Source organism: Musa acuminata, chromosome BXJ3-10 (genome assembly GCF_036884655.1).
Source record: "Musa acuminata AAA Group cultivar baxijiao chromosome BXJ3-10, Cavendish_Baxijiao_AAA, whole genome shotgun sequence".
Lineage (NCBI taxonomy): Eukaryota > Viridiplantae > Streptophyta > Magnoliopsida > Zingiberales > Musaceae > Musa > Musa acuminata.
The window spans coordinates 26747227-26808504 of NC_088358.1; the positions used below are offsets into that span (position 1 = coordinate 26747227).

General features: G+C 39.5%; 7 protein-coding genes and 1 long non-coding RNA gene across 20 annotated transcripts; 3 read left to right on the plus strand and 5 right to left on the minus strand.

Moving 5' to 3' along the window:
* Positions 1–2268: 2268 nt before the first annotated feature.
* On the plus strand, positions 2269–15942 carry LOC103968342 (DNA glycosylase/AP lyase ROS1). 6 transcript variants are annotated; one of them, XR_010501518.1, is made up of 20 exons: positions 2269–2455; positions 2652–3494; positions 3685–5715; positions 6729–6819; positions 6932–8444; positions 9375–9454; positions 10248–10332; positions 10421–10512; positions 10606–10674; positions 10793–10829; positions 10911–10993; positions 11543–11983; positions 12140–12176; positions 12252–12309; positions 12390–12529; positions 12694–12759; positions 12879–12993; positions 13084–13122; positions 13505–13810; positions 15567–15942. XR_010501518.1 is itself a non-coding variant. In XM_065169682.1 (19 exons), the coding sequence occupies exons 2-19, from the start codon at positions 3002–3004 to the stop codon at positions 13633–13635; spliced, it is 5601 nt and encodes a 1866-aa protein (XP_065025754.1). In that variant the 5' UTR covers positions 2269–2466; positions 2647–3001; the 3' UTR covers positions 13636–15538. The 6 variants fall into 6 exon arrangements, 5 of the variants coding, with proteins under 5 accessions (XP_065025754.1, XP_065025755.1, XP_009379777.2 ...); XM_065169682.1 differs by lacking the exon at positions 15567–15942 and having other exon boundaries at positions 2269–2466; positions 2647–3494; positions 13505–15538; XM_065169683.1 differs by lacking the exon at positions 15567–15942 and having other exon boundaries at positions 2647–3494; positions 13505–15538.
* Positions 15943–16763: 821 nt separating this feature from the next.
* On the plus strand, positions 16764–18399 carry LOC135650879 (uncharacterized). The gene has a single exon (XM_065170532.1). The coding sequence runs from the start codon at positions 17261–17263 to the stop codon at positions 18254–18256; it is 996 nt and encodes a 331-aa protein (XP_065026604.1). The 5' UTR covers positions 16764–17260; the 3' UTR covers positions 18257–18399.
* Positions 18400–21717: 3318 nt separating this feature from the next.
* On the minus strand, positions 21718–25493 carry LOC135650962 (RING-H2 finger protein ATL68-like). The gene is made up of 3 exons (XM_065170689.1): positions 24944–25493; positions 24202–24299; positions 21718–22384 (listed from the first exon to the last, which is right to left on the minus strand). Exons 1-3 carry the CDS (start codon positions 25109–25111, stop codon positions 22045–22047), a joined length of 606 nt encoding a protein of 201 aa, XP_065026761.1. The 5' UTR covers positions 25112–25493; the 3' UTR covers positions 21718–22044.
* Positions 25494–27676: 2183 nt separating this feature from the next.
* On the minus strand, positions 27677–28577 carry LOC103968345 (dehydration-responsive element-binding protein 1F-like). The gene has a single exon (XM_009381505.3). The coding sequence runs from the start codon at positions 28536–28538 to the stop codon at positions 27786–27788; it is 753 nt and encodes a 250-aa protein (XP_009379780.2). The 5' UTR covers positions 28539–28577; the 3' UTR covers positions 27677–27785.
* A 3156-nt stretch (positions 28578–31733) lies between these two features.
* Positions 31734–34935, plus strand: LOC135651292 (uncharacterized). 4 transcript variants are annotated; one of them, XR_010501828.1, is made up of 5 exons: positions 31734–31943; positions 32264–33485; positions 33582–33667; positions 33753–33810; positions 33903–34935. It is a non-coding gene; the product is annotated as an uncharacterized LOC135651292 (long non-coding RNA). The 4 variants fall into 4 exon arrangements; XR_010501826.1 differs by having other exon boundaries at positions 33582–33810; XR_010501827.1 differs by having other exon boundaries at positions 33753–34935.
* Positions 34936–35861: 926 nt separating this feature from the next.
* LOC103968346 (BTB/POZ domain-containing protein FBL11) lies at positions 35862–45324 on the minus strand. Of its 5 annotated transcripts, none has more exons than XM_018819977.2 (19): positions 44970–45324; positions 44837–44887; positions 44370–44490; positions 44041–44113; positions 43865–43914; positions 42402–42490; positions 42229–42328; positions 41980–42016; positions 41730–41875; positions 40351–40906; positions 39802–40080; positions 39397–39542; positions 38550–38888; positions 38233–38476; positions 38080–38135; positions 37472–37552; positions 36570–36614; positions 36410–36478; positions 35862–36334 (listed from the first exon to the last, which is right to left on the minus strand). In XM_018819977.2, exons 1-19 carry the CDS (start codon positions 45146–45148, stop codon positions 36164–36166), a joined length of 2832 nt encoding a protein of 943 aa, XP_018675522.2. In that variant the 5' UTR covers positions 45149–45324; the 3' UTR covers positions 35862–36163. The 5 variants fall into 5 exon arrangements, with proteins under 5 accessions (XP_018675522.2, XP_009379782.2, XP_065027910.1 ...); XM_009381507.3 differs by having other exon boundaries at positions 44041–44173; XM_065171838.1 differs by lacking the exons at positions 44370–44490; positions 44837–44887; positions 44970–45324 and adding an exon at positions 44216–44313.
* A 1357-nt stretch (positions 45325–46681) lies between these two features.
* Positions 46682–52051, minus strand: LOC135651667 (serine/threonine-protein kinase D6PK-like). Its single transcript, XM_065171938.1, has 3 exons — positions 51797–52051; positions 48509–50483; positions 46682–47727 (listed from the first exon to the last, which is right to left on the minus strand). Exons 2-3 carry the CDS (start codon positions 50269–50271, stop codon positions 46869–46871), a joined length of 2622 nt encoding a protein of 873 aa, XP_065028010.1. The 5' UTR covers positions 50272–50483; positions 51797–52051; the 3' UTR covers positions 46682–46868.
* A 3761-nt stretch (positions 52052–55812) lies between these two features.
* Positions 55813–59997, minus strand: LOC135583628 (probable glycosyltransferase 2). The gene is made up of 2 exons (XM_065169634.1): positions 58508–59997; positions 55813–56120 (listed from the first exon to the last, which is right to left on the minus strand). The coding sequence occupies exon 1, from the start codon at positions 59951–59953 to the stop codon at positions 58553–58555; it is 1401 nt and encodes a 466-aa protein (XP_065025706.1). The 5' UTR covers positions 59954–59997; the 3' UTR covers positions 55813–56120; positions 58508–58552.
* Positions 59998–61278: the final 1281 nt, after the last annotated feature.

A 61278-nucleotide genomic window follows, 5' to 3' on the forward strand; every position in this document is an offset into this window, starting at 1 on the left:
ACGCTTTCAAGTTAAGTTTCCGAAATTAATTTTATCACAACAAAGTTTTTGAAGATGTGATTTTTACCGCTGCACTAATTCACCCCCCCCTCTTAGTGCTGACCTGATCCTAATACTAATGAATCTTATGAAATTAATTTAGAGCATAGTCTTTATAAGTTATGATTTAGAAATAGTTGAGATCAAGAAAAATAGATTACGAGAGTAATGATGAATGAAAATAGATTTTGATCCATTTTCTCGTAACTTAAAAGAAAATGATTTCCAACGTCGAACAAGTTGAGGTACTCATCAAATCAACATAAATCCAACAAAATAAAATGGTTTATAGATCATACTATACTAAGAATTCTAAGACCATAGGAGGTCTTTGTATGAATGGATGATTAGCTATATTGTGCTTATTCTATTAAGATTGTGCATATTATGTTAATAATTATTAAAAGATATAATCAAATTTATGATATTATTTAAAAAATATTCATATTTTATGTTTTTTTAATCGACATTCCTTCTTTTACTTTTTTTTCCAAACAATGTTCCTAATTTGAAAATTACTCAAAATTTTCCTCAATTTTTTTTTTCATCTATTACAGTGTTCTGACATGTTATAATATATTATAATATTTTATTCATCATGATAAAAATATTATAATGTCTACTTAAAAATATTTTAAATGATTCAAATAGAATCAAAACATACTAGAAACAGTTTGATATATCTGATTCAAATATATATATATATATATATTGATAATAATTTAAAAATATTACCTAAGTGAAAAAAAAAGACTTTTGAACTCAACCAAATTAATGCCTAAGTTTTAAAAATATGATATCATAACGGTCCATAAGTAACGACAATAAAAAATATACAAATGATATCACTTATAATATTTCTCAACAATATTTATAGCGTCTTTGATATCTCAATAAAAATCATAAATAATATTTAAAAATATAAATAAGTCAAATAAAAATACTATGATAAATATTTTTAAATTAAAAGATATTATTTAAAAAATTAAAAAATTTGCACACTTGATACTTTAATTAATATATTATATAGGATATGTACCTTTTCAAAAAGGTTATTATCATATGACCTCATCCTTATGTGGGCCCAATAGATAACAATTTTACTTTTTTTATTTTTATCTAGTACACAAATCTTCCACCAATACGAATCAAACAGACTGACATCAAATAATTGGAACATTATTATTTCTAACTTTATCGTACTATATGTCATACAATGGATAGATAGGATGGATGCACATGCAACATGCACAGATAACTAAAATTATATATTTTTTGATATATAAAATAATAATAAAAATAGATGGAATCGATCATATTCATTTCTTTACTTCATTATACTAAAAATCTTCGTCGCATTGATCAATATTTTCTGTGAGATAATAAATTTCATAAGCTCAAAGGTGAAGAGAGAAACTCTTAATTAGTAAAGAGTCCGAGTGGTTTTATTCTCCATCATCTTTACCATTCTCTCATTTGAGATAATGTTCGGTCCTATAAAAACTCAAATATTAGAAGGATTATTAAATATCATACCACATCATCATATAATATTCTCGATTACTAAATAGTATCATAGGGTCTTTGATAGATTATCAGTTTAAATGCTAGATTATTATCATTATATCTTAGATTAACGAGCTTGGATTTGTCGCATCATAGGATGTCCCAATTGATTTCAATTATCATTTTGACTTGTGCAACATATTCTCATATATATATATATATATGAATTATGAAATATTAATGTGGATTTCAATTCTCTATAATGCGGCTAGCCGTCGTTGCTAGAATGACACGTGTGGGTGGACACGTTGCCGCCGTCTCTGCTGGACACGTGCGCTCCGGACGCGTGCAAATGGTAAGGACTGAGAGAAACGAAGGAGATGGGCGGAAGCCACCTTTCTCCCCACAAAGCGTGCCACCGTGGGCTCCAAGGCACACTCCCGCACGCGCCGCGTCGCTCGTCCGATCCTTCCGTGACATTTCGCACGTGTGGCCGCGTCCATCTCGCCTCCCCCGCCCCTTTTTTTTTATTACCCGATTGACCCACAACAGAACTGCTCCCTATATGTGGGACCCGAAAGAAAGACAAGAACGAGCGAGGTAAGGGCGCGAGTCCATTATTGCGTGGGAGAAATGTTTTACATTTTATCTCTTCACACGCGGAAGCATCCATGCGTTCCCTTCGGCGATCGCAGCTATTTCGGTCGTTTCTGTTCTCGTATTGCTTCGCATGACAAAGCGACAAGAACGATGAGAGAGACGGAGCGAGAAAAGGAGCAAAACGGAACTGATGAAGACCAGGATGAGCAGCATTCGTCGACTTCCTTTCCCTTTTCTCCGCTGCTTCAAGCTGCAATCCGTTCCTCGTCCTCTTCCCCTTCACGGATGGCATCCCCGGTGAAAGAAAGGAGTGAGCTTTCCGTCAGCACCTCACTGTTCTGATTGTTTTCGTTCTTTGATCGCTTCTCTTTCTGCGAACAACGATCTTTCTTCTCTTGTTGTCCCCGGTGAAAGAAAGTAGTCAAAACCCGCTCTCTTTGTGCTCCGGTTCTTGCTCAAGATGTTTAAGTTCCCCCATTTGCCTTCTTGGTTAATCTTTAGTGCAGGTGGTGATGTCAGGATCAAGGCGTGATCTTCTTGCTTCCTTCTTCCTGCTTTTCTTGGCTGCCGATCCCCTTGAATTACTGAAGCATTGAGGGGGAGAAGCTCCTCTTTCCAACCTCTTTAGCGGTGATTCAGGGCATATCTTCCGGATGAAGGAGGCAGAGATGATGCAGATCTTATGAGAGGGTTGTATTGAACAATGGGGACCGGAGCTGGAACAGGTGACGGCGTGGGGAAGCCAGAATCTTATCGCCGATGTTATTACCGGAAAGATTTGGGTTGATCGCCTCGCCGCAGACGTGGACGTAGACGATCGTCGAGATAGAAGGTTTCGAGCTTCGTCGGCTTGAGAATGGAGTTCAATCGAGGAGTTCCTCTTCAGCAGCAGCAGAAAGATTTCAAGATTCCGTCTTCTTGGTTTCCCGCTACGCCTGCGAAGCCAGTTCCCACGCAAAGACACTTCGTCCCTGACAATGACCAGCAGAACCCTAAATCAACCGCGTCAAACTGTCTCGAAACCGTGCAGGTTTCCACGGGGACTTGTGGTGGCGGGCTCTTCCAAGAGACCGCTTCCCAGGGTACAGCGTTCCCCAGCTCCAGCTCTTCTGCTGGTAGCAGTCACAACGCCAGACCGAGCATGATGACATTCAATGCTGCAGGAGGAGGATGGAGATGGAATCCTTGCTCGAACCCTATGGAATTAAACGATGATACAACTGCGAGCAGGAACCCGTTTTTCGCACTCCTTTTGCAATCACAGATCGGTGAAGGCCAAGAAACGCTTGTTCATCCAAATCAATTGTCATTGAATGCGATGATGCTCCGAAATCCAAGCCTTTCCAATGGTACCAACCCACGGACACCAAAATCTAAGAGCGAGTCTTTTTCCCGTTCTATGGTCTGATGGCGTACATTCGGCTATCAATCGCCAAGATTTCCTTTCTTTTTGACGTTTTTCCATTACCTTCTCCTTTTCTTAAGTATTCCCTGTTGAAACAGGCAGTCTTTTAATTCCAAACATTTGTTTGCTTTCAGAGAAAATAATAACCACGGGTGTGACTGATGCAATGCCATCTCCATTGACACCTGAAACTATGGAGAAGAACAAGTTCTTACAAGAATGTCTTCACCAAGAAGTGACCGGTTTTGTACAGGAAAGAGTTACAGGAGGAAACACATTGGAGAACGAGTCAGAGAAATGGCAAACTCCAGTAGTGAAGAAGGTGTATCCAAGCTTCTTGAACCTCACCGTGCCATCATCTTCTGAGCATGTAGTATTGACTTCTTCAGACTTGATAATGCCATCGTCATCAGAGTTTGCCCTGCCATATCAAGTCATGCCCTCTGAACAAGTGCAAAATGAAGTGAGAGCAGTTGTTGTTACAGAGCAAGATGCTCAGCCACTGAATATTGAGAAGCACAACCTAGAAATTCAAGGTGTAGATTTCAATAAAACCCCACAGCAGAAACCCAAAAGGAAAAAGCACAGGCCCAAGGTCATCAAAGAAGGCAAGCCAACCCGAACACCAAAACCAAGAACTCCTAAGCTTGTGACACCTGAGGTGGCAAAGATGAAAGAAGAAGGTTCAACTGGTAAGAGGAAGTATGTGCGTAAAAAAATTGTACTAAGTTCGTCTGATGCCTCATCCAGCATATTAGTGGATAATGTTGTGCTTGATGGTACAAACAGGGGAAAATCAGTCAGACGACGTCTGAACTTTGATTCGGAATCAATGGGAGCAAGAGATGCTTGTCCAGGAGCAGCCATAGCATTCAAGCATTGTGCGCCACCTCAAACTCTTGATTCATGTCTTCATTCCACCATGCAGCCTGATCTGCAATCTCAAGCAATGATAGAGAACCCAGTGAGTGGAATGACAATTGATCTCAGTGGCTCAATTATGGTACTAAAAGGGAGAAAAAGAGATAATAATGTTGTCCAAGATGTGCCAATTTGGGATTACAGAGAATTCATTCATACCATTGGTGGGTTCAGCCAACTAAGTGAAAGCCATAGAATGAGCGACCATGACCTATTCTTACCTACAAGGTCCAAGAAGAAGAGAACAGGAAACAATCCGGATGGGTTTACATCAGATACTTCAGAAGGGGAGTCCAGGCACGTCAGCACTTGGAGAGCAAACCATAGAGTGGTGAATAATACTCCAATGGCCCTTGAGGAACAGCAAACTTTGGAACATATATTAGCATTTGATAAAATAGAAAAACAGAGATCAGATGTAAAAGTTCAGAGCCATGAATTAGACTCTGTATGTTCCATTATTGATGCCATCTGTACAACTCCTCTGAAGCAATCTGATTGCAGTCATACAGGCATTTACCAAGTATCGAGTCCAATGAAGCCACATAGAGGAAATGATTGTCAGAAAGATGAGATTTTTAAGACTGAAAATTCCAAGGATGCCCATGTTATAAGCACCAGCAATGAGATAAAACCAAAAAGGCACACAAAGAAGGAAGAAGCTACGGTGGCCAATACCCAGTCCTTGAGTACTGACCAAGTAGGTCTGCAAGGACAAAAGATAGCTTCATGTAATTTTGACTATTCTCTAGTACAGAAGATTCCTGATTTTAGAGTATTAATTCCAGGAGATTGCAATGAGAATATTTCTCATACCAATATTAGTTATCAATGTCAAAATGGCAGCAGTTTTCATAATTCAGTTGCTTACAACTTAATGTCAGGAGCATTAGAACCATTTGGAGATCCTCTGGATGATATAATTGAAAAGCTTAGACATATAACTTTAGATGAGATCCACGAGGATACAAGGGAAAAAGCTAAAAATGCTATTGTTCCTTATGATGGAGGTGGTGTAATAGTTCCATATAAGGGAGAATTTGAGCTTGCCAAGAAACGACGCCCTCGCCCCAAGGTTGATCTGGATGCAGAAACATTTAGAGTATGGAATCTTTTGATGGGAACAGGAGGTAATGATAGCGTGGTGGAAAATGATAGTGAAAAGGAGAAGCATTGGGAAGAAGAAAGGAATGTTTTCCATGGACGTGTAGATTCATTCATTGCTCGGATGCATCTAGTCCAAGGTTAATGCTTCTTTTTCCATTAATTACTTGATACAACAAGTTTCTCAACGATTGGTTATCCTATATATATATATATATAGATATAGATATAGATATATATATAGATATATATATATATATATATTATATGCAATTTATTTTTATTTTTGCTGTAACATTTTCAACTAATTAAATTAGTCCAACCTAATCATGATCCAAGTAGTTAGGAATCATGATGTTCAACAATCAACTAATCATACCTTCATCTGATAACAATTCAATTGCCATAAAGCAGAACCATCTTTCCATGCAAGTCCGTCTCACCATATTTATGTTAGAAGTTGGGAGTCAACATTTCATATTTACTTTTTGGTAAATGTTGTGGCCAGGAATATGACACAAGAAATGACTCCAAGACATAGCCAGTACTTGTGGGGACCAGAGGCATTTCTTATGGAACCATTCAGGCCTCTGAAGTATTAATGCTTTCTGATAATGTCTGAGGGTGTTATCAGTAATTCATTGTGATGAAATTTAGTCAGCATCATGGTGAAAATTTTATTTCTAGTCAACTTATAGTTCAGACATAAATAAAATTCTTAAATGTTGTAAATATGATGAATCTTTTTCCTGTATATAGAAATATTCATTTTAGACATCTGGAGTATCAATATGCACTTCTGGAAAATTAGGATGGCTTGTTGAAAATTGCTTCAGACTTTTATTGTGCAAGTTATCTAGACCCAAGAAGGCTGGTAATACCATAATAAAAATTAGTTAGGGGAGAAACTGTTCCCTAAGTAAAAGATAAAACAATAATTTGAATGAAAAAGCATCCATATATATATATATATATATATATATATATATATATATATATATATATATATATTCATGGTCATTTTTAATATAGACTGGCAAGAACTAGAAGAAATGCTCTTGTATCTGTCTGTAGCTTGCTGCCCCCTAAGTCTCAACCAAGCAATCTACTTCATACTAAATATCCACTTTTCTGTTTTTATGTGTTTGTGCAGGAGATAGGCGTTTTTCCAAGTGGAAAGGATCGGTTGTTGACTCAGTTGTTGGTGTTTTTCTTACACAAAATGTTTCAGATCATCTCTCAAGGTATGATGAACTATTTGATTTATTCTGTAATGATAATATGCAGAAATATTTAGACAGTATGCTGAGCTTGCTCATTGGATTTTGCTTGTTAACAGTTTATTAATTTTCACAGCTCTGCCTTCATGGCACTTGCTGCAAGATTTCCTTCAAAATTGAGTAGAAACAATGCAAAACCTCATGAGGAAAAGAGACGCACATGTACGGAAGTTCAAGAAGGGTGCACTGCATCCCTCAAATACTCCAGCAAATTGCAAGATCATATGTTGAGCAAAGAGTCATGTTGCGTAAATTCTCACGTGATAATGGGAGAAAATGAAAGCTCTAACAGTAATGAATCATTTGGTTACAACACTAGAGGTGACAGTGCTGACTGTTCCAGAAAATGTGTTGACATGCATGAAGCAGTAGTTGGTTGTAAATCACCTAATAACAGCTTAGATATCACAGTTGCAATGATGAGAAGTAAAGGCTTAACAAAAGCTGAAGATAGATGGGCATTGAATGATGTGGCTTCATTAAGAAACTATATCATTACATCTAAAAACCCCTCAGAAAACCAAGTTCTGACAACTGACCAGATTGAATTAAACTCGCTTTCAAACTTCCAAGTAGAAGATATAATGACTGGAAGTATGCCCAACTGTGTAGGTTCTTCGAGTTCATTCACAAAGCTTTTGCAGATGGCAGAGAAAATTCTACCAGAAAATTTTCAAGATGGAATTTGCCAATGTACAGATAATGTTTCAGAAAAGAAAACATCACTCTTAGATCCATCATGCAACCTAGGCATGTCAACTTCTCCTGCTATGCCTTATTGTTTCAACAAATCCTCAAGATCTGAATTGGTGGATATGGGGAGTGCAACTGTAGCAAGTCATGAATGCAGATTAAATTATTCTTTGATGATAAATGCAAATGGAGACAAAATATTTGATTCTACAGGTGATTCTTCAGCAGTCACAACAGCTGAAGTTATTGTTCAGCAGAAGTTGGCATTCATTCCCAGAAATAAACTTGAAGATGATTCTGCATCAATAAGCAAGTGTCTTTTGCAGCCAGTTACTAGCTCAGAAGCAGAAGCATGCACTAGAAAGCAATTTTTTTGTCATAGTGACTTTCAGAAACAGGAAAAAGAGGCCTCAATAAGCAACTCCATTACACAGACGTACACACATGTAAAAAATCAGGATACAATCGAAATACAGCAAAGAGAAAATGCAAAGTTCCAGACTGAATGCACTGGTATAATTCAAGCTCAAATGCAGAATTTTGGTACTCAGCAAAATATTCAGAACTTTTATAGCAAACAAAGAAATCAATTGGAAGTATCTGATGAAGTCAAAACAATTTTAGAGGATGAGGCATGCAATTTGCAGATAGTTTCAGATGAAACAACAAAAGTTGAATTGAAAGAGAAAAAAATAAAAGATAATACTGAAAGAAAGGGAGCCTATGACTGGGACATCCTGAGAAAAAACATTCATCAAAATGGCACCAGAAAAGAGAGAACTAGGGATACATTGGACTCACTTGATTGGGAAGCAGTAAGGTGTGCAGAGGTAAATGAGATATCTGAAACCATTAGAGAGCGAGGAATGAACAACAAGCTAGCAGCGCGGATCAAGGTACATTGAAGCAAATCATATTTTCATAATTTTGGACGACACTATCTGGGTTACTTCTTGAGAAAGCAAAATCTTGAGATAAATTATCAAATCACTGCAGCCTGGTTCAGAATTGTGTCACTGAACGACTACCATTACAACAATTTATCTAATTACACTTATGAATAATACAATGTCGATTAACTTATAGTTTAAGCATCCTCAAGATAAGATATTTCTTTTCTTTGTTTTCAGAAATTGGGTAAAATAAATCGGAAAAGTGTTGCCTATGTTAATAACACTCTTGCTGTATGCTGACTGAACCGTAGCTCCGGTAGTATGATTTTTCCTCACTTAGGATAAAGAATAGTGATGTATGGTAAAATAGTCTTTAATCTGTGGATAGCGAAACTTTATGCCTCAATTCTTTTTTTAATTTAATCCCTCAATTATTCTAAGTTGGTGTATAGATTTTGTAAATGCCTTGTGCTGTTCCATGCAGTTCCTGGGCATTAAGTATGTGACATATAGATAACACTTTGATGGAAAATATGCATCATATTTATACTCCTCGTGATCTACATGGTAGATATATTGTTCTTTTATCTATTTAAGATTGACAAAGTAGATGCAGTCAGAGGTGTTTGGAGAACTCCTGATTCAATAGCAATCAAAATCTTTATTTACATAGATTTTCAATATCAGAATATATTTTTTTATGATATAAAAAAGGTTCAATAAATCAAGCTTTTAGATATATGAATATGAATCTATCAAGTAACTGTGTGATTGCTTTTCTCTGCTCAGTTTTTAGGTGAATCATATTCAATGTTTTTACACATTCTGCTGCACTTTAAACTATCTGCAATCATATTGAGATCAGATTAAACACTTTCCATATACTTGGACATTTCAGGTAGTGGCTATCCACTTTTTTATTTCTATTTGCAGGATTTTCTCAATAGACTGGTGAAAGATCATGGTAGCATTGACCTTGAATGGTTAAAGGAAATTGAACCGGACCAAGCAAAGTAAGATTAGCATTTCCAATATTTGTCTGCTATACTCAGAATGACTCATGATAGTGAGGAACATTCACATTTATCAATCCTGTCGGTAACATTTTAAATTCCAGACAAAAAGGTGGAAAAGTTTTGTATGTACTTTTCGTTAATTCATAAAATTTCAGGTAGTGGAAAAGTTTTATATGTATGTGTGTGTGTGTCTTTCTAGTGCAATGTGGACATGAATGAAATTGCTCCAAAGGAAATGTAGTGGCAACTTCTTGCTTGTGATTATTTTTATTATAGTCCTATCCAAGGTCCGTCGTACTGTACCATACTGGAGTTTCGACCCGAGCTCGGTATGGTACGGTACCGGTGTACCGGGCGGTATACCAGGGCGTACCGAGCAGTACACCCTGGTATACCGATACTGTAGCAGTGCTACAGTGTATTACTGTAGCATTGTGGCAGTACTAAAGTACAGCACTGTAGCACTGTAGCGGTACAGGGCGGTCCGCGTACCGAGTACCTGGCGGACCGGTACGTACCGCCCGGTATGGCTGGTACGCTTCGGTACGGCAGACACTAGTCCTATCTAAATTTTTGGAGTCAATGCAATGGAAATTTGAATAATTTCTCAAATTTTAACACTTTGAAGGAGATTATCAACTTTCGTAGTCAGAATATAGCAAAGTAAAATGAAGATAAATGATGTTTGTATAAATAGAATAGTCATTATTAAGGATCTGATTTAACTCAGTTATTAGCATATTTATTGTGCTAAAAAAGTCACACAGATTGTAACTTTTACTATTTACAGGGACTACCTCCTGAGCATACGAGGACTGGGACTTAAAAGTGTTGAATGTGTGCGCCTTTTAACTCTCCAGCATCTGGCCTTCCCAGTAAGTTTACTCTCTTAATGTACTTCTCTAAAGAATTAATCAATTTTAGGTCATATCATGGCATCAGTTTCCTATATGATCAACAAAGGTTGACACAAATGTTGGCCGAATATGTGTGAGACTGGGATGGGTTCCACTACAACCCTTGCCTGAGTCCCTACAGTTGCATTTATTAGAGCTGTAAGTATCTTGTTAACGATGATGATGATTAAGGAAAGGTGTAAGTGTTTAAATGAACAGAAATAACTTTATTTTTTCTTCATTGTTTCAAAGATATCCCATGTTGGAGACCATTCAGAAGTACCTTTGGCCTCGCCTATGTAAGCTTGACCAGCGAACTTTGTAAGTTTTAGAATCCTTCTGTGAATTTTGTCATTGAAAATGTTACTTATAAAAGACATTTGCACCAGATAATGATTTTGAAAATTTCTTTGTTTGTAATTATTATTACTTTTTGTAGGTATGAGCTACACTATCAAATGATTACATTCGGAAAGGTATCCCTAACCAGAACATGTCTTGATAAAATATGCATATTTAATTATTTTAATTGTTTACATATAATGAGTTCTATGCAGGTTTTTTGTACAAAAAGCAAGCCAAACTGCAACGCTTGTCCAATGAGGGCAGAGTGCAAACATTTTGCAAGTGCATTTGCCAGGTTTATTACTATACTTATGTATATGTATGTGTGTGTATATATATATATACACTCTCGAAAAAGGGTCCAGTTTGAGGTTCCCGCCAATGCATGATATATTCTATGTGGGGTTTAAATCACTTTGTGAAGATGATGTATCACTACGTATTGGGTGCATATAAATCATTATGGAGACAAATTAAACTTTTGTGTGAGTGCTTTGACAATATCAACCTAAAGTAGGACACTAGTAGCCAAAGCAAAACAGTTTTTCCAATTTGATCAATATTCATTTAATTTTTACTCACCTGGATATAAAAGCAATTGAAACCTTTAATCTTTCATTTTATCAGTTCATGTGAAAATAATATGAACAGTAGCATCTACATTTTTTTTAGCATTGGCTTCCTTCAATCAAATAAAAATCTAATATCTAAGTAATCTTTAACTTGAACTCTATTGCCATCACACTTTTAGCTTGTGTACATGATGTTGAAACAGAAAGTACTTGTACAGTATATATCATTGCTGGATATATGATTATTGGATATGCACCACTCAATGATGCAGCGCAAGATTAGCACTTCCAGGACCAGAGGAGAAAAATTTAGTGATTTCAACGATGCCTCTTGCCTCAGAAATCAATTGTACAACAGATTTGCAAATGCTGCAGCTACCTCAATTTGAGGTCAATAGAAACCCAAAGGAAATAAATTGCTACAGTAGTTGTGAGCCTGTTGTTGAAGAACCATCAACGCCTGAAGCTGAAGAAATAACAACAGAAGAAAGTGCAATTGAAGATATCATTTATGAAAATCCTGATGAAATTCCTGAAATTAAGCTAAATTTTGAAGAGTTCACACAAAACCTACAGTGTTACATGCAAGGACAATATTTGAAAGCTAATGGTGGTGATATATCAAAAGCTTTAATGGTAAGAAATCCAGAAGCCGCTTCTATTCCGATGCCAAAGCTCAAGAATGTCAGCCGCCTACGAACAGAGCACCATGTGTATGTACCTGCTATCCTGTTTTCTTATAAATGTCTCATCTGAAAGTTAATCATGACAGGATCTTTTTTTCTGGTAATAATGTGTTAAAATTGGTCATCAAAGTTCTCCCTTGTTTGTTGTTAACATGGGCTAACTCATTAATTTATTCATTACAGATATGAACTTCCAGATTCACACCCTTTGTTGGAAGGAGTGAGTTACCTTATCAAACAATAAGTTTATTTTTAAAGAATGATCATTATTGATTCTTTTTTCTAATATTAATAGTTGGATCAAAGAGAACCTGACGATCCATCATCGTATCTCCTGGCTATATGGAGCCCAGGCAAGAAGCTTTGCTGGGTAATATTTGTGATTTGGAGAATGTTTAAAATCTTACTGAAAATTCCATGGAACATTAATAAGGTGAGACGGCACAATCAACTGAACCACCAGAGGCATTCTGCAACTCCCAAGAAATGGGCAAGTTATGTGACAGGAAAACTTGTTTTGCTTGCAATAGCATACGAGAAGCAGAGGCACAAACAGTTAGGGGGACTATTTTGGTAATGTTTACCTCTTCCTCTCGATCATTTCTTTTGATGAAATATAAAATATCAAAAATAAAATTTATCAATTACCAAAGTGAAAGAAAATAAGAATATGCAATGAAATTTATTTATAAAGAACATCGGGAACCTAATCTTGCTTGAAATATTACTAAAAGCAGATTCCATGTCGAACAGCAATGAGAGGAAGCTTTCCACTTAACGGCACCTATTTTCAAGTTAACGAGGTAAGTATATCATTATATTGGTACAGGTGCTGATGACTTCTATAGATTTTTATTCAATTATCCTTTATGGTATTTGTCTTCTTTTGACTATAGAGACTAATAACATTTATCTAATTCAGGTATTTGCTGATCATGATACCAGTTGTAACCCAATTGATGTTCCTAGGGAGTGGATATGGAACTTGCCAAGGAGGACAGTTTATTTTGGCACCTCAGTACCAACGATATTTAAGGGTGCAGGATCGACTCATTCTACATTCTATAGAATTCTGAACATGTTATCACTAAAGTAGTTGCTAACACCTAACTATCTGCAATTGTTAGGTCTAACAACTCAAGAAATACAACAATGCTTTTGGAGAGGTATGCGATGAGCTAATCTTTTTTTCTTGCTATCTAACAATTTACTACATTGTGAATAACATTGTTTGATGATGCTGACTATGAATGATTTCAAACTGTACGTTCCTCTGATTGTGATTTTCACAAGGAATTTATTGTTGTTATTCAATTTTCATGCGAGGAAATATTTTCACTGCTTAAAATTTCTTTACTGAAACCAGAGCCAGGTTGTCTTTCTATTTTGATGTAAAAAGCTGTATACTACATCCTTGAATCTCTCTCGTTCTGATTGTTTTATTATTTTCCTTTCTTGAAATCTTTCTTCCTGCCAGGAAGAATATAATGATAGTTGTTTTCTGGTTCTCATAAAAAGTCCTTTCCTGGAAAAAATAATATCTTGCAGGATTTGTGTGTGTGAGAGGATTTGATCAAAGAACAAGAGCACCAAAGCCCCTCTATGTAAGATTCCACTTCCCAGCGAGTAAAGCACCCAGGAACAAGAAGATTGCTGCAGCAGAAGCAAGAAAAGAGTAGGCCATCATGTCAGCTAACGGGAACTAACCAGGAAGATCTATCACCTGAAGGCTGAAGCAGTTGTGCTGACCATCAAATTGAGAAATCTGTGGCATGCTTCAAAGTAGGACCTACCAACTATCATAGTGGGCTCCTAACGAGGTTGTCTTAGCAAATCTTCCAGAAAAGTTGACAGGTTTGTTGTTCCACCATCGATCCCTTATGATAGTGAAATTATAATCTTTTGCTATGCTGGTTATAGCATATGGATCTTCATTCTTTATGGGATTCACCGACAAGCATGCACACTGCCATCATAAAACAAAATGTCACCTTAGATGTTAGTTGTTAGCCTTTTTGCAAAAATGAAGCAGTCTTTTAATTTTCATCTTAATTCCTTTTTTCTGACACTGACAAGCACAATCGCTGTAAATATAGTCCAGCAAAGGAAAAAAAAAAGTCGGAAATCAACCTTGTACATCTTCGAGGAAAGATCCTAAATTTGCAATGTGGCCAAAACCTGCTGTAGCTTTTAGAAGCCCCACTGCATTTAATACTATAATATATGTTGTAGCTGAAGTGTTAGGTTTCTTGAATCATATCTCCCAATAAAAAAGAAGAATGTGGACTTGGGTATATCAGTTTTTGAGCCAACTCAAAGCATAGTCAGAGAAAGACTTTTTTTATTCATTAAATAGCATTTTTTATGCACTGATCAATAGAAACAACATCAAAATTTGAATACGATTACTAAGAATAACAGAACAAATGAACAATCAAACGTGAAGCACTTTTCTCAGTCAACATTGTTTCCAATTTATTTGGTCTGTAAACAAATCTAACATTATCTGATCTGCATGATCAGCTTTAGAAACAAAAGAATGAATCACTATTCCAAGTGTTTATTCCGAGTCTTATGTTCTTTCTAAATCTTGTTATGGTTTATACTTATGATATCCCTTGTAGGATGTTAACTTGTCTTTTACGTTTATAACTTTATAACTTATCTGTCCATGCCAGTTATTATTTGAGTTCTTGTTGCAGAAATTTCAACTTGAACATTCAAAATCTTGTATATGTTAGCCTTCATAAAATTTCAGCAGAGCTTACAGTAAAGGTTTAAAGAAATGCAAAAAAAATCTTAAAGCAAATTCTTAGGGGCTTTTTTCACCCTTGGCTTTTTCTATGAGTAGCCCCTTCATTAGTCTTTCCCAAATTTAAGAATTATAAGTTCAGGAATAGAAACCTTGATTGTAGATTATCTCAGAGAATTAGCATTCTCCTACATTGATCTAAATGGATCAATAACTGTTAGCAATATGGAAACACAATTTCCATATCTTTACATCCACTGAAATCATTGCATTGACTTTAGACTAGTAGTAGTAAAATTGGAAATTGATGTGATATAACGATGTTGGCTTATGCAATTCTCTCTCTATCTGAGCTTGGCTGTGGGAGCAGCATGTTGCCTCTCTCTCTCTCTCTCTCTCTCTCTCAGAGTCACCAGCCCATGCATTCTGAAATATGAAAATTGAATACAAAATGGATTTGCTCAGCAACTTGTCATTTTAATGATTCACCTTCTCCAACTAGTTTGAGATTTGGCTTCTGAAGCTGTGTAATTTGAATAATGTTATTGAATGGACATGTGAAGACTGATGGAACTGAATCATGTGAAGACTTAAATTGCAGTTCATGTTTGCTGCTTACAATATCCTCATACAATAGTTTTCTTATGACATGCTGGGTTGCACATGTAATTGGTGGAGACATGTCACATTGGTTCTGGCTCACCAATTAAATGCATGGAATTGTACATCAACAGAAGTATTGTGCTAAAATTGAAAGTGGAATTAAGGATAGCCACCATGGTCCCATTCCCTGCAATAATGAGAGTAGAAAAGGATTGGTGTGGTAGTACCTAAATCTGCCTACCTCTCTGGTTTTAGGTTGCAATTAAACAACTTCTGACCTGAAAGATTCGTGGGAGGATAGAACTGTGGCAATTTTTTCTTGTGGTTGAGATCAAGTTTATATATCTACTTCAGGATTCAGCAGGGAAATGGTCTGCCAGTTGACATTGAGATCGACCAACATTGTCACTAAAACAGGCGGAAGAAACTCCCTTCCTAGCATTCACATAGGAAGAGGATGGCAACGAAGGATGAGGATGACTAGTGTGAGAAAGGGACCAGTAGAAGGCAGCAAACTGCCATTTGTTCATTGATTCTGACTGACCCATTTTTGTTGAACAAATATTCTTGTCTCTGAAATAACTTCATTTTTTTCATTATTAATTAATTTGGATAATTATGTGACTAACAATCTTTTGTCTTTTCGGATTTTATATGTTAAGGGAAGCCTTATGCATTGTCAGAATTGACGGTTGATGATGATGATGATGATTAGGTTCCTATACGATACGATTGGGAATTGAAGTCACTGTCGCTCTCATTAGTATCAATTGATTACAGTACTATCGAGGAGAAAACAAGATATTGCAGTCGAATTTTCCCTCCGGTAAACACGATTTTTGAGGACCGAGGTGGTCAAAGGCGTGAGATCTTGCACTTCCTTCCCATGGCGAGGCTCACCTATCTCGGTCAGGTCAGGATCCAGGGAATGGGAGTGGCGTCTCATTTCGCCCAACGGCATCGACCCCACTGCGCCCGTGACCCTATCGCTCCGTTCCCCTGAACCGTGTCTCGATCCACACAGGTGAGGTAGTCGGTGTCGTCGTCTCCCACAAACGTCAACCCCCCGCCGAAGGAGACAGGTGAGGCCGCACTTGTCGTGAGTTACCACGAACTGTTCACCTGTGATCCCCTTTTTTTGTCCTCCTGGAAGGCGTTAAGCCATGCTTATTGCCATCAAAATCTTGTCTTGCCTTCGTATTCCTCCACTTAATTTGGTCCCATCGAGTCTCCAGCTGCATTCTCATGTGAACCACCGGCTCCAACATGAAGAAGAGAGAAGGCCTCGTGGCCACTGGAGAAAGTAAGCGTGCCCGTAAGTGCAGCAGTAGAACTGTCATCCTCAGAACGACTTGGACATCCGCCAGACTTGACTCCATGTAAATCTTATCCTCACATGCAGGCACACGCTGTTTTCATATTAAATGCTGCAATGACGACCGCAATGAACAGAGAACTCTGGCAGAAGAACAGAGTTCTTGCAAATCCACTCTCTCTCGCGAGCTATATGGCGAATCAGATTCCTGGCAGAACCCAGCAAATCGAAATCATTCGATGCTGTTTCCAAGGTTTCAGTCGGTACCACACCTGATTTCCCTCCCTCCGCTTTGTCTCGTCCTGTGTGATGAGTTTGCGTTGGTGGAGCATTCTGTTTGTTTCTGATCCTTTCGTCTCACCCTCTCCTACGGCTCACATTATCCATTGCTTTTTATCCCTCCAAACAGAGTATGTTTCTCTCCCACCTTTCCGAAAAAATGAGGTTACTGTGAGAAAAGGACTTTGGATCTGCTCAAGTCATTCTTTCTTTGGATTCTCACTGACCTGGCAATGAAAGCCAAGCGGAGATATCTGACCCCGGCAACCCTTATTCCTCCCTTTCTTGTGACGCTCTCCACACAACAGATTCAACTCCCCCTTCTTTTCTGGTTCTCTGGGTTGTAAGGACCGGCATGACAACACTGATGAACAGCAGAACCAACAAAGGCCACCTCTTCTCGAGTCATCTCTTCCTTCTTCCAGCCATGAAGGCCTTCGCCTCGTGTTTCAACGAGCACGCAGTTAAGGTTTCCAACAGCTCTTGTTCGGGAAGCAGCAGCAGCAGCAGCAGCAGCTGCAACTCGTCGGTGGTGGATAACACCACCTCGGCTCTCGGCGCCGTGACCTGCCTCTACCGGACGAAGCTCTCCACGCCAAGGGAGCTCCTCGTCAAAGTTACCTGGTCCAAGGGGAACGTCGGCCCCATGCTCTCCGTTGGCATCGACGACAACCCATCGATCCACCGGTCGGAGCCGGACGCCATGAATTGCCCGTTGCTGAGGAAGAAGAAGGGCAGCCGATCGTATGTCTCCGGGAGCTACGCCGTTGGGCTCCACTGGGACATCGCTTCGGCCAAATACGGATCGGGTCCTGAGCCCATCGACGGCTTCTACGTCGTGATCGTCGTGAACTCGGAGTTCGCGCTCTTGCTCGGAGATATGAGCAGAGACTACATCAGAAATATCGAGGATTCACTGCCGGTTGCGGAGTTCTCTATGATCAGTAGGAAAGAGCAAGTCGTCGGCCAAACACATCACTCCACGAGAGCTCGGTTCTGCGACGGTGGGATCGACCACGAGATCACCGTCAGGTGCAAGGGAGACAGGTGCGACGCCAAGGCCTCGGAGCTGTCGGTATCGGTCGACAAGAAACTGGTGGTGCAGGTGAGGAGCCTCAGGTGGAACTTCCGAGGGAACCAGACCATCTTCATCGACGGGTCGCCGGTGGACTTGATGTGGGACGTGCACGACTGGTGGTTCGGCAGCTCCTCCGGCTGCGCCGCGTTCATGTTCCGGACGAGGAGCACGTCGGAGAGCAGGCTGTGGCTGGAGGACGAGATGCTGCAAAGGGAGCAGCAGCAGGCAACACCTGGGTTCTCCCTGTTGATCCAAGCTTTCAAGAGCCAGTGATCTCTGCTACTTGGCGTGCATGGCTTGTTGCTAGCCGTTCATCCTTTTGGCCTCCTCTTGTTTCTTCTTTCTGCTGTGTTTGTAATTCTAGCAGTCACTGAATTGCTTACAATGGTTAGCAAAAGAGATTGTTCTTATTGATCTGAGCTGCAGAAAGTTTGAAATGGTAGATCGGAGTTGATTGTAAGGCTACTCCTTTCGAGGAGTATAATCTCATCAGTTCATCAGCATGTATAGAGACAATTCACTCCCCTATATCATCCTTTTCATCCATGAATGTACCACCAAAGCATATTATTGGTATCATCATCAGTTCATCAAAGCTTTCCCTTTGTTTCTTTTCTGCAGTGAAATGTAATTTTGTAGTTTAACCCCACCTTGTAAGCATCACACCTGTGGCATCTTTTCTGAGACGAGAACACATTTAGTCCATCTCGAGAACTCACATGGTGGGCTCAGTGGAGTCATAGTCGATATGTGACTACAGAGACGAGCACCAATTGGAAAGCAGATTCGACTACACGATGAGTTTCTTAGCATGTTTTTGACCTAACTATTCTTTGCCATTGGTTTGAATGAGAAGTAGAGAAGAGTTGGGTGGCTTTGAAATCTTCTACTTCATGGATTTACACCTACTCCAAGAACATGCAATATGCACAGTCCACAAGGAATGATTTCACATCAAGAAGAGCAGTTCACTGATGCAGCAACAAAAGGAGGATTAAGGGATGTCTCTTGTGTCCCTTTACATCAACCTCTGTCCAACCATGAGCAGATACTGGCCTTTTTTGAGCTGTTGCAGCAAGAAGAGGAGGATAAAAGAATGTCCTTTTCTGATGTTACTTCACATCAGGAAAAAAAAAATGTCCTTTTTCAGAGCTGATATGATTAGTCTTGCCATTGGTATCTTACATGCATCTGGTGATGCTAGTTGGTTGATCTATTCTTCTCTCTCAGAGTACATCTGCTGCCTCTCTCTCTCTCTCTCTCTCTCTCTCTCTCTCTCTCTCTCTCTCTCTCTCCTTGGCAAAATGGACACTGTATCTGCTAAACAGTTTCATAGATTTTTGGCTTGTTCTTGGACTAAAAGAGCAGCTAATTTGGATGGTCTTGACAAGCTTTTGAAGTCTCACTTTAGACCAAATGTTTCATCTGAGGTTAAAAATCCCTATGCATGAAAACTATTTTCCTGCATAACATTCTTACTATGTGAAAAATATTCTCTGAAGGAGATTTGGAGACACTGAAACAATCTGTTCATTATAGTCCTATCACTGAAAGATGAGCATACTGATGTCAACAAAAAGAAACACACACATATATATGCATCTTATTCAAGTTTCAGGTATTGCATAGCTTCTTAATTGCCTCTAACTTCTTTTAAGGGTGTAATTAATATTGCTTTTGTTGGTTTATATATGCAAAAGGCTGAAAACAAAATGTTCCCAAATTCACTGTATGTTTGGAGTAATTAGTGTACCAAACATGCACTTTGATGAGATAATCGATTTATTATTATTTTTTAGTAAATCATTAGTTTAAAATATAAGTTTAAGTTAATAATAATATATTTACTACTTAATACTTGACATCTTCGTTAAGATCCAAATATAACTCAAAATCATACACATATCGATTCCTTTTTTCTATTCGAACATCTTATCGTACCTGAACGATGTAATTATGTTCTGACCTAATTGGATAACCAACTCATTAATTTGTTAAAGTTGAACTATTAAATCAAAATGATTAACTCTGAGTTAATAGTTATATACTAATCAGATCCTCATAAGCTAATTGAAATCTAAGTGACCAAAAGGGCTCCTATAGCTTTCATGTTGGTACCACTTTGCATAGTCCTGACTCAAATCTTCCGCTTCAGATGGAACCATGGAAGTGTCAGAGAAGGTCAGTGATGAACATGTGGAATCTCCTTTCTAAATATTTTCTGCACTTCTTTCGAGATGACTATGCGACAGTGGTCGATCAAGAGGATCAGAATCTCTTCACGTTGAAGAAGGACCCTTGGGATTATTTCATTTCATGAATTGTATGATGCTGACATTAATCCTGCAGCAACTGGAGCTGAGCGAAAATATACGAGCACAAATGATTACGAAGGCAAAGCGAGAGGAAGCTCAAGTGTTTTGGATTGGGGTGATGTTATCGTTCAAATCTAAGTCAGGTGAGCAAAGAGCTAAGACAAAACTCAAAGATCTGAAACTAATTCTGGATTCTCTGCAGAGAACAATCGAACAGCGTGGGAATCGTTCGTTCGAGTACAAGCATCACGAGCCATGTAGTACGTATAAATATAATCGAAAACCATGCTCCATGTTGCCATATAATACTAATAATTCACATGGCTTTTCGCATAGATTAGGTGCACGTTTCAAGGTGGCGTCGTAGTGTCATTGATAATAATCGAAAACTGAGGATTGCTTGCGTCAACTGTCGATGATAACCTTGGAACAGTCACAATGAATCTGCACTTGAATTCCAGATCTTAGATTCCAATGGCATGACCTCTTTCTCTATTCATTATGATCGATCAACCCACTATGATTCCACCTATTTTCTTTTCCTGTACTCGACTACTGTTAATTTGTTTAAACCTCGACTGACAGACACTATGATGAGATCTACATCACTAGATATAGTGAATCAAACTCGACATATAATGACATTATTCTTATCATGTTTTAATCTCATACATATGAGTAACTGGACAATCAAATGCTCTCAATGTACATCAATTCATGGGTGTTGACAAGAGTACTGTAATCACCTATTCTGCTTTCAAGAAAAAGAATCAAAACTATAAGAATTAACCCCCTCCCTGTTATGAGATCTTGGAGGAGGAGAGAGATGCAAGGGGACAACTTGTGTTGGCTGGACTTGAGTAAGCCCTTTTCCAAACTAAAAGTGATATCAAGTGGTACCATCGTCACATGATCATCATCTATCGGTCACCAGATAATTGAGGTAGATGCTGAGCAGCTGTCTGTACGACCACATACACACGCATGATCCCCCGATGGGTAGACATGTTTGGGTATAAAACAATGATTGCCTATCCGGTGGCCATTATGCATGGCTTTCCAGTGGGCAGATCTATGAGGAAGATGGAATCGTACCCCACAAGCATCTATCGGCAGATATGAGTTGAATAAGCTGCAATCTTCACCATCTGCAATCACTATAGTAGTAATCTTGGTAAATCTAGAATGCAAAGGTAAAGGGCATCATGATGATGTACCAGATCCATTGGCAAAGAAAATGAAGGTTCCAAAGCTCGTATAATAATAAACATTAAAGATGTCAACAAAATTAGATGGTGAAAACACTGATTGTTGATAGCAAAATCATGCAAATCCAGTGAAGAAACAATGTCCACCACATTGGCCCACAATTGTTGCTGGGTGGATTCTTGGATGTGACAGTGGAAAGGCTTCTGTACAGGTAAAAGACAAACTCTTCATTAAGGAAAGGTTGAACAGTTTTACTAGAAATCATTAGCTCCTGAATCCATGACAGAATACTAAAATCACCCATTATACAGATTTATCCACGATCTTCTAAATGAGAAGCAGCATTCAGCTTATTGCAAACAGTTGGATGAATAAGGTGTTAGCTCCTGGACCCCTTCAATCCCTATTTAACTGGCATGGAGATCAATTTCAGGCATGTCCTATTTCCTGTTATTTGAGTCGCAAACAATTTGATGGACTCTTCAGATACTTTCTTTTCACTTGATATGGAGCACAGTTGAAAGCAAGAAGAAATTGTCATGTGGATCCTGACGGCAATGACATCAGCTGGTCTCCCTGAGGCGATGGGCATGCGTTTTCTGCCACCCTTGAAGAATAGTCCAACTGTGCAAACTGATCCTGGCATGGATCTGAAACAAAAGTCTCTGGGGAAGAGAAGACTCTGATGGCTGGACTGTTGAGAGGTTGCAGTGCACGCTTCCGATCAGGAGAATCTCGCAATGAAATTCTACATACAGGACATGTTGAATGTTGTTTCAGCCATATGTCTATGCAAGTGACATGGAATGTATGCCCACAAAACGGAAGAATGCGCAGAACATCCTTCTCTTGGTATTCTGCGAGACAAACTGTGCACCTAACCAAAAGCAGCAAGATGGTTCATCTAGTCAGAGATGGATGCTCTGATATAGTTTTGAGATAATCATAATTTGAAATATGCAAACATATCATACAGAAAACAAATGATTCAGCAAAGGCGATAAACATTTCACACTGAAAAATCAACAAAGGGAAGGAGATCTCAGAGAAAGTAACTTGGTGGAACGTCATGAGTAACAGCTAAAGAGCACAAAGTGAAACCACAACAAGTTCAGCTATAATATTGATTAAAGTATGTTGCAGTTTGGAGTAAAAATAATAACACCAACTTCACACCAATTTGGAATGCTCGCAAACTAAAACTAAAGAATCCTTTACAAGCTTTGTGTTTGTTTAAGGGATTGTCAATTTTGCTTTGTCATGCTTTTCCATTTTCGCTGAACTAAAAATTGGCATTTCTGAAGAACATATAACCACATCATAATACTTAGATCAGTTCATTCATCGCTGAAACATCATATTCAGAAAAGAACATGCCTTGCATTAATGTCCTGTAATCCTTTTGGAACAGTTATTAACCAGTTACTACAATACTAAATCAAAGACGATTTATTTCAAGATGTCTAGATCCTCTAATTTTACTTATCCACATTATTGGACCTGTCACCAGTACAATATCACACAGCTCAGGAAAATTCTTCAAGTTCTGACCAGTTTATACTTTGGAGGATTAGAAAATATAACTGACATTTGAACATATGTTAAGAAATTCCACGACTCATAAGCTATTATGAAAGAGTTATAAATGAGATAGAACTCTCAGATTTTCGAGACTGACATCCTCATTCTTGGTAGAAAACTGGCAAAAAGGGGTGTCTCTTGCCTTTTAAAAGGAAACGGACCATATTCAACTTTTGCTAAGGTTTCTATATTTGGTTCAGTGGATTACTATAAATAAGTGACATCTATATGGAGCAGATGAGAGAGCTATGAATGCCTCAAAAAACTCTTCAGCAGATCAAATGACTATGTAGTAGCAGAATCTACTGATAGTGAAAGTTATGAACAAGTCAGCATATAGAAAAATGTTAAAATGGAGATACATCGAGTGGAGAATTTAATATGGTAATGTTGTTGGAGACTTGATTGAGAAGAAAGCGACTATGGATATTTTGGTTCATGTACTTGTCAAAGAGACTAAAATAAGACCTCAAACTCCAGCAGAAAAAATTAGAATAGAAAAGGCTTCAAGTTAGATTTTGAAAGCACTAAAAAGCAACTTTATATGTCCTAAACAAAGATTAAAATTGAATAAATTTTGAAGCATAATTTGCAGAACTAAAAGTATCTATCTAATTGGTTAATCAGCTAAGGGTTTCCTTGCAACTATCTTCTATCTTAAACAAATAACACAAAGATGTGTGCTAGGAAAGAAAACATATAAGGTGTTGTGATCTCTAAAAACTAGCATCCTAACCAGTCAGGATAAAAGAACACATGGCAACATTCAACTCCAGTTATGTCAGTCAAAACCATCTGTCTCCTTTAACTTTGAGTTTCACATGAAAATAAAACGTTGCTTAATAAACTACAATGAAGAGATGTTTAGAATATAATATGCAGTTTGAAATTTGAGATTCAGTGTTTGACTTACCAGTACCATGACAATCAAATTCAAACCACATATATTCACCAATTATGGCATATAAATGAAGGGGCATAATTAAGTTGGAAAACCAGTAACCCGCAGTGAAGGAACAACACCAACGAAGAACAGACTCAAAGGAGAAAACAATAAGAAAATCACAAAAGCAGAGATCAAAAGATAAATATAAAGAAAAATAAGAAACTTACTGTGTTTCTCGTCCGGATGAAATGAACTGATCACCAAATTTCTTTGTTGGAAAGCTAGCGACTACAACTGGTTCCAACCCATGGATCCCGCGTTCAAGCTGTTCAAGGAACAAAAAAGGAAGTAATGAAAAAAGTGACCATTTGCAGAGCCAACGAGTATCATTCATCAAAAACCAAAGGCTATACAAATTAATCTTTTCCAGGGCAATCCAATGCTTCAAAAACTCTAATACAGTTAATTTTGCGTGTCCAGACAGTCCAAAAGAGCGAAGAAATGATCAAAAGAACAAAATGACACGTACATATAAGAAGTAGAAAAATCAAACTCTACAAACTGCAGTAAAATTAAAGAGAGGAAAACAATATTTCCAGTGAGCCAAGACCGCCCAATCGTCATCATGAACATCGGTATGGACCCAAGTATACCAAAAAAACCAAATACAAGAATTCTTTTTTCCCTGTTTCAAACTTATATATGTCTTGAGATAAATCAATTCTGGATAATGTTTGAACGTTGAACAAAACCTACTCCTTCACAACGAAGTACTTTGAAAGGACATATATTGTTTCTGGTACAGGTAAGACTCTCCCTTTATCCACAGAGCCAAAAGTAACACAAGTTATTGCCAACTACACGACTCGAAACAATGCCTCAAAAACACCAAGGACACGGATTTCTCGGCTTACGGAACAGAAAAAAGGAGAAGGGTGACACAAGGAAACAAACAGTGCACGAACTTACCATGCCGAGGTCTGATCTGGCGGCGGCCGCAGCAGCAGGGAGAGCCATTCTGGAGTTCCTGAGGTGAATTCTAGCGCAGATGAGACGGGTGCAAACGAACACTATGAACATGGTGCTCACCGCGAATCCGATCACCGTCATCACCAAGTTAAGCCCCGGCGAGATCATGATTCCCCACTTCACTTCACCTTCCCCTTCCCCTTCAAAATACACCGCGACTACCTTCCATGAAGCCGTTCCGGATCAGCGGTGTCGGAAAATTGCGTCGATCACTTGAACCCTAGGCGGCGTGGGCGATAGGAGGGGCAGGCGAGGAACTCCGCTTCCCCGCAATGGAATAATCCATGGAGACGGAGAAGGAGAAGACGAAGGGGGAGGAGAGGAGGCCAAAGGGATCCGTGGTGGAGTGAGGAAGGAAGAGGCGATTAGAGGAGAGGCGAAGGCCCGCCGATCGAGACGGCGACGAAGAAGCAGCAGCACAAAGCGCAACTTGCCACGGGCTCGTGTTTACTCCCAACCCCACTAACCATCTTTCATTGCCATTATGGTTTCGTTTATCTTTTCCAGGAGCCTTATCTCGGTTTAGAGTAACCATTTCATCCGCCCGAGATACACGAGAAGAACATTCAGGGGCGATGTGGCCTTTCACTGACCCTACGTGTCTTGGCAGGTTTCGTAGGTGACGTCGCTCTGGAACATTTTCAGGGTCGATTCAGCCGCACCTGTGCCCGCATTCGTTTCGAATAATTTAGGACCTCTTTTTTATTGGTATGACAGCATTTTATAATGTCTTATATAGTATGTATGACATTGATGTAGATATATACAGAAATACTACAGCTAGCTGTGAATGCACTCAACTAGCCATACTGATATGGACATGAATTTATTATTTTCTTGTATAATTGACCAACAAACAATTTAAATGCTAGGGGTGAGAATCTCTCTAGGTGGATTCACAATTAAGTTTTCATTTTTTTTTTATTTTCTTTTAATTTTGTTATGTATAAATCCCTATGTACATGATGGGTGGTCCTAACAAGTATTATAATATAACCAAATTTTAAATATTTTTTTTTGTGTTGACTAGTGCTCCTATTTCATACTTATCCATTCTTTATTGTATTATATATATATATATATATATATATATATATATATATATATATATATAACACAATATTGAATGTATTATTTGTTATCTATCTTGGTTAGTTGACAATCATTTAAATATTAGACCAAATATACTGAAATTTAAAATTAGTATAAATATTATTAAACACCAAAAATGTTTTATTTCTATAATTAATGTATCATTTTGATTTTTCTTGGATGAATGCAAACAGGGAAATTCTTAATATTTGGAGTAACATGTGTAAGGATAAATATCTTATTTAATTTATTTTAAGGATAAATATGTGAAAACCTTAATAAAAAGGGGGAGTTTGAATGGGAGGGATCATAACTTTTATAGGTCAATGAAAGCACTACAAATTAGTATTACTTATGTTTTATTACTTTCTATTTCCAAATATAAATACTTTTAAATGCTCCTTGAAAAAGAAAGTTTTTTGGTAGATTCATTTGTAAATGATCATTGATTTTCTCAACTTGTCATTATTATTTTTTAATAGGAAAATAATTCATAAAAGGAAGGTGGACATATATGGAACAACCTCTTGGCAATCATAGTATAGTAATAAGAATAATAGTAAGAGTGGTAAATAAAGATATCATGGATATGTGACAGTATTGTTCTTTCCTGATCATCTTGGTTTTGCCTACTGATGTGATTGCTTGTGGCAGTCTTTGTTATATGAACCAATGTGCTCTTCTTCATCACTTGCCTCAGTATATATAATTCTAAGTTATGGCACCCAATCCAATCCAATCCATTATCGTCTCCAACTAAAGCGATGGATGGAATGCGAGGTAGGATTGTTTCCATGCCGTCCGTACATTCGTGTGGCTACGTTTTTTTTGGGTGAATTAGGTAGATAGGGAATCAATATATCATCAAGTGAGGACACAAATTGAGCATCTCCCGTTAGGCTTCCGATTTGGAGGTTGTGGCTCGCCTTCCTTGAGAGAGATTTAGTGTTCTTAATTCTCGGTCAATTTTGACCATTAATGGAGAATCTTGTCGCTGTCACTTCTCATTATAATCGTCGGTTCTTGATGAGACCTTTCGAAGTACGCATAATAATTCAATTGTGGGTTGACATAATAATTTGAGAAGACTTAATTTCTTTCCCACCATGGGATAAATACTTATCAGGAATTGTTGTTTTCATGGGAGGGAGAGAGATTTGACCTTTCAAGGAATCTTTCGTCAACCCAAGAATGAGAGATATGCGTTTGACTTTTCAAGAATTGTTGTTCTGAGCAGTTTATGCATTTTTTGGGTCAACTATAAAATAAAGAATAAATACTTTATTATCGAACATGAAGAACTTCGTGCTGTAGTAACATAGGCCATGTTTTCTTCTTCTTCTCGGCCTATTTGGTACACAATGCCCTCAAATTTAATGTTGACTCTTCTTTTCATTGGTCCATTTAACAGCCCAATAAATAATTTTATTTGTAGCATAAGAGATGGGGTTGACCGTTTTGGAAAACATATCATAGTGCTTAGTTCACTATTATATGAGTCTTACGTATGTCATTTAATCTAATAAAATTTTTATTTAATTAATATGAAATTAATACAATTCAATAATCATTGCATATATATATATATATATATATATATATATATATATATATAGAGTTATTGCGTCACGAATGGATCGTGGACAGTGAATCTAAATGACGAGGAACAAAAACGCTTCGTTATGGGTAGTTAGTCCGCCCATAACGACAGGTCCATGTGGTGTTCGTCCACCCGATCCCAATCGAACCCTCTTTGCATGGCCAGTGGCGTCAGCAGCAGTCCTCTCGCCATGTCATCCAGCAACCCTGGCATGTTGAACAGCGCCTCCTCATCCACAAACAAAGCGGATGGCATCCAAGCTGCGGCCTCCGGAGCTGCAACCGCCTCCCTCCCATCCGTTGCCGGTGTTCTTCCAGCTTCTCCTGGCGCGGCAGGCGGCATTGTCGACGACGATGAAAACTGCTGCGATCTCGTTTCCGAAGCGCCAAACATCTCGGCAGCCTCTGCAGCGGCGCGGCGGACGTCCTCCGCGGCGGAGGACGTCGCTCGCGGCAGAACCCAGGCCGAGTCTGGGAAGTTGAGGTGGGCCGATTCGCCCCGGAGCGCGATGGCGGCCACGTCGTGCGCTCTGGCAGCCACCTCCGGCGTCCGGAACGTTCCCAGCCAGATGCGGCTTTTCTTGCGGGGCTCCCGCACCTCGCATACCCACCTGCCGCCGTTGCGCTCCCGCACGCCGTGGTACACCGGGTGGCGCGTCTCCCGAAACTTCTTCCGCCCAGCCTTCCGCTTGGGTGAAGGGGCCGTGGCGCGTGAGGCCGGCGCAGAGCACGCGGTCGAGAGGCCCGAGGGGGAGCGCTGATTGGAAGAGGAGGTGAAGGAGGAGGACGACGAGCACGAGGAGGAGGACGCAGAGGAGGTGGAGGAGGAATCCTCAAAATTCATGGGAGTCAGTAATGAGGAACAGAGGGCGGCGACACAGGTGGTTTTAGCTTCCCTCGAGGCTCGGCGTGCTTAATATACGCTGAGAGAGCGGTCGGACAGCGTTTGGGCCATGTCGAAGCCGACAGCGGGTCGCACACGCGAGAGACGTGGTACTGACAAAAAGGCCACCGGGGAGAAGTAATAGAGCAGCGTCGCCACGTGAGGAACAGGCAACGTGGGACGGATCGCGGCACCCGGTAAGGAAAACGTGTTCCTTATGCCCCGTCCTCATCACGAGAGTTCATTTTTGGCCGTTGGATCACCGAAGACTCGTGGGGCTTTAAGATTCGAGAACAGCTTCGTGATACGTGTCGATGTTCCAGAAAGCCGCCTCCGACTGCAGCGTTTGCGAACGGGGTTTGTCGCACGACTGGGGCGTCAACCGAGGGAAGGGCCACCGGTTCTGTCAAGCTCAAAGTCGTGAGGTAAAAGCATGCGTGGGTGGGTCGACGACTTAGCGCCCACCATCTCCGCTCCGCTCCGTCCGTATCGATGGTGGCCGACAACATACAAGTCTCTTACATCTTCACTTCACACATGAATATTATCAAACGTCCATCATCGAGAAGCTTAAAATCTTTATCAAGAATAATAATACATGAGTTACCACGTCCAAAGTAGTTGTGTCATTTTATGGGGTAGGTTGAGTTCTTATGGTCACGTCAGCCATTGTCCGCCTTCCGTTCGCTGAAATGACACAACAAGTTGCAGAGCGTTGGTTGAAATGACACAACGAGTTGGAAAGAGCTCGTCGTCGTCCACGAGAACCTCAACGAACGGAGACGGTAAAATGGACGGAGCACAATTGCAGACTAGAGAATCCAAAGTTGGCTTCCTTCGAGTCAATGTGAAAGTGGTAGGGTCGGTGCTGGCCAGCCCTGGATGCATGCATAGCTTCAGAGCCTGCCAAACTTGTGTTGCTAGCCTTTATTTCTCAAAGAAAGCATGCAGCACGAGGATGATCAGAAGCAAGTTGACTGAAGAGAGCAACAAAGGATCTCCACTCTGGAGTATCTCCTGCACTGCGTGTGGATTACCGAAATGTTAATAGATGTTTCAAAGATTAATCGATTATTTCTTTTCGTAAATGATTAGTGGTGAGGATGCGATTCCTATCAGTAGAAACAATGGTAAGTTAGACATCATCCTCCATTAATCAAATTACTCATCACCTAATCCAATCTGATTGTGCCTTTGATCGAACATGAATCATTCGATCGATCGATCGATCAAAGCTATCAATCCATCTAATATGTCTGATTTGAACTAACAATGATCCATTGAGCGGATATGACAACTAAACCTAGACGAGATCGACATTTCCGTAGCGATTGGAAGCCGGACCTGCGTTTGCCGCCCGTTTCCATTTCCTTTGCAGCATCCACCTCGCGGCCGGCGGCTGTAACTGGAGCTGCCGCCACGGTAGGCTACCAGAACACCGAGTCCTGGGTGGTCGATCCCTGGTGCATGGCCGAATCCCTGGAACTGATGGCCGGGAATGGCGCAAACCGACATAGACGACTGAGACGTCGGCCTCAGCGTAAGCGTGGCCCAACCTGGCGAAGAAGAGCAAACAATCCTTAGTCGACGTCTGCATGCATCATCAGTTCACGTGCGTGAGCCCGAACACGTATTATAAGCGGATTCATCATCTGAAACGTCTGGTCGACGTCAAAGCGAGAGCGATCATGATCACCTCAAGAGAACCGCTCTTTGCAGCCAAAGCTTAGAGGCCATGCATAAAACTTCCTGTAGAATTACGAGTTGCGGATATGACGATAATAGTACAATCAAAATGCTCTCAGCAGCAGATTCAACATGAAGAGGAACTGCTCTTTCCAGCCAAAGCTTCGGTTTCCAGGATCATCTTTCGTTGTCGTCCAGGGTGTTCAACGAATGCACCCTTTTCTGCCGTATACATGAAGCTCGTCGTCTTAATTTAGCAACTTAATGAAGCTAAACATGAAGGACAAGCCTTACAAAACAAATGGTGAAGGGTCACTCATCACTTTCGCGGCATGAGATGACGCCCGACACCGTCGACAAGAAACAGTCTTGCATGAAGTACATACAGTGTGATCTCAGAATCACGAAAGATCCATCTCTATGCGCTGACACGATCGAGAGCGCATGTCAACCTGCAGTAGGATGTAGCAAGCTCGATAGTCTCAAGATTTAACACGTTCTTCTGATATATTAATCTAAACAGTAGCACAACAGCTTGATAAGCCTCTCCCACATAATAGCACTTCTATCATTGGCTGTACAACTCCAGTTCTTGATCTGGCAAACAAGTCATCATCCAGGCACTTCACAGTAAGATATACGTGAATCAAAAGGAAGTTAAAGGGTTTCTGCTCGCATCTTTAAATGCTTTCTTCTCTAAAGCAAACACATTTACAAGATGAATCTGCAGCAAAGTACTATTATCAGAAACCCTGGACTGGACTTGATCTGTTTCTTCTGTTAGCTAAAGTTTACTAGTTAGTAACTTTGAATAGCATCTAAGACATCATAGCAGCTGAGGAACCGAAGCAGACAGTAGCAAAGGCACACCAAGCCTGCATAGATCATCTACTTCTCGTTTAATTTCGGGTCCAAGAACTTAATTCCTAGAATAATTTTTTTTCTGATAATATTGACTTAAGATTCTGTAACTATTGTCTGCCAAATATATCTTTTTGAGTTGCTCGGATGAACTTGCAAATTTACATTTGTTATAGAACACAGAAAGCAAGATATTGGCAATGAATAGCTGGTTACAGAAATAAAAAGAGAAATCAGAATGCCTACAGTGCTTATGTTGCATCAATACAGTGCAAATTCTATCCATCCATCCATCCGTCCATCAACAAGCAAAGACGGAAGCACAAATATTCAGTGCTGATAGAGCAACTTGCATTCTTCCCCTTCTTTCATCTGATGATGCCGTCTCCTCCAATTACAACCATTGGAATGCAAGACATATATACACTCTCTAGCTGATCCATTCGATATCCAAGTTAATATAGCTCTCTCTCTCTAATTATAAATGGAGCATCAGAAAACTCAATAAAATTAACTTATATAAAGACTGTTAATATAAAATTCACTTATATAAAGGTTGATAATATAAAATTCTATTCTTAAGTTATTGTTTATCAATGGGTTGGGGGGTGTAATAAGAAATAAAGAACATGCGAGGGTGTGATTGCTAAATAAACAACCGCTATATAAAGGGCAGCGCGCTCTATCCAACCGTCTCAATTCGAGGGTTCGAGACGACATGACACACCAGCGGACGAGACGTAGATCCCCACCGGTGATCGCATTGGTGGTGGCGGCCTCGGAGATGAATCGGGGGTCACCATTCCCGCTCCGTGCAAGGTCAGAATCTGCTCTGGTCCTCTTTCGATTCTTTATGGTGGCAGAAATCGGTATCCCGGTTCGTTTTGGATGAGGATTAGGGTTTCGACATGGCTGTAGGGTTTTGTTACGGTCCCTCGATCTTTGGACGTTCTCCATCTGTGCTTACGGCGTAATCCTTTTAGTTTGTTGTCGTTTGTGATTTATCCAATTTTTCATCTCTGATCCAAGAAAATTCATCCGGCATTTCGCTACCTGACCCAGAAAAGAGAGGATGTTGAGGCTTCAAGATCCAAGGTATAGGATCATTCTGTCATTGTCTTTTTGGCTTGGGCTTGTAGATTTCTGAGAGAGCCGCGGCAGAAGACTCGCAGAAGGAGGACGAGGTGGCAGGGACATGTTACCTTCTGCCGCCACCGCACCGGCCAAGTTGAAGGACCATCGATCCGATCGGCATCGTGACCGCGTCGTCCGTTGGTCCCGCCGTAGCAGCTTGAGCCCTGAACAGAAACAGGCCTCGGCCGGAGCACGTCCATCAAGCACAGAGACTCCGCCCCCTGCCGCTCAGATTCCGGTAAGCAGCTTCACAATGAATCCCCATCTACCATCCCATGGCCAAGACATCATACTGATGCTTAGTGAGTCACATTTATCACTCTGGCAAGGTGGTTTTGAAGACACAACACTCGGGTCTTCAATCTTCTTCATAAAGCCCTTTGTCTTCTTATGGGCTGGAATTGGTTCGTGTCTCTTGACAATTCAAGGGCTGCTGAAGCTAAGGCTCTGAATGAAGATCGACTTTGGCCTCTTTTTTAAATTGTCCATAACAGTTGCATCGAGAAAAATGCCCTGTTTAGTGAAGGCATACAAGAAATGCTTAAAGATTAGTCCGTAAATCACCTTTGGCTTCAATTGTTTTACCAAAGCAGACTGAACTTCCATTACTTATTTGCTGATATTAGCTCTACAGTTGTGCATGGGTCGTCTTCTTCCTGCAATTGTTTTTGGTTAGTCTATGCCTGGAATTGTGTGAAAATGATCTGTTATAATGTCATCACATTTTGTTTTTGCCAATCGATACGGAAAGCTAGATGCATTATTGCAGTTTATCACTAGGGTTAGGTAATTGCCATGAGAAAGAAAAGCAGACATGGGAACATATGCTATAGATTAATACCTGGAGACCTGAGTAACTGGCATAGATCAAGTCCCTGGAATTTTGGCAAGTTTATGGCTAGTTTTGTTGTATTATCCATATGCCAACATCTTCATTTTTTTAATCTTACACTCTTGTTGATCTGAAAGTTATGGTTTATCGTGACAGGTTCTTTTACAGTATGTTAGTAATGCATTAGCTTTGTTTCATTTTGTTACATAAGCTTGTAACTGAGTTGCTTTGTATATGAATCTCAGCAGAATAGTTTCAATCTTGCAAAATGTGGATCTGGCTTTTCTTTGTTATGAACATTGAAGTATAGCAGTCACATAATCTTACATTATGCTGGTTTTTTGCATGTGGATTATTACCTGAGGAATTCCTTTCCAGCGAAAAAACTTGTGAAGGTATGATTTTGAGTCTCCAAGCAACTTTCGTTTCTTTTTCTTTTCTGAGGCAAGCTTTGAGCAACACTTGTGATTTCTATTGTTTGGCAAAAATAGAATTGGTGTCATCAGGACTCTAGCTAGGCAGCCACACAGCTTTGGATTCCAACATTGAGAAAGCTCTTGGAACTTCCCTAGAATGAGTAGCCCTTGTTCATGATTCCTTTGCAATTCATTTAGTCTTTGTCCCGATTGTATGGGTAAAGTGCTTTTTTTCTCTTTTAACAGTAGAATCTGAGAACGATCCATACTTGAAATAGAAGGTCAAGCCTGAAAAGTCTGTACGGTAAGATGTTAAATCTTTTTCCCGATTGTATGGGTAAAGTGCTTTTTTTATCTTTCTTTTTTCTCACATGGATTTTCGTCTCTTCATAAAAGTGTATCAGTAGAATCTGAGAAGTATCCATCCGTAATTGAAAGAGATGGTGAAGCCTGATAAATCGGTACAGTAAGATGTTAAGAGTCATGTTCTGTGTGGCTTCTTAGGTTGTGCATATCTCTTCCCACGCTATTTTGCAGATTGGAGAAGGATTGCAACCGTATCTTCCATACACGGTGTTGAACTTATGTACCGTTGTTGGTGAGTCAGCTTGGCCTGGTTCATGGGTTGACGTCGGGAGCTTGCAATCGATCATCAGGATCGATCTAGTCCGCAAGTCGGGGTGCCGATGCTATCTGAGAGAGGGTGCTTCTCGATCGGGATGCTGATGTCGTCTTCGGGGAGTACGTCTCTAGATCGGGGTGGACGGACATCCGAAGGCGGCCTCACTCCTGCACACAAGGCCCTCGTCGGGTGGTTCCCGACTTTGGCCCATCGATGATGAAGTTAGCGATCATTCTTCCTTTCTCTCTTTTTTGCCTCCCATTGGTCATATACCGGTCAGGAGTTTTTATACTATTGTATAAGGGTCGGTCGTACGCGGGGTTGGCGCGGTAACCGATCCCCAAGGGGTGAGGGTTTGTGCGGCCATCATTCCGGAATGCAGGGAACAGTGTCATATGGCGTCGTCCCGAGCTTTCTAGGACGGGATGTGTCGAGGAGTGCCTTGGTACGGATCTTGTTTGGTGCGTGAAAGTACTCCTCGAGCTGACTTGGTGAGGGCGTGGTGCGCGTCGATTGCGACGTGGCTGGAACCCAAAATATGCCTCATCACATGGTGTTCGACAATCCATCACGTTTTCGTTTTTTTCTCAACGCTGGTGGTGATGCCTGCAGTTTAAAGTCACAGTAATTTTTTATTGTTTTCTGTGGTTTATGATTGCATTATCTTTGTATGGTTTTCGTTGAAATGATCCTCCAGCTGTTTGATTGTTTCCAACCCTGCATCGGTCATGGGATAAAGATGTATCGTATTGATCTGAAGTCAGGTCGCTAGTTATTTAATTCAGATGATCATACCCGTTTCGTATGGTGTATATTTCGGGAAATGAACATGGGTTTACCGCTCTTGCTATAATTTTGTTGCATTTTTTTTTTATCATTTGATGGTACCATATCAACAATCTTTTGATATTGATTATCGTCAGTATTCTCCACCCACTTGAGATTTGTCACATGATATAACCTATCAGAAAACGATAAAAGAAGCCAAGGTAAGCTTGTCACATCACATAAATTATTAAAAAAATCATTCTTACATCTCATATCCCAAAAAACTCTTGGATTTTTGCATATGATGTGATTTGATTTTTAGTTTTTTCATTTATTTTTTGATATCCTAAATATCTTTGGTCGTCACATCCTTGTTCGGGTGGATATTGTTGATCGTTTCGAAAGTATCTTGCTTTCACTTTTGTATTATTGTTCGGGTGGATATTGTTGATCGTTTCAAAAGTATCTTGCTTTCACTTTTGTATTATTGTTTCGACTTGTGTTTTATCATGACCATCTTCTTCCTCTCTACGATAAAAGACCCTATTGTTTTTACTACGCTATGATGGCCTTTGTCTTGTTTTTACTACGCTATGGTGGCCTTTGTCTTGTTGCTTCTGTCGGACTTATCGCTTTGCCCTATCGCTTTTAGCTCATTGTGGTTGCCTCCTCTTCAAGTTTCGATCGCTTTCACCCCTTTGCTTCGATCGATTACTGCCACCATACCATAGCCATTGCCATCATGGTCGCTTCGATCATGTCATCATCGTTACAAAAGGAGAAGAAAGTGACACTACCAGCATCTAAAGATATTAAAAAGAAACAAAAAAAAAAAAAAAATTGAGAACACTCAGGAAAAGACATGGAGGTCACCTCCATCGACGATAGACCCTCACAAATCTGTCCAAATCTTCGCATCCCCCTCAATCAGCAAATACCTCATCGACAATTGTGAAATCCCTTACTAACACAAGCTATAACTCGTTCGGTGGTCACTGAATTACTTGAACTTTAATCACATGAAGAAACAAGAAAATCTAGACTAGACATGTGAATGAACTAATATATGTCCCACATTCGTTATTCAATTATTTCCCACCAATCTAAGCTAGAAATAAATTAATGTTGCTTTGCACGAGAAACATAATGTAGCAGTCTGTTTGTGTGCTATCTTGACGTAGCAACAGCTCCAACTTGGTGCATTAGCCAGCAACCATGGAGGATGCAGTGATCACATGTAACCAGCAAGTCGTCGTTTGTTTCTGTACTATATTCTTTCTTTCACCACTGTTGTCCGTGCCTCCTTGCAGTCCCATTCAATAACTACGGTTTCCTTGTGCACCGACCTAAAAGCCTCCATTGTTTGGGAATCGAATGCACACTTCTGAGACTTGCAGCGACTGATCATCACCGTGCTGAGGAAGCACCTCTCGGCATGCTGAAACAAGGTAGAAAGACGAGAATCAATTCATCGAAGTAATGAACAACAAAGTTGCTAGTTTGATGTGCATACGCTTGGACTGTCAAAACCTCCTTCACAAGCATCACAGAGATCCAATGCCAATTTCCGAAGGAGTGGCAACTGTATCAAGAACAACAAAAGGTATTGTTTCATCAGTCATCCAAACGACAAATGATGAGGTCTTTGGGGGCCTAAGAAAAAGAACACTTACCTTAGAAGCAGCTTCGTATATGAAGTTTCTCTCAATACCTTTACCCTGTGGTTCATGAAAAATAAGTTCTAACACAAACTGACATATCCAGCAAGAAATAACTTCAATTTGTAGGATTGATGCGGAAAGCTAATTTACACATGTTGTGAACGGAATTCCTTCAAGTCACCAGGATCATAACTACGAGAAAATTGTAACCAACCCCTTAGCCTAAACTTATGCTAAGTACCTGATAAATCAACATGCATCTTTTCCTCCGACACAGTGTCTCTTTCAATTGTTAATCAAAAGAGACTGATTTCTGAGAATATTTCTGTGATCAATATAAAGATACTTGCATCTGAATACATCTCAAGAAGAAAAGCAGTGGGGAGCTCTCAATCAATGTTTCATCTGGTCTTAATCAATCAATGGATCCCTTCTTTTCATTTTCTCTGGTGTCATAGAATGATGTCAGTAAACTATTTACTATAGCACACGAATCCAAGGTCCCAAAATCCAGTCCAACTCCAATATCACATGTCAATAGATGTCCAAGGTAGAACTTACAATTTTGAAATTTGGATATATGGTCTGGACTAGTGCCTTTTTCAGCTTCAAACTTACCCTTATTCAAAAGCCCCGAAAAGTTTAATAGGTAGCTTTTACATTGTGATTTTATCAAGGTAAGTGAAATTAAAAAAAAAAGAAATTGCAGTTGCAGCAGATTTCTAGTGTCTCTATGCAGGTCTAGTACTGGAACTTATCTAGACCTGATTATACACATTCCTGAGTGGTAAAAAAAATACTAAGTAGAAAAATATAAAATCAAGCACAAGTTAACTTGGAAAAGAAATCTGCATTTCATTTTAAATGAAACAAAATAGTCTAGTTTGAAAAATAAGCACCAGCTGAACACTCACATTGTGGCGTAGTAAGAAATCCTCGATAGCTATGCAGTTAAAAAGAAAAGAAACCCCATCCAAAGTTATTTTGCCACATTCCTGCAAGTCAGGTAAACAGGCAATGATTATTGACAAAATAGGTTGGTTGGATATACAAATCTCACATAGTAGTAAATGGAAGATAAATATAGGATCAGGAGGCAAATGGAGGTAAAATAATGGGAAATCATCCATAAAACCCATAAAACAACATCCATCATCCTTGTATTTTGATAAGAAAGAAAGGAATGTTTCCAAAGAAGGAAGATATGACCATGTATTTGGAATTTATTATGTGAAATAAAATCAACAACAGCAAAGTATCTAGCTTGGTTAAAAGTCTCCTGAGTGGCCTGGATGTAGTACCTACAAGATGCTAGGCATAATTGTATATGGTTCACAATGCTTCTTTCGTCAAATATTCCAATAGGATGGTCTCTCCTTTTATTGGCCAATGAATTCATATGGTTCTCACAGTCGACAGGTTTTTATTCAACAACAGATTAGCAGTAGCATAAACAAAGAAAAACATAACCACACAATTCAGATTTTAGTAACATGAGGAAATATTGCAAAAATATGCGAACCTCCAAATGAATAAATGTTAAGCCTGGCCATCCATTTGAAATGATTTCTTGTGAGGCTGCAAATGTGTGAACAAATAGGAGTAATTGAACAAAATATTCACATTTAAAATCCACAAGGAGAACAAAAACTACAAATATCTTAACAATAGTAACCTGAATCTAGAAGTTTACATCCTGACAATGAAAATTCTACCACATTTGGGCAGTTCTTAGTCAGAATTGCCAAATCATTATTTGTCATCCATGGTGTTACCCACTCGAGCCTTAATATCCTTAACTGCAGCATGCTGATCTTACAGGCAAATGAAGTCAAGTCACCAAGACAACAGCATAGCTGCAGCACCTTTAAATTTTTTAAGGATTCCTGAATGCTTCTAAAAATTCTGTCAGAAATTACCTGTAGAAAAGAGAACCTGCTGTAAACAATTGTAAAAAAGACACCCAATAGCAAATAAATGAAATGGTGTGACCTGAAAAATAAGAATCACAGACTCCAGCAGTGGGCACATCTTGGGAAGCAGACATAGCACATGATGGCCTGGCGATGCCCCTAGGCCAATTGTTATGCACCTTAATCTACTCAGAGGTACTAGTTCTTCCACAGACAAAATAGAAAATCCCCATCCAATTGCCACTTCTTCCAGGATGCAATGCTGACTCAGTTCAAAGAGATATCCCTTATGGTTAGCAGTGACTGCTGATGCCAGATCATATGTATCAGGCCGATTGAGTTTCGTACAACCAGTTGCTTTCAAGCACCTAATACCTGTGTTTCTCCTAACTACTGACGTCAAAGCCTGCATTGAGACCTAAAATTTTACAAGCAAAACTGACTCAGAAAGTAGAATACACAAGCATAACATATCTCAAGCAAACAACTTAACAGGCATAGACAGGTATGGATATACATATGGCTAAGCCTGTACAGACAAAATAGTTCTGCAGTTCACCTGCAACATCAGAAATTTTATTAACTGCCAAACTTGCATGTGATAATTCAATATCCGAATTGTTGGCAATAGCCTGGTGCCTCAATGAACAATGGCAGCCTACATCTGTGACTTATGGAGTTAAAACAATTAAGCAGAATAATAAAGAAAAAGGAGAATGCTCCTTAGCATGCTCACTTTTATATACAGGCTTCTTATATGAGCAAGACAAAAAAATGAGTTTCATAGGTGAAAGGAAACAAACACACATGTTCAATAAGGAAAGTAATTAAGACATGAACTAAGTAGGCAAAGTTACAACAAAGGCTATTTATTTTGATACAATAGAATCCTTAACAAAGATTAAGAAAAGACAGAAGATCATCACCATGGTCTCAGAAACATCAAGACTCTCCAGAAAAGAACCCAGGAAGTCATAGAGAGCATCATCAGTAACTGAAGTTCCTCTCAACATTAGTATCTTTAACATGTACATGCGACGCATAAGTTGTGAGATGGAGTTTTGGTCAATGCCTGTAGAAGAACAATAGCGACATGTAAGAAATATAAAAGAGTTAATTATGTATATAGGTTATCATGGTTAATCATGTTCAGCTACTAGATAGTTTTAAGCCAAGAAAAACTTATACTCATTGGCAGCAAGTTTCAAAAACCAAACTAGTACTCCTTGTCAAACAGAGTGAAACTCTACTGATTTAGATAAAAGGACTTCCCAATCAAGCTACAAAACCTAGAAGTCCAGTTTTGTGAAATAAAGAATGAAATTCAGTACCTTTACAACCATCAATATGAAGTTGCTGTAGCCTAAATGCCATTGTGCATGAATATTTGTGGTCACTAACTTCAGTAAGGTTACTAGTCAATAAAAGGTCCGAACAAAGTACCCCAACTGAACTTTGACCAAATGATGTATAAGACAGAATCAGTGATTTGATATGAAGGCACTTGCTTATAAGCTTTGATATCCCCATATCTGTTACCATAGTGCATCCCTTGATGTTTAAGTAGGATAAAGAACCACAGAGAGCAGAGATCTTCAGCAAGTCCAGGTCTGACAAGAACAATAATAAATTAATTCCATCTTTCCAGTCCTCAAAGGTACAATATAGACAAAATTTGTAGAAATAATGCAACAAAACATATGAAAGCATCACACACCAAAGATGCATCTTGTTCAATGAACCATACATATCACTTCAACAGTAAGTGATATGTTGTTGGGTAGCAAATATACAAAGTTAAATGAAACACAAATATTTGCTGCCTCAGACCTTGGTTTAAAAGATGGATGAAGGATTGCCATTTTCTGATCAAGTCTTACCATTAATATCATTTCGCCCTTCCAACGTCAGTTTTGAGACATTTGACATAGCCGGATTTTCCAACGAGGTTTTTGCAACATTTAATAACAATGAATTTTCTTCCAGCATTGCATATGGTGTAGTACTGGCAACACGATACTTGTCACTGCTCGTAGAAACGACAGATACTTTGGCAGGTAAAAATGGACTAGTGTCAACAGTCATGTCAACTTCGGTAATCAAAGGAAATTTTTGTAACAAACAATAGAAATCTTCTATTTTAAGCTGTGAACAGTGAGATGCTCTCAATATGCTCAGTGATGGAAATGCCAAGAGTAACCATTTAACAGCGGAACCAAAGTACAACTTTGGGCATTTAGAAATATCCATCTCACGTACAGATTTATAAGACATTGTCATCAATGACTTCCCTAAGACATAACGGTTGTTTGCAGTGCAATTATCAAGCTCGGAAAGTACCATTCTTTTCTTGGCCGTCATATCCAAATCAGATGGCAACACCACCAGAAAAAGAAAAAGAGCTGTTATGTGAACGCAGCCAGCAAGACTAATTTTCTGAATAACAGAAGCAGGAATAAATTATAAATCTTGTGCCCTTAAGCAAATAGAAAATAGGAGATCTCAAGTAGCATATATATTTTAAACTGATAAAAAAGAGAATAAACACGTGGAACATTATCTAAAAGGCTCATTGTAACCAATTTATAGTCCCATCTTACATTTTCACAGTCAACTTTACCTACAGTTGGCGTAAAGGCTGAGAAAACTAGATCTAAAATGGTTGATCTTCATAGGTTAATCAGCTAAGAATTTATAAGCTGATTCAAGGCAAATTCAGTCCAAACAATGTGCAAAAGAAGGAAGATAAAAAATACAACTTAAAGAAAAGATTCCAAAGCTCTCTCTCTCTCTCTCTCTCGTTCTCTCTCTCCCCTCCCCCTCCTCCCCCCCCTCATCTTTTCTTTTCAAAAAAGTATTTTCATGAAATTTTCGTGTTATAGAAAGATGTGTAACTAAAGAAAATTCAATCCATTTTTGATGGTTCTACTGTGAAAAGACTCTACTCACTTTTTTGGCTCAAGTGCATATTATTGTGGATGAATATTTTAATAGTAAATTGTAACAATTCTTTCTTGTTTCTAAGAAAGTGCTGTCCTTACCTTCACCCTTAGTCCCTTACCCAGTTATTCACATAAAGTGTAAAACATCTACTTTCATTGTCTTACAGACAATCTAACCCCTTGAAAAGGAAATGTGATAAAACAGAAGTATATTTGTTCCAATTGTCCTTTCGTTTTCTCTCTCAATGCAATAATGGAAAAGCATGGTAATGGAAGTTGGGAACCAAGAATTAGTAAATAAAGAATAGAAAAAGAACCTCAGAATATTCCGTCAGGCGAATTCTGAAATCATCTAGCTTATCACCTACAAGAGCAGCAAGTATGATTGAGAAGGAATCTTTCATCAAATCCAGGATTGTACAAATAGCCTCTTCCCCAAGCTGGGAGAAGTCTCGTCTCAGCCCTACAGTGACAGGGCTCATACAGTGAACAGCAAAGATAGTATAATAATGAATAGAAAATAAGTAATCTAAAATCTCAAAATAAGCAACCAAACTTTAGAACTACCTGCAGCAAACTCCAAAGGTAAAAGGGAGATCCTCACCTGGTCAAGGAACAAAAAGTTATCCAGCAAAAACAGAAGGCTGTTCCATGATAAAAGTTTCAAAGATTGGAAACAAGAGCAGTAAATTACAACTTCATGCACCTGTGCTTACAAAGTAAAAGAAAAAAGAAACTGCACAAATTGATAATAAGGATAAGTGAACTGATAGGATTCTATTTCTGAATTAAGATAAGCAAATCTTTGCACTTTACCTTCCTAAGAATATCAAATTTAGAATCATCTGATGAGCACTGTGAGGATCTTCTGTTGTCGGAAAGCCATATTAGTAACGCTTCGCATAGATGCCTCTCACTAAGCATCAGTTGCAACAAAATTAGTTTACATATTAATTGTACTGATCAATCTGAAGATAGCAAAAAACAACCTATCCAGAGTCAGCAGAGGGTGTTCAATACAGGAATGTAATAGATCATATGGAATATCAGGAAATGAGTTCAATGATGTGACCCATGCCTGCAAAATTGTTGTTTCATACTTAAATTTCTAATGGTAAGTAAGAATAGCAACTTAGTAGAAAAACTAGCAACTTGGTAGTGAAGCATCTCCAGAGGCATAAAAGAATAACTTGACATTTATAACAATTTGAAGAGCATCATACAAACTAAGTCCGATGAACAAAGTAAGTATGTAAAGTATGAAGAAACAACCTTTTTCTGTAATTTATTTGGATAATAGCTGCTTACAAAAAAACAGTAGGCACAAAAATTAATTTTCCAAATGCACATGACTATTGGTTTCGCGTAAGGTTGGTAGGTAACTCGATCGTCATCATATTTATTTTTGTTGATTCTAACAAAGGCTGTAAGTCTTTGCCTGATTTACCCAGAACTTATAATTTGAGTTGATCATCTTGTCTTCCTAGCAGATTAACAAATCCTGTCTGGATGTAACCAAAACATCTCAAAATTTTTCCCCCGTTTTATCCTTGGTTCATACTATTACAGTATTACTACCCTTCAAATTTTGTGAACAAAATTTACAAAAAAATCAGATTCTATGTTATTCTATTAATACAATGCATCAATCTCAACATCCTTAATTGTTCAATATTTTACATTCTGTTCCATTGCAGAAGATCTTGTAACTTCCTTTTGAGACCTTTTCTTTAACAAAGCAACAATTGTTGAACATCACACAGTACTGTTCCTTGTTCAACCATCTCATATATAAGTTCTATTAGCAACATCTTCCTTAATCTCTCATTTATCTTGAACTACAGCTGCACAATGTATATAATACTTATGTTCTGAATTTTCGTAAATATCTATTTAAATTTTGATTTCATTTTTAATCTTCATAATACTTAAATTGCACCGCATATATTTAGCTTCTAATTTTGCCATTCCACTCTGATTAATTAATATAATTGCAGCATACAATTTGGGATTTAAATTTGAATGTCCGTTAAGTTCAACTATTAAGATATCAATTAGTTAACTCAAGGCTTTATCCTTGTGCAACCTATGGCGATCTATCATTTTTAAACTCCGCCATACACTACACTACTAATGGATTATTAATACTAGTCCAAACTAAACGAACCTAAGTAATTCCCTTTCCTGCAAAAGGTCTCGATCATTAATATTCTAAACAAACTTATCTTACAGAGTTACCAGGATATTAATCTGTAAAACGTTAATCAATAGTTTATAGATTAACAATATATAAGCATAAAAAAATTGTCCATGAAGCAAAACATGTCTAACCAAGGCTTATCTATACATCTAGATGCAGCTAAACAGAATAAGCTTCAGTAAAACAAAATTGTTTGCATGAAGAAGAAAACATGGTTATGAGTCAGCTAATGCATGCATATCGTGTACCTACAAAGTTCCGAGCGAGGTAACCTTTGCATAATTCTGGAACAAAACCAATGCCTGCATTCACATCCCCATTCAAACATTACCACAGAAGCATAACATGCTTAGGAACCACCATATATTTAGGATAACATTTGCAATTTAATCATTTTAAGCAATGCAATCATCAATTTGGATACCTACCTTGTTCTAATCCAAAATTCCAGGCTTCGATAACTGTGTCCATTGGAATCTGCTGTCCTTCTGCAAGGGTCATCTGTTGAAACCATGACTCACATTCTAATAAAAGCCTCTCGACACCAAAATATAGAGCAGCCTATTAAAAAAGTTTGTATCTTAGAGGTGCATAGATAAAAACCTTGAATGAGGACTGGAAATGTTCAAGAATAATAAACCATCAAGTCCACAGCAAACAACCGGTGTATTTCCAAACATCATAGTGACAAATAAAAGAAATGATGATAAATGCTTCACTAGATGAAAAACCTTGTATGTGAAAGCAAGTAAACAACCTCCAAAATAAGAAGAAAGTTATTAGATGTTATATGTAGCTGAAAGCCATGTATGAACTGCAAGACATGAACAAGTGCTTCTAGGTTCCACCGGATGGATACATGCGCAAGACTCGATTCACTGCAATAACAGAAGGTGAAATGTGTCATCAGTTAGAATAACACTGAAAGCAAACAAATACGCATTGTCATAATTATTAGGCGTATATGGTCTTCTTAGCATGCCATATCATGAACCAGACGCAAATAAGTAGATGATCATTAATGATAAGAAAAGCGCTACTAACTTGGACAGAATAAAAAGCAACACAAATAACTCCTTTCTATCATCTTCTTTCATATTCGAATAATACCATGTATCATCCAAAACTCACCGAGAAACAAAGAATACCAGGAATAACCGTTGATGCTGAGAAGGCTAAAACTTTTAATTAAAAAGGAAACTAGATTTCGACAGAGGAGGTAACCTGAAGCTTCCACAAAGGAGGCCACGAAAGTAGGCGGATTGCTCAACCAGCCTGAAAGAAGAGATCCAAAGAGATCTTTAAAACAACAGCCAACACACATGCACGTAAGAATTGATCAGGAAAGACGACTTGCCTGTTTCGATTCGCACGCACTTTTACCGATGGCGATTGGAGGAGGAGCCCAATATTCCAGTTTTCGACACCGGAGGTCGAAATCGATGTCACTTTCTCCGGTCGGAGCTCATTTTGAACGGCGGAGGGATCGATTAGCTCCAGGACGACATCGTCGCCGTCCGTAGTAGCGGAGGCCATGGAATTGGGATCGCCTCACTGACGTCCGCGCAAAATCAGAGAGCCCTAAAGCCCAAGCCGACGCGTTTGTCCTCGCGGGGCCACGCAAAACACCCAACGACGCAGTTTGAGTCGCGACTTCCCTAACGAAGTAACACCAGAATCTGAAGAGCGGCCTGATGGCTACAGAAACGGAACGGCCGACACTTGTAATGATCGCATAACTATATGTTAGATTGCATATATGGATGATTTGGAACAAATTTGTACCAATTAATCCTTAAACACATAAGTCTGACGATGGTGGTGATATATCAGATCAATTTTTGTATTTAAAATTTTATTCGATATAATTTTTTGTACCTTCTTAAGCAGTGATGGTATACTACTGGACTTGACTTATCAAGATTAAAAGTTTAAAATTTTATCAAATATATTTTATACTTCTCTTTTACCCAAGTTAAAGATTTAAAATCTCGACTGATGATGTACTTGATCCTTTTAAGGATTCAAAATCTTATTTAATATATTTTGACGTCTTAAAAATTAGTCTGATAATGATATATTAAACCAACTCATCAAGAGCATTTAAAATCTCATCTAATATATTTTCTATTTTCACACCTTAAAAACACTAGTTTGGTGGACCAACTTACCAAAGCTTGCATCAAATACATCTTCAATTTATAGTAAAATCCTGGGCTCAAATCAATTTATCAAATATCGAGATTTTGACATCTTAAACATTAAACCAATTTATCAATGGTTGAATGGTTAAAGATCTCATTCGATATATATATATATTTTTTTTTTTTTGAAAATGTTAATCATTTAAGTTGCTCACCAACAATCTTACCATAGCCGATCGCTTAATATGTGTCGATAAGCATTGTCAAGAAACAATCACGGTGACTGCAGGAAGAAAAACCTTTTGAACATGCTCTGACAACTCCATATGCCGGTTTGCAGCCACTGAAACAAAATCACATACAAAAACGTAATTATTATATCCCTAGCAAGCATCATACCGGTGTATCAAAACCATGGCTGGCATAGACCTCGATATCCTCTTACCGCCACGATCCCTCACTTTCACCTCTTTAATCCCCCAGTTATCCATCAGCCTTCGTTATTGCTAGTTATATCTCAAAAGCAAGTGGCAAGAAGAAAAAACCAACTGCCTGCCTGTTGACAACCATCAGACCACCAAGTTGGCTTGAACATCTAAACTCAACACGACAAATCATCCATGCTATCAAAATCATCTGAAAGAGGTAATAAGAATCAGACATATTTGGGAGGAGAAAAGTTAGGCTCGAGGAAGGTGAGATGCAACAGTATGGGTACATCAGCTTCCAACAGATAACAATGAAGAAAAACATAGAAGCAGGGGCTACTGCATATCTTGAACTCAAATAGGTCTCCCACCTGGCACCAAATCCACTAACGCAATTACACCTTGACTTCCACCAGTCACATAGGAATTGCTTGCCCAATATATTGTACAAGTTGCTTCTCAGATACCCCCACCAATACAAATGGCCTTCCTCGAGAGGACAAAATTTGTAGTAGGTGTGGATAAGATGCTGATGTTTTCTAAAATCATATTCATGTTATTAACAGTGGGAATTTAGACCTACATTTACATCAACAGATAGTCGCAACAACGAGTACCAAATAAAGATGGACAAAAGCCACCAAGCCAAAGTGCACTCTTCCACTTTAGACTAGAGAAATTTCTCTAAAAGAGCTCGAATTCCACATCCTCCCCATTCGCCCTGAAATCAAGACATCTACCTTCTTTTTTCTTACGGAACACAACAGGGGTCCCAACATCATGGCCTCTTGGTGTCTCGGGTGGTGCAGCACAACGTATTAGGGCCCAATTTAATCCATCGAAAAATGGGTGCTGCTTAATCTCAGCAGCGCCTTTGACTGATCCCAGCCTATTTTCAGGCTCCTTCACTAGCAGACCTCTAATCAAATCCCTTGCATGAAAGCTCATACATGGGTTCTCAGGGAACTTCAAGCTCTGAGAAACCACATTGGCTAATGTTTCTTCATTTCCAGGTCCCTTGAAGGGTGTTCTACCAAAAAGTAATTCATATAGCAAGATCCCAAAGGTCCACCAATCCACAGCACTTCCATGTCCATCTCCTCTAATGATCTCGGGAGCTAGGTATTCATGAGTCCCGACAAAGGAGTTGGAGCGTGCATCAGTGGGTTCCACCACAAGTTGCGGAAGTGGTCTTACCTGCCCACTCACTTCAGATTTTAGTTTTCGTGTCTTCGCTTCTGTGGAAGATACTAAACGGGGTGTGAAGCAAGAAACTTGAACCCAAGATGGCTGAAGACAAAGTGGGTCAATGCAGCTATTTTCAGCGCATGGTCCGGAGAGCTTCTTTTCAGACTCTTGTGTGCCTAACGAGGCAGATCTGAGAAGGATCGGGCTTACAGAGCATCTGAGAGACAAGTCAAAATCAGAGAGCATAATGTGACCGTCCTCACGAACCAGAATATTTTCTGGTTTGAGATCACGGTAGATCACACCCAACATGTGTAGGTATTCCAAAGCAAGGAGCACTTCTGCAACATAGAACCTGCAATAACCATCATTAAGAATGAGTTTGTATCTTTAAAGGCAACATGTAGCAAAGTTAGTGAACATTAATGGCATGCCTGAATCCAGAATGGACAACAGAAACTCTCTTAAAACATTGATTAATCACCAGAGCAAGAATAATGCTGGGACTGGAATTTCTATGGTGCATGGTCAGATTTTAAGCGGATATATCATTCAAATTTTGACTTAAGAGCTTTGTGAAGCAACAATGCTACTTCTGCCTGAAAGCCAATCTGAATTCTATACTCTAGTCTCATGAAAACATAACCTATCAAAGGAAAGTTAATCCAAGAAATTATGTTAGCATTTTCTGGGCAGCATGCTCTTTTATATGTACAGAAATACGATGATTGAAAAGCAGTTGTATAACAGTGCTCCATGTATGTACCTCAAAAAGTAGCAGAAAACTATTCATGATGCTTTTAGCAGTTGTTTGGATGGAAGTTCGCCTCCAACACATCAAATAATGGTTCATTACAAAGTGATTTTCTTTATCCAACTAATGCCTCACTTTAAAGGAGTCTTGTCAAGTCTGTTTCACTAATCTTGTGGAAGAAAGTAAATTAAGCAGAGTGAACCAATCTTAATTGAACTTAATGCTATAGAAATTATATTGTATGCCTCATCAATTGCTTAGGTTCTCATAACAGTCTATTCCAGTTGCTTCTTGACATGGTTTGGATGAAACTAGAATGATGGATAGCTAAGTCTGTTTTCCTGACAAAACATGATGTAAAATGTACAAGCAGGTTATATACCTAGCGGCTGGTTCAGAAAAACTCCTGCAGGGTTGCTTCTGTCGAAGAACATGCAGGTCGCCACCTGGACAATACTCCATAACTAAACATGAGAGGTTATCCGTTGTAAAATGAGCATAGAGGGTTGGAAGGAAAGGATGATCCAGCATTTGCAATATTTCTCTTTCAGTTTGTGCTCTCAGCATCTTTTTCCTGCTAACCAGGAAATCAATATCCATGACCTTCAATGCAAACAAACACTCCGAACCAACCAGCTCGGCAAGATAAACTGTTCCAATATCACCACAACCAAGTCGTTTGAGGAGCTTAAAATTCTTCAAACCTAAGCTTCCATGTTGAATTAAGTTCTGACGGATGGCCACCCATCTCACATCCTTTGACATGTGAGGTCTACAGCCTTTCACACTAGCACCACTCTGATGGCTCTCCTCACTGATGCTAGTGCTGCTACTATAATCCCCAATGCTGCTTTTCGAACTATGAGAGCACTCTCCTTTTTCTCTTGATCTAGAGAATTCACTTGCTTTAACACTGACGACTCTACTGCTGCCATGGATATTCGGGGTCGAAAAGGTTTTGTTGGTACCACTATCAATGCTGGCCTTATCAATTAATGCGGCAGGATTCACAGTGCTCGATGCAGGAGCAAGAGGAGCCTTAGGGCGACATGACTTGGTTGTAGGCGTAGTACATGGAGGTGTGACAGGTTCCTTATGACGGCATGATTTGGTTGTAGGTGTGGTACATGCAGGACTGACAGGTTCCTTACGACGGCATGATTTGGTTGTAGGTGTGGTACATGCAGGACTGACAGATTCCTTCGGACAACATGATCTGGTTGTAGGCAGAGTCTCACCACTTTTGTTTACTTCACTATGCTTGGTGGAACCAGTGGTTGCTGAAGCTGGCTCAGGCTTTCCTTTCTTTTTGGTGGTCATGTTCTTATTTACTGGCTTGGTTAAACATGGCTTCTCGATAGCCTTGCTTGATGCAGCAACTGCCTGTGAGGTAGATATGGATGCTTTAGAAACTGATTTTCCCTTCTTTCCTATCTCGACTGCAGCTGATTGAATTTCACAGGATTCTTCCGATGTAGGCTTAATTATATCTTGAATTCTGATCCTAGTTACCTTGGGTGTATTGGGAACTGCAGATAGAAGAGATGAAACAGCACCCCGATCACATGACTCGGAATTTTGCCCTTGACCAAATCCATTTGTCTTTTTTGAAGAATCTGGTGAGGCCTTTTCAGGCATGATGGATATTTCGACCAAATTTGTCTTTTCTCCATTTAGAGGAAGACCAGAGTCACTTGATTGAACCACGACAGATGCATAAAGCCTCTTAATTGTTCCAGCTTCGGAGGTCCTAGATAAGCTAACTGGCTTTGATAGCCTCTTCATAGCAGCCATCTCTGATGCCTGGGAAATGCATAGCCTTCTTAAAGACTGTTTTAAAGTGACAGATTCTGATATTCCTATGCCCGACGGTCGAGATCCTCCAACTTTGACTGGCTTCTTCAGGGCATTCTTTCGCATCAAGTCAACCCCTGGCTGACAAGAGGGACCAAGAACCCCAGATGAGGCCCTGAGATCAATCGCCCTCAAAAGTCGATCAAGGTCATCTTCTACATCCTGGCACTTACCATCTTGTACACTAGGTTTGAGCTTAATACGTAGTGTCTTAGATCCACCAAAGTAATTATCCAAATTTGGTTCTTCATTTGATTCAACAATCTCAGAAGTACCACCAGAGGAACCCATTTCTAGGTGATGGTTTAATGAGACGTGAGAAATCTACCTCAATGTCGAGATCAGAGATTAAATGACTAACCCATCTCTTAGAAAGACATCAGAAGGGAATGAAGCAGTAATATGAAACACCAAGCTCATCTTTATAGATTCCATAATTGTAAATATTGTTATACTTAAAGAACCTGATCAACGTCTTCCATGAATTACTGCTGATCATGATCCTGCAAATAGATTAAACTACATCATACAATAGAAGAAAAAAAAACAAAGAAGAGAGTATTTGTAGACCCGATGCAAGGTTTATGTTACACCCATTAAATATTTCTTAAACATGAAAAGCAGAAAACCCAAAAGCACAACTTTAAAAAAAAAACAGTTATAAGCTATTCCACTACACAACATCATGGTTTTCAGATATCTTAGAATAGAGCATGACACATGCTGGGTATTCGAACCAGACCCTACAATATCAAAATTTTACATATAACAATTGTCTATAAAACTGCAAATAAACCATCTTCCTTCACCATGTGAAATCTGTAACCATAGACAGAACTCAAGTTCACAATGGACGTCCCAAATTACTCTCAAGAAAAGCATCAGGTAGCACCAAAATAAGGAAAATTAAAAGAAAAATAATCAGTCAGTTAAAGAAAACCACAGTCCATCCCTTCCTACTGCAGCACACTGAACCAAAACGTAGAAAAGATAAAATAGGATCGAATTGCAAAAAACCCAAGAAAGATGTAAGAAGCATCAGAGCCGATTAGCCGCACGCGTTGTCATCAAATAGTGTAGAAAAAGATCGGCAAAAGAAGAGGTGTAAGTCCAGTGAGAAACCGATTGGTGAAAACCAGTATACAGACAAAATAGGAAAAAGTTCCGGAAAAACCAAGAAAGAATCAAGAAGAACTAGCGTCGATTAGCCGAACGCATAGTCATCAAATAGAGCAGAAAAAGAAGGCAAAAGAAGAGACATCATCCCAGTGAGAAATAGATCGGTCAAAACTAGTATACAGACAAGATAGGAACCAATTCCAAAATGACCAAGAAAGATTCAAGAAGAATTAGCGCCGATTAGCCACACGCATGTTCATCAAATCCAGCGCAAAAAGATGGCAAAAGAAGAGACGCCAGCCCGGTGCGAAATCGATTGGTGAAAACTGGTGTACAAACAAATATGAACAAATTCCAGAAAAACCAAAGAAGATTCAAGAAGAATTAGTGCCGATTAGCCACACGCATTGTCATCAAATCGAGTAGAAAAGGACAACAAAATAAGAGACATCAGTACAGTGAGAAATCGATTCGTGAAAACTAGTATCCGGACAAAATAGGACAAAAAATTCAAGAAAGACCAAGAACGGCTCAAGAAGAAGTGGCGCAGATTAGCCACAAGCATTGTCATCGAATCGAGCAGAGAAGAACGGCAAACGAAGACACAACAGCCCAGTGAGAAATCGACGGGTGAATACTAGTAAGAAGCTCAAAAACGTAACCAAATAAGAGGAAGTGGAAGAAAAAGAAGACGTACCGCGAACCAGCCCACCACCAACCCCAGCACAGATCCGGATCGAACAACCAAATCGTAGATCCGACTCAAGAACCACCAAGAAGAGTCTAGGATCGCGACCGTAGATAACGAATCGAAAGATACCTCACCAGGGCTAGGGTTTTCGAACGAGAGAGAGAGAGAGAAGAGAGAAGAGAGAGAGAGAGAGAGGATGGGAGTAGCGGCAGGAGTGAAATGCTCATCACGAGGAGGTGCACATCGCTCTGAATGATAGGAAAAGAACAAAATAATGATAATTAATAATAAATGAAAAAGAAAGAAACCAAATATTACCGAATTCTTTATTAGATCATTTAATTTCTCCCACTTATTTTCCTAATTAATTTTTCGTTTACGATAAATAAATAAATAAATAAATAAGAAAAGTCAAGTGCTAAAAATTAAATTAAAGACACGGAAAAGAAAATAAAACTCGGGGAAAGAATCCGACGCGTCAGCAGAAAAAACGCGGCTCTTCTTTGAGATGGACCCCACCGTGGGTCCACCTGAGTTCGGTGCATCGGTGGAGTATCCCAGATGACAAAACAAGGCCTGTCATTTCACCAAATTACCCACCCTCTCAAATCTGAAGCTTATCCAAGTCATTATTTGCTTCCTAATAGTCAAAATCCATTTTGATCAAACAGATCTTACAGTTTTAATTATCCTGCATTAATATTAAAGAATAAATTGTTGGATAAGATTGAAGTTAGTGAGGCTACACAAATTTATTGCAGTTTACCTGAGGTCCCCATGCACACAGTAAGTACAGTATCAGGATCTCTGAGTTCAAATTATATTGCACTTGATCCAACCAAATTCATTGGATTCCCTACCAGTTAAACCTATGTACTTGCAATACTGGTTTTTCATACCACAAAGTCATCCCTCAGGAAAAGGGTTGATTAATGCATATGTGACTTCATTTTTCTTGGCATTTCAAACTCACTGATTCTTACACTGAAGGAGCTGAAGAACATAATGGAACAGAGCTTGCAGATCTGTACCTCCAAACATTAAATTACCATGCTCTCGAACCTCTTTTAAAAGTCTGGATCATTGGGATCTTTGCTTTCTACCTTGTGTAGGCCAACAGGGTTGGCTGCAATTACTCTGCAAGATGGAGGGCTTTGCAAGATGCAAATGAGATGCATGCCACCTTGTACTAAATAAAAGGAGGAGTTAATCATTTGAGCATACCAGAAGCTACTCACTGGTGGGAGATGAATGGAGACAGGAACAGAATACATCAAAGTAGCATATGTGTTGTTCCCTGGCTTATCTTTGCCTGAAAAGGATAGTTTGGGCAAGGATTCAATCACTTGACAGATAAAACCCATGTATCATCAACTAAAACCTAATGGTTCCAAAAGCAGACAATGATAGAACAGAATCAAGTGGACATTACACAATGATAATGATGGTAATCTGATAACTTAGCTGAATGGCTATGGTGATTCTTCTTTTAGGCTGCAGAATGGCACCGACAGAAAGCTTCAGTGGTGTTCAAATGACAAGATTCAAACTAGTTAGACAATTCTGAGAGAAGAAATAGGTGATGTTTGTTAAATAGGATTAGGACCATAGTAAACTAGCTTAAGCACTAGAATAGAAGTACTAGCATAGCTTAAGTACATTTCTTCTGGTGCTAAAAGCTTACTTGAGTGCTAAAAGAATGTAGAGAACAAAAAGAAAATGTATTTGAAGTACTTGCTATTTAAGTGTAACATGCAGAAGAACTTTTGTTTCGACTAACTAATTATTGCTTCCACCATATCATCAAGGAATCACAAACTAAACAAATAGGCATGGTTAGCAGAAGTTGTTAGAACATTTAGTGCAGCATTGGAAGTTTATATTGCATCTGAAGACCAATTATGTTTGCCAGTGCTTATTTGCAATAGGCAAACTCAAAAAATAGATTGGAGAAACATGTTTACTATATACTTACATTTTAGCTTCTACTTCTCACACTTCCAAAACCTGTTTTTTCATCTGAGAGATCAATTTTTTTCTTCTAAAGAGAATGAGTTTTCTCTTTACCTATATATTCATTTATAAACCTAAATTCAGGTTTACAAATCAGATCAAGAAACAATACTTCCATAGAAATATTAATTGATTGATCTTCCCATATTAATCTACAATACAAGTCCATATGCATTCTCACCTTTGTTACTAATTTCTATTAAGAACATTATAAATTAAGCTCTATCTTATGTATGAATAATTAATTCATCTAGAACCTAATGGAAGGGCCCTCTTACTGTAGTTGAACACTTGACTTCAATCTTACGCCTCCATTAAGCTTTCTCCTCTTATGTAATTTAATCATATTTTATATATTCTACTAGCAAAGAATGAAGACCATGCCAAACACATCTATCGTCATCTCATTACTTTTGGAAGTCCTTTGTCATGATATTTTAATACGTACCTTAAAGCCTCCTGTCAAACTTTTACAGCCCATTGGGAGAATAGCCGATCTCACATAGAAGAAAACTAAGCAGTCAAGGCGTGCTGTCTCCCAATGATAAGCTGCCACTTCTTCCGAGTGTCGGGACACAAAGTCTTCGCCGTCCCCGTACTTGTAGTAGACAACACACAGCAACTGTTTTTGCTGACCTCCTCATTTGCTAGTCGAACGCAACCGATGCACCAGCTCATGAGCTCGTCAAATTCAATCTCCTCCTCCTCGTTTCCTCACTTGTACCAGCCGCCCATGTTTCCAGCAGGACAAGCTTCGATCAACTCCTCTTTGACCGTCGCCTCCTGATTTCTGGATACAGCTCAAGGAAGCAAGTCATTTTATCGAGCAGGTAGCGTGCGTCTGCTAAATCATCAGCCCGTGGCCGACATGCCTCCCCTGTACGTCTTCGAACACCACCACACCCCACCCCCTTTTCCGAGCCAGAAACTTCCAGGAGGAGAAGTAGGGTCTCTGTTCCCACACTCGTTTCTTTCTTGGCTCTTCAACCCAATATATCCGCATGCTACGCCGTCAGCTCTCAAGTCATCGCCGTGCCATTGTCCTTGGAATAGCTTCCTTGTGCCCGTTTACCGAGCATGAAGACAGGCGAATTAGGAATCATTGTACCATTTCCTTGACGCAGTCGCTATCGCTCTCGACTCCAGCTCAACACTCACTAATACGTGCAAGGCGCCGTGGTCCTAATGAGAGCAACCGATCGGCGCAGTTATCCATCCACTAGATTTCAAGCAAGTCTGATGGAAATATTAATCACTAGATTTCAAGCAAGACTTTACTGCTCGTTCCAATCTGCAATGTCTTACTTCCTTCTTCGAGATTTAAAAGCTACTACCTCGAGGATAGATCAAAATTGAGAGACCAGCTCCACCGATGTTATTGAGAGACCAGCTACCGTCAATGGAAATCTATGAGACAAACATACTAAAGATTTCCAAAGACATCCAGGGAGATCACAAGAAACGTAGACCGATTTTTTGCCCAAATCATAGATCAAAGAGGATATGATCATCTTCAAATTTATTGAAAAGTAATAAACCTCTGCATCATTTCATCTTTCTAGCATCCTGATTTAGTCTGACAGAAGGTGTACTACCATCAATCTAAGTTTGAATATTTGAGTCAGGATTCTCATTAAAACTTGCATAAAAAAGAGAAAAAAATTTTGCTAGCTCATAAATACTCTAATCACAGAGTGAACTGCCTTGCAACTTCAAATTTTGTTCTCATTAACTCTGGCAAGCCATCCCCTGTTCCCTTTATCACTTCGATTCCCCAACAGCATGCTAACTTTCCTTTGTGGATCTTACAATAGAGACCAACATCAAGTTGAACAGTTGTTCGCAATTTAATGATTAGATTACTGAACCATTTTCATATCCTATCCATATAGCAAGCATCTGATTCTATGCAAATATATGAAAGTAAAACTTATTTATCTACAGAATAAGAAGAAAAAAGATCACTTGCGAAAGATATGGTATTTCAGAAATCTTCCTTAAAAACAACAGGACATTGTGGGTGAGAATCAAACAGCAATCAAAAGAGAAGATCCTAGTGATACGGCATTTCCAGTACTTTCTGCAATGCCTGATATACATCCAGAAAAGAAAGGGAGGGAGGAAGGAAAGAAGATGATGGTACAGACAGAAAATACATGATTGAGAAAGTCAGCCACTTACAGATAACTTCAATACTTACAAGCATAAGAAACTTCAGTCTGGAATGATTAGCCAAGCATGTTGACTTAAGGCCTTTATTCATTGATCCTGGTACAAGAAAGATCAACCAAAGCTCTTCTGGCAGGGACAAACTGACCTGGGTGGAGATCAGTTCAAGGTTATATATTCCACGAAACATAACAAGTATAAGGCTAATACCTACTACCTAGCATCCCTGATGGACCTGCACTCTCAGGTTTTCAACTTTTGGGCTTAAGTAGAGTACACAGCATAAATGTTTTGAACACTCACAAATAAGAAACAAGACTAAGAGTTCCAATGGTTCTTTATCAGAAAAGAGATCTTCGATAACAGGGCAAAACTGTATGGTGTTTCTCACCATGATGACCATGACAAAGAGGTTAACAATGATGATATATCTGCAACTTTTCCTCCCTTCTGGTACATACTAAGAATGTGCAAGAACCTTAAGATCTTCAAAACAACACTCGCATATAAGCTATGTGTTATGAGTGAGGTGATTGAAGAACTAGGAGACGAGGAAGAGAACAGCATTTAAAAGCTTCCCAGGCTATGCAAAAATAACATTGCAACTAGTCTTCAATAGATGCATTTTAAGTGTTTCCTCTATAGCTGAAATCTATACATTTTTCAGCAGTCTCCAAAAAATCTTGAACAAATACAACGGCAAGGGACATAGAACCTCAGCTACTAACACAGACTCCGTGGAAGAGAAACACCAAAAAACCAGAAAATGACTCTCGAGTGAATATTTTGGGAAGAAAATTATATAGTAGCCCTAAACATGTTAAGATTGCTATTGGCATTGCTGGCTTATACCCATTCTTCCTATTTGTAAAGAGAAGGATATCCTCTTCTTGCATAGTTCTTCCAGCCTTCAGTTGAGAGAGTTCTGCTATGATTACTGAAGTGACTAAAAGAGTTTGTATACAGTGATTCAAAGTTTTGGCATTTATTTAAAACTTCAAGATTTTATGTGATTGGACTTCCATCTTTCTTCATAGATCATACTGACAACTGAGTCTTTCCAATGCAAGAAAACTCTCCTCTTTCGCCTCATATCTATCTAGATGATAAAAGTCCACGCAACCAAATGATTGAAATGCTTCTTAATGTTGTAAACTAATCATAGCAAGCAGATACCTATTCACTCTCTAGAATGTAATACATAGTATATATACCATAATCTGGTGGATTTCTTTCAGTCTTTTGGGAAGAGATTACAACTTTTGCATTTCATATACAGTTCGCAGCACATCTAAATAAGCCACCTCAGAGCTTTTAGTCCATGATAGTGAACTAGGATTTTTTTTCCTCTCAAAAGCTTCTTCTCCCTCCTAATCTTTAATTCTCTAAAACGATCCTCGCTTGACATTAAATTCAACTTCATGTATGACTTCAACAATAGAATAAAAATTAATAAAAAAGTTCATGAAAGAAGATCAACACGATATGCTAGTTGATCTTGTTGATAAAACAATATATCGGAAGGAGATAGACTACGTATATCATCATCTCATACACTTGATTCAAGCCTTTCAAGCGAAATTTAATACAATTAGAATTAGTCAGTAAGTTAAAATAAATTTCTTCTCCTTCCAGTTAATTATTATTGGGACATAATTGCAAGTAATGCCTAAGATACTAAAAGCATTTGCAATTGTATGGATATTATGATTTATACGAGGAAACCTCTCCATGTACTTATCTGTTTTGCTATACTATTAGCTGCTGACTGGTGGACCAACCAAAATATTTATTCCATTATCATGTGGGATCATTTCTGTTCTTATGTCTCCACTAGGCAAGCAATGAGTCATTGGTAAAGATGTCGATATTAGCATCTTTGATATCCAGTGATCATATATAGGGTAAGTGCGAAGAAGACATCTCTAATATCCAGTGATATTAGCACATTGGACACTCTAGTAAACATTTTTTTAACAAAGAACCTCATCAAATTAAATAAAAAATGAGCTGAAGTAACACTGATAATGATTAAAAAAAAGAGAAAGATTAGTAACACAAAGCAAGCTTCAATCATTTCTCATAGGAAATTAGGGTGAGAATTTGAATGAGTGTAGGTGATATCAGTCTGTGAAGATACGAATGCCCCCTAAAATGAACATTGAGAGCTTCCAAATAACGACCATGGTGAATGGGAAAACTAATATTAACCTTGTGATACTTGGCATAGAACACTTTCCTAACTAATCGGAGCTAAATGAACTATATAAGGTCTAATTCATCTCAAACCAGATCAAAAGAAACGAGCTACATATTTAAGTTTCATTTATCAACAATTGCATACTTGGATATACAACAAGTTAACATAAAATTCCTTTTTCTTCATGTTCATTACTCTTCGACAAGAAAAACCTCACAAGTTGAAAACACAAATCACATATTGTGGTTCTATAAAGAACGGTTAAGATCAAAAGCTTAATATTACATGCTCCAATTAAGTAAACATCCTATCTCAAACAAATGCCACAACCTCACCTTGGACTGCGGTAGGCTGAGGCCACAACCAGCTGTATCTGTTCATCAACTGGATATTCTGGCTCCAAGATTCAGCTGCTCTTTGACTTCCAGGGGTCTCGTTGTCTGCCTCTTGATCCTCTTGATGTTGGAGCTCGCTAGGCCCCTGTGAGCAAACCCATAAATCCGCAGTATTTGGTTATCTGCGAAATTAAATGCCCTCTCCATGCTACCGAGGCACCTCTCCACCGGGTAATCTCCGTAGCTCCCACAAGGCTTGCAACCCACGAAATGCGTAACGAAAGGCCACCTTTCGTCGCCCAGTCCGGGGTGGTACTTCTCCATCATCTCCTCATAGCGATCCACAAGGCCTGCCCAGTAGCCGTGGAGGTAGTACGAGTTCTCGATGAACACCTTGTTGCCCCACTTGTCCTGCTGCGAGAGCAAGAGGTAGATGAGGGCAGACTGGTCGTCGGCCTCGAAAGCCGGCCGGCCCTTGAGGTTGGCGGTGAGGATCTTGCCGGCCTCGTCGCGGACGGGGCCCTTGGGACCCATCGGCGCCCACTCATCGAGGAGATCGAGTGACCACTGGCAGTTGCGGAGAAGGAAGCTACCGGTGTTAAGGCCGATCCAGGAGTGCTGGTCAAAGATGAGGTCCGGGTAGCCGTGAACGACGAGGTTGTGGGCGTCATAGCGAGGCAGTGGGATCTCGAACGCCATGTCGGTGAAGAGGGCGTCGCTGTCCATCCACCAGATCCACTCGACCTCAGGATGAGAGAGCATGAGACGGCGGATCAGGGGTAGCTTGGCCCAGTAGCCAGCAAGCTCGCGGTCGAGGTGGGCCATGTTGTAGACGATCTCGATCCCGTGGAGGCGGCAGTAGTCGATCTTGTTCTTGATGGCCTTGAGGAGGTAGTGGTCACCGGTGGCGTTGTCGCAAGGGTTGGGCGGCGACCCGGTGACGAGGAGGATGCGTGGCTTGCCGCCTTCGACCAGGTTGGGGAAGCCGGGGTTCTCGTTCAGCCACCGCCGCCGCTGGGAGTCCCAGTCGGAGATCTTGGGCCCGAGGGTGTAATTGGCAACGACGGCAGAGGTAATGTCAGTGGCATTACCGCCGCCGTCGCGAGTGGCAGTGGTGGAATTGAGGGAGAGGAATTGTTGTTGCTGGTCGTCATCGTCAGGGTCGGCATCAGAGCGGATCTCGCGGAGGATGCGGTCGATGTCCTCGATGACCCTCTGGTCGGCGGCTTCGGAGGCATCGCCGCCGGCGCCGGCGAGGCTGCCGATGCCGATGGTGCCGCGGAGGACGAGGATGGTGACAAAGCCGCAGAGGACGGTGATCTTAAGGTTGTTGAAGGCCTTCTGGATCTTGCGGCCGCGGGGGAGGCGGCCCGATCTAGAAGTAGCCGGGAGACTCCCTCCGCCGCTGCGCGCTACTGCCTTCGACGCCGCTCCCTCTTGGCCCATGTCGTTCGTCTCACCCTCTCTCTCCTTGACTTATCCTCTCTCCGCAAAACGCTTATATATCGCGGCCGGCTCGAAGAAACGCCGAATGAGATCACGGAAGAGTTCCGATCGAGAATGCCGCTGCCATGTGGCGGACGATCCAGGAGACAGTAAAATGGAGTAATCCTTGCAGCACAATCCCGGACCCCACCGTGATAACATCATTGACGTCAGCCATTTGAAGGTGGCTGCTTTCCTGTTGCCTGCTTTGAAAGAGATGGAAAATCCGACACTAATCTCGCTGTCAATACGATTCGTGATGGACGATTGACGCGAATCGCGGGTAGCGTGGGCTACGGGTTCGGGCCCGTGTCGGCATTGAAAGGCTTGGATCCAAAAACGTTGAGCCTCCATCAGCCGTTTAATTGGGCCGCAAACATCGGTAACACAAAACTGGTCAATTTGTCGGTTCTATGTCAGTGGGGGATTAATCCGTTTCGCCTAAATCCTTCATCATTTTTCACCTTAATTCTTTTTTGTTCTAACTTATTCATTGATTTAAAACAAAAGCATCTAGAAAAATCAATTTTTTTTGGGCGTTGACTCCTTTAAGTATTAATAAGATAGGCTCGAATGTGTGATTCCATTTCAAAATTCAAAATTAATTGAAGATTATTTTAATTTATTTTAAATAAAAAAATCAATCGTCGCTCGCAACACAAGCACGACCATGCGGGAAGGCGACTAATGACAGAAGTCTCACCCTCATCATACCTCAGCAGCTATCTCCCCTCCCCTTTGTCTCGTTGGACTTATCACCCAAAATCCTTATGCGATGAAGGAAAGGGTGTGAGATTAGAATGTCAACCGGGCAAATAGAGTGGTGAATGCTTACCCATCCCCTATTCCTGTTCATTTACCCAATTAGACAAGGTGAGGATAGGGAATGCCCATTGGGGATGGAGAACCCGTGGGTTCTATGTATAGGACCTAATTAATTTATTTAATTTAAAAAAAAAATAAAATTACTATCAAACTTAATTAATAATATTAAAATTCATATATAAAAAAGATAAATATATTTAAATATAGATAAAATCAAAATTATTATAACTCGTAAGAGAGGTAGAGGGAAGATGGAGGAGGATCGGGAAAGAAATGAGCGGAGGGAACAAGGGTTGAGACGATTAACAAGGTGGGGCCGCATAGTGGGCAGGGACAATTACGGTGAGGAGGTGAGGGTATCGTGATGAAGGAGGAAGCCTAGAAGAGAGAAAAGGAAGGAGGAGGGAGTGGGTGAAGGGAAGAGAAGGAAAAAAAAAAAAAAGAATATCGAGTAATTATTA

Excerpts from the sequence above, each read along its gene's own strand:
- LOC135583628 (XM_065169634.1), bottom strand. The coding sequence starts at position 59,953 with ATGGGCCAAGAGGGAGCGGCGTCGAAGGCAGTAGCGCGCAGCGGCGGA.
- LOC103968342 (XM_065169682.1), top strand. The coding sequence starts at position 3,002 with ATGGAGTTCAATCGAGGAGTTCCTCTTCAGCAGCAGCAGAAAGATTTC. Across the intron at positions 10,333-10,420 it reads TCCAGCATCTGGCCTTCCCA|GTTGACACAAATGTTGGCCG; the intron begins GTAAGTTTACTC and ends TGATCAACAAAG. Across the intron at positions 12,994-13,083 it reads AGTACCAACGATATTTAAGG|GTCTAACAACTCAAGAAATA; the intron begins GTGCAGGATCGA and ends TGCAATTGTTAG.
- LOC135650879 (XM_065170532.1), top strand. The coding sequence starts at position 17,261 with ATGACAACACTGATGAACAGCAGAACCAACAAAGGCCACCTCTTCTCG.
- LOC135650962 (XM_065170689.1), bottom strand. The coding sequence starts at position 25,111 with ATGATCTCGCCGGGGCTTAACTTGGTGATGACGGTGATCGGATTCGCG. Across the intron at positions 24,300-24,943 it reads CCAGATCAGACCTCGGCATG|CTTGAACGCGGGATCCATGG; the intron begins GTAAGTTCGTGC and ends TTCCTTGAACAG. Across the intron at positions 22,385-24,201 it reads TCATCCGGACGAGAAACACA|GTGCACAGTTTGTCTCGCAG; the intron begins GTAAGTTTCTTA and ends GCTTTTGGTTAG.
- LOC103968345 (XM_009381505.3), bottom strand. The coding sequence starts at position 28,538 with ATGAATTTTGAGGATTCCTCCTCCACCTCCTCTGCGTCCTCCTCCTCG.
- LOC103968346 (XM_009381507.3), bottom strand. The coding sequence starts at position 45,148 with ATGGCCTCCGCTACTACGGACGGCGACGATGTCGTCCTGGAGCTAATC. Across the intron at positions 44,174-44,369 it reads ACTTTCTTCTTATTTTGGAG|GCTGCTCTATATTTTGGTGT; the intron begins GTTGTTTACTTG and ends CTTTTTTAATAG. Across the intron at positions 36,615-37,471 it reads ATTTCTTACTACGCCACAAT|GGTAAAGGTATTGAGAGAAA; the intron begins GTGAGTGTTCAG and ends CATGAACCACAG.
- LOC135651667 (XM_065171938.1), bottom strand. The coding sequence starts at position 50,271 with ATGGGTTCCTCTGGTGGTACTTCTGAGATTGTTGAATCAAATGAAGAA. Across the intron at positions 47,728-48,508 it reads TTTTCTGAACCAGCCGCTAG|GTTCTATGTTGCAGAAGTGC; the intron begins GTATATAACCTG and ends TGGTTATTGCAG.